Consider the following 72089-nt stretch of genomic DNA (forward strand, 5'->3'; position numbering starts at 1 on the left):
TTGCTCATTAGTCTAAATGAGCAAATATTAAAGTTCAGATTTTAAAATTTTGCCCATTTAGTCAAAATAACCAAATATTAATCCCAACTTTAAACTTTTGTTCATTGTGTCTAAATGAGCAAATATTATAGTTTCGATTTTAAATTTTTGCTCATTGAGGCTAAATGAGCAAATATTAAAGTTCAGATTTTAAAATTTTGCCAATTGTTTTAAATGAGCAAATATTAAAGTTCGGATTTTAAACATTTGCTCATTGTGTCTAAATGAGCAAATATTAAAGTTCGGATTTTAAACATTTGCTTATTGTTTTTAAATGAGCAAATATTATAGTTTCGATTTTTTATTTTTGATCATTGTGTCTAAATGAGCAAATATTAAAGTTCGGATTTTAAAGTTTTGTTCATTGTGTCTAAATGAACAAATATATAGTTTAGATTTAAAATTTTTGCTCATTGAGGCTAAATGAGGAAATATTAAAGTTCAGATTTTAAAATTTTGCTCATTGTTTCTAAATGAGCAAATATTAAAGTTCGGATTTTAAACATTTGCTCATTGTGTCTAAATGAGCAAATATTAAATTTCGGATTTTAAACATTTGCTTATTGTTTTTAAATGAGCAAATATTATGGTTTCGATTTTAAATTTTTGCTCATTGTTTCTAAATGAGCAAATATTAAAGTTCAGATTTTAAAATTTTGCTCATTGTTCTAAATGAGCAAATATTAAAGTTCGGATTTTAAACATTTGCTCATTGTGTCTAAATGAGCAAATATTAAAGTTCGGATTTTAAACATTTGCTTATTGTTTTTAAATGAGCAAATATTAAAGTTCAGATTTTAAAATTTTGCTCATTTAGTCTAAATAACCAAATATTAATCCCAATTTTAAATTTTTATTCATTGTGTCTAAATGAGCAAAGATTATAGTTTCGATTTTAAATTTTTGCTCATTGAGGCTAAATGAGAAAATATTAAAGTTCAGATTTTAAAATTTTGCTCATTGTTTCTAAATGAGGAAATATTAAAGTTCGTATTTTAAACATTTGCTCATTGTGTCTAAATGAGCAAATATTAAAGTTCGGATTTTAAACCTTTGCTTATTGTTTTTAAATGAGGAAATATTATAGTTTCGTTTTTAAATTTTTCCTCATTGTGTCTAAATGAGCAAATATTAAAGTTCGGATTTTAAAGTTTTGTTCATTGTGTCTAAATGAACAAATATATAGTTTCGATTTAAAATTTTTGCTCATTCAGGCTAAATGAGGAAATATTAAAGTTCAGATTTTAAAATTTTGCTCATTGTTTCTAAATGAGCAAATATTAAAGTTCGGATTTTAAACATTTGCTCATTGTGTCTAAATGAGCAAATATTAAATTTCGGATTTTAAACATTTCCTTATTGTTTTTAAATGAGCAAATATTATAGTTTTGATTTTAAATTTTTGCTTTTTGTGTCTAAATGAGCAAATATTAAATTTCGGATTTTAAAGTTTTGTTCATTGTGTCTAAATGAAACAAATATTAAAGTCCGAACTTTAAACGTTTGCTCATTGTGTCTAAATAAGCCAATATTATAGTTTCGATTTGAAAATTTTGCTCATTAGTCTAAATGAGCAAATATTAAAGTTCAGATTTTAAAATTTTGCTCATTGTTTCTAAATGAGGAAATATTAAAGTTCGGATTTTAAACCTTTGCTTATTGTTTTTAAATGAGGAAATATTATAGTTTCGATTTTAAATTTTTCCTCATCGTGTCTAAATGAGCAAATATTAAAGTTCGGATTTTAAAGTTTTGTTCATTGTGTTTAAATGAACAAATATATAGTTTCGATTTAAATTTTTTGCTCATTCAGGCTAAATGAGGAAATATTAAAGTTCAGATTTTAAAATTTTGCTCATTGTTTCTAAATGAGCAAATATTAAAGTTCGGATTTTAAACATTTGCTCATTGTGTCTAAATGAGCAAATATTAAATTTCGGATTTTAAACATTTGCTTATTGTTTTTAAATGAGCAAATATTATAGTTTCGATTTTAAATTTTTGCTCATTGTGTCTAAATGAGCAAATATTAAATTTCGGATTTTAAAGTTTTATTCATTGTGTCTAAATGAAACAAATATTAAAGTCCGAACTTTAAACGTTTGCTCATTGTGTCTAAATGAGCCAATATTATAGTTTCGATTTGAAAATTTTTGCTTATTAGTCTAAATGAGCAAATATTAAAGTTCAGATTATAAAATTTTGCTCATTGTTTCTAAATGAGGAAATATTAAAGTTCGGATTTTAAACATTTGCTCATTGTGTCTAAATGAGCAAATATTAAAGTTCGGATTTTAAATCTTTGCTTATTGTTTTTAAATGAGGAAATATTATAGTTTCGATTTTAAATTTTTCCTCATTGTGTCTAAATGAGAAAATATTAAAGTTCGGATTTTAAAGTTTTGTTCATTGTGTCTAAATGAACAAATATATAGTTTCGATTTAAAATTTTTGCTCATTCAGGCTAAATGTGGAAATATTAAAGTTCAGATTTTAAAATTTTGCTCATTGTTTCTAATTGAGCAAATATTGAAGTTCGGATTTTAAACATTTGCTCATTGTGTCTAAATGAGCAAATATTAAATTTCGGATTTTAAACATTTGCTTATTGTTTTTAAATGACCAAATATTATAGTTTCGATTTTAAATTTTTGCTCATTGTGTCTAAATGAGCAAATATTAAATTTCGGATTTTAAAGTTTTGTTCATTGTGTCTAAATGAAACAAATATTAAAGTCCGAACTTTAAACGTTTGCTCATTGTGTCTAAATGAGCCAATATATCGATTTGAAAATTTTGCTCATTAGTCTAAATGAGCAAATATTAAAGTTCAGATTTTAAAATTTTGCTCATTTAGTCTAAATAACCAAATATTAATCCCAACTTTAAACTTTTGTTCATTGTGTCTAAATGAGCAAATATTATAGTTTCGATTTTAAATTTTTGCTCATTGAGGCTAAATGAGCAAATATTAAAGTTCGGATTTTAAAATTTTGCTCATTGTTCTAAATGAGAAAATATCAAAGTTCGGATTTTAAACATTTGCTCATTGTGTCTAAATGAGGAAATATTAAAGTTCGGATTTTAAACATTTGCTTATTGTTTTTAAATGAGCAAATATTATATTTTCGATTTTTTATTTTTGATCATTGTGTCTAAATGAGCAAATATTAAAGTTCGGATTTTAAAGTTTTGTTCATTGTGTCTAAATGAACAAATATATAGTTTCGATTTAAAATTTTTGCTCATTGAGGCTAAATGAGGAAATATTAAAGTTCAGATTTTAAAATTTTGCTCATTGTTTCTAAATGAGCAAATATTAAAGTTTGGATTTTAAACATATGCTCATTGTATCTAAATGAGCAAATATTAAATTTCGGATTTTAAACATTTGCTTATTGTTTTTAAATGAGCAAATATTATGGTTTCGATTTTAAATTTTTGCTCATTGTGTCTAATTGAGCAAATATTAAAGTTCGCATTTTAAAGTTTTGTTCATTGTGTCTAAATGAACAAATATTAAAGTCCGAACTTTAAACGTTTGCTCATTGTGTCTAAATGAGCCAATATTATAGTTCCGATTTGAAAATTTTGCTCATTAGTCTAAATGAGCAAATATTAAAGTTCGGATTTTAAAATTTTGCTCATTTAGTCTAAATAACCAAATATTAATCCCAACTTTAAATTTTTGTTCATTGTGTCTAAATGAGCAAATATTATAGTTTCGATTTTAAATTTTTCCTCTTTGAGGCTAAATGAGCAAATATTAAAGTTCAGATTTTAAAATTTTGCTCATTGTTTCTAAATGAGGAAATATTAAAGTTCGGATTTTAAACATTTGCTCATTGTGTCTAAATGAGCAAATATTAAAGTTCGGATTTTAAACATTTTTTATTGTTTTTAAATGAGCAAATATTATAGTTTCGATTTTAAATTTTTCCTCATTGTGTCTAAATGAGCAAATATTAAAGTTCGGATTTCAAAGTTTTGTTCACTGTGTCTAAATGAACAAATATATAGTTTCGATTTAAATTTTTTGCTCATTGAGGCTAAATGAGGAAATATTAAAGTTCAGATTTTAAAATTTTGCTCATTGTTTCTAAATGAGCAAATATTAAAGTCCGGATTTTAAACATTTTCTCTTTGTGTCTAAATGAGCAAATATTAAAGTTCGGATTTTAAACATTTTCTTATTGTTTTTAAATGAGCAAATATTATGGTTTCGATTTTAAATTTTTGCTCATTGTGTCTAAATTAGCAAATATTAAAGTTCGGATTTTAAAGTTTTGTTCATTGTGTCTAAATGAACAAATATTAAAGTCAGAACTTTAAACGTTTGCTCATTGTGTCTAAATGAGTCAATATTATAGTTTCGATTTGAAAATTTTGCTCATAAAGTCTAAATGAGCAAATATTAAAGTTCGGATTTTAAAATTTTGCTCATTGTGTAGAAACGACCAAATATTAATCCCAACTTTAAACTTTTTCTCATTGTGTCTAAATGGTTAAATATTATAGTTTCGATTTAAAATTTTTGCTCATTGAGTCTAAATGCGCAAATATTAAAGTTCGGATTTTAAAATTTTGCTCATTGTTTTTAAATGAGAAAATATTAAAGTTTGGATTTTAAAAATTTGCTCATTGTGTCTAAATGAGCAAATATTAAAGTTCGAATTTTAAACATTTTCTTATTGTTTTTAAATGAGGAAATATTATAGTTTCGATTTTAAATTTTTTCTCATTGTGTCTAAATGAGCAAAATGTTAAAGTCCGAATTTTAAAGTTTTATTCATTGTGTCTAAATGAACAAATATTAAAGTCCGAACTTTAAACCTTTGCTCATTGTGTCTAAATGAGCCAATATTATAGTTTCGATTTGAAAATTTTGCTCATTGAGTCTAAATGAGCAAATATTAAAGTTTGGATTTTAAAAAATGACCAAATATTAATCCCAACTTTAAATGTTTGCTAATTGTGTCTAAATGAGCAAATATTATAGTTTTGATTTGAAATTTTCGCTCATTGAGTCTAAATGAGCAAATATGAAAGTTCAGATTTTAAAATTTTGCTCATTGTTTCTAAATGAGCAAATATTAAAGTTCGGATTTTATACATTTGCTCATTGTGTCTAATTGAGAAAATATTATAGTTTCGACTTTTAATTTGCTCATTTGTTTCATTGTTGTAATTACAAAGGTTTTAAGTTTTAATGTTATTAATAAGGGATAAAGTCTCAAGGTTCTTATTGCGAGCAAATGTCCCTTCTGATCGCTGGTGGTTGAGATTGAAGTTTCTGTTCCTTGTTGCGAGAGACCACGCGTTCATTTTCATAGCTGGTATAATGGCTTGTGCCTTGATTCTTGTTCTGGCCTGTGGCATGGCTGGTGAGCTGGTGCCTTGGCATGTTGTTTGTGGCCTTTGGCCTGGTTTTTTATTTCGGTGCTGCTGCTACTGCTTGTTTGTTGTAGGCTGTTCTTGCAGGTGTGTTCTGGTTATGTTGTTGCTTCTGCTGCACTGACTGGTGTTATGTTGCACTGTTGTTTCTGCCGCAATGCTGCTGCCGGTGCATATGTGTGCTTCTGTTATACCCATGGCCTGCTATTGCTGGGGTTTTGTCGCTACATGTGGTCTTGATGCTTTCTTCTGGCTACTGGTTCTGCTTGTGTTTTGTTTAGCTTGTTGGTCCTGTTTTTTTGTTGTTTGTGTCAGTTAGGGAAGCGGGATGTGCTCCCTTAACTGAGGTATTTGTTTATTTGTTTTGGATATTACGTGTATTACTTCTTTTTGGTAATAAATTTTCTCTATTCTACCAAAAAAAAGGGGCAAAATATATTTACTCGTCTCTGAAAATGAGCAAAATAAATTTGTTTCTTTGACGTTGGTTCTTTATTTCTTGAAACATAATAGCTCGAAAAGAACATGAACTGATGAGAATTAAATAATATTAACCCAAAAGTAAATAAAACAATATAAAAAGCAACGATTAACCTACGTGGGATTCGAACCCACATCTTTTGTGCATTTGCACAATGCTCTACCTATTGAGCTAGTAGGCTAGTGTTTTTAAACATCCAGTACGCCACCTTTAACCAATATTGAATTACTTATAAACTGATTTCACATTATCTTGCATTGCAGTTTGAAGATGTTCTGAATCTTCCTGATCTAAGAGAGATATGCAAGCTGGTTGATCCTAATCTGGGTGATGATTACTCGCTAGACCCAGTTCGTCAGTACAGAGTTTATGATTCTGAAACCATTGTTCTTGTTTATGATGTTATAGGTGGCTGAACTTGCGAAAGTTTGTCATTAGTATTCACCATTATCGTTACCCCATTGCCTCAAATAGGCTCCCACAACAAGCGGGGTATGGGCGGTCGGACATTTGTAAATGAGCACAATAAATTTACTCATTTATACAAATGAGCAAAGTAAATTTACTCATTTATGCAAATGAGCAAAATAAATTTACTCATTTATACAAATGAGCAAACTGGATTTACTCATTTATGCAAATGAGCAAAATAAATTTACTCATTTGTTCAAATGAGCAAAATTACGTTCCAGGAGGTTCACATCAACTTAGAAGACATCATAACTAGAATGGAGCACAGACATAGTCACATTTCTGGATAAAAACTTACCTGGATCTGCATTGCCTCAAACACCATGCCATTATCAAGTTGGACTTTTGCTGCAGCATTATCTTCTTTAACAGATCTTCTTGAGTAGAATGGCTGTTTCCGGGAACTTTACCACTTGCTTCCTTTGTTACATCTCCACTTCTGATACACTTGAAAGGAATATGATATCCAGTTTCACTACAGCGATATTTGTCGTCCTTCAATTTCAGCTAAATTGATGCCATTGATCTGAAAATCACAAGTAAAGTGTACATCAGTAAGCACCTCAAAACCCCTTATATAGAACCAGAATTTAATCTCGTTATGACCACCATGAAATGTAACCAGATGCCAACTCACTCTTAAAACAGACATTTTCTGCTAATGTAAAGCAGCCACTGAGGACTATAGCTTCATATGGCAGCAGATTAGTAATTTGATATGAGATAGATGGATTATCAACTACTGATGTAGAAAATGTACAAGAATAATTAAAAGGAAGAGCTCCACGAAAGATTTACATAAAGGAACTTCAATAACAAATATAAAACTCTGTTAAATCCTGAATAGAAGTACGATTTGCTGATCATAAAACATCAAAGAAATGAACAACATTTTGTACAGCACCTGAAAGTCCACCAATGTTGTAATCCTCCCTGCCTTTGATATCTCATCACACTGCACAACAATATAAATCCAGCATAAATTATCCTACTTAAATCTCATAAAATTCAACGCGTAATACAACGTTGATTAGAACATTAGAAATCTATGAAAATCAATAAGAAAACTAGAAAAGACAAAGGGAACACAATATTATCATAACCATTGTCAGATTTGTGCAACGCTACAACTGATATAGTACTTACAGTCATTAAGAAAAGAGGCAAGAAATTACAAGGTTTGTAAAGATCATTAACTCCCTTGAAAACTTTGACTTTATACCAAAGGCAAAGATACACCTACTATTGTCTCGTCAACAATACTAGCAACCGTTTCGTTCTTTTTAACTTTTAATGTTGGTTGAAAACATTTTGTAGCTAGCTTCAGCAAACCATCCCCACTTTTACAAAGTTCAAGTATAAATTCCAACTAGTCCCTAATCCCCTACCTTGCAAGAACAAGATATAGTAAAGCTCGTACAATAAGGACATGCTCTCATTGAGAAACAAGCTTCAACTGGAAAAGAATCAGAGCCAAACAACATGATTTGGAATGACTGAGAAAGAACTATGATGGAAATTTCGTAAAAAGTGAACTAATTAGAAACGGAGGGAGTAGTTATTTTATGCAGTATAATTCAGAATAACTCTTTGCTGTTAGAACAGGTCCTGTCATTCTTATCAAAATAATTCAGAAAAGAAAACCTTTAGCACTAGGAAATCGAAATCCTATGCGGTTGAATAGCGGTGACAGTGACAGTGAAGAATTGAAGATAAGGTATGATATAATGAGGCATGACCGCATGAAAGTATATCATATTTAATAGATAGGAGCCAGAGTTCTGAAATGTTGCAGATCATGTCACTCTTTTTTAAACCAAACCCTCAACTTCTGTTCAGCCATTTACTAACTAACAACAAATAAATGGGTTTATCTTATTACCTTATTACTAGACTGATCTACTGAACAACAACATGAAGCCTGTCATTCACCCATCCCTTTAACAACAGCAACAAAGGAAAAACTAAACAGTATTGTAATCCTCACTAAAATTAAGTAGGCAGCATCACTGAACCAAAACAAATCAGACCTAGAACTGAGAAGTCAACCCAAAATAACAAAATCAAAGTAGAAATAACTGGCAAGCCTATGCACATTGAATTTGAGTGAATTCAATTAGCCACTGTCAGTAAGTCACAGAAGAAGTAGAAGACTTCGAGGACTTGTTACAATTCAGTGCAAAACAAACAATAATTGCATAACCCAAACAACCAAATCCTCACATCTACAGTAAGGTTGGGTGATGTATGTGCATAGGCTAAACAGTATAATTCAAAAAACGCATTGAACATTACAAAAATTGAAAACCTAGGAAACTAATTGGACTAAATTAGCAACAATTACCTTCAATATAAAGCTCGATTATTGCATATTCAAGTGAACAATTTGTTAGGTTATGATACATATGACGATTCATAAATCATGCGGAAAAACCATAAAGCCAGGAAAGCATATTATTTACACATAATCATTTAGCATAGTATAGATGCATACATGTTGTAGTGTGCCTTCCCTAGCTGCGCCCGAACCGAACAAGAACAAGTCTTTAGGACTCCAAATGTCGTCCCTCCGTAGATAGTCCACAGTACGTCCGGATCCGCCTCAAGTTAGACCAACTAGAATCGCCCTTGAGGTGCTTAGGAATTTTCGGCTATGTGTTTGCAAGTGTATGGCTGATTTTTATTTCAAAAACTTACCCTTTGAATACTTCAATCGTACCCATAAATTGTGACCCTAGGCCCTTATTTATAGAGATTTGGAAAGGGAATTGGAATCCTAGTAGGATGTGGATTTGCTAATTAGAATCTTATTAGGACTCTAAATAACAAAATCAATCTGTTAGGATTAGGATTTAATCTTTGCACAAATCCTAATAGGATTAGGATTTCCCGCACAAGCGTTGCACGAGCCGTGCACCCGCGCAAGCCTTGCGGCCCACGTCAGGCGCACAGCGCTCGGCCCACGCTGCTGTGCTCTCGCGCGCGCACGCCCTTGGCTGGGCCTGGCCTTGCGCTGGGCCTGGTCGAGGCGTGCGTTGGTGCTTGCGGCTCGCTGGGCGATGGCCTAGCTTCGTGCTGGGCCTTCGTCTAGCGGGCCTCGTCCGATGCTAATTCGTACGATACGCTTCCGATTAAATTCCTGATTCCGGAATTCATTTCCGATATGAACAATATTTAATATTTCCGATTCCGGAATTAATTTCCGTTTCGAACAAATATTTAATATTTCCGTTTCCGGAATTATTTTCCGATTCCGATAATATTTCCGATTCTGACAATATTTCCGTTTCCGGCAATATTTCCGATTCCGGCAATATTTCCATTTCCGATAATATTTTCCGATACGTACCATGTTTCCGTTTCCGGCAACATCCACGACTTGGATAATATTTATATTTCCGATACGATCCATATTTCCGTTTCCGGCAATATCATCGTTTCCGGAGTATTCATTTCTTGCTTGTGACGATCTCAACTCCCACTGAAACCAAGATCCGTCGATTCCGAATATCCATAGATAGAGTATTTAATGCCATTAAATACTTGATCCGTTTACGTACTATTTGTGTGACCCTACGGGTTCAGTCAAGAGTAAGCTGTGGATTAATATCATTAATTCCACTTGAACTGAAGCGGCCTCTAGCTAGGCATTCAGCTCACTTGATCTCACTGAATGATTAACTTGTTAATTAATACTGAACCGCATTTATTAGACTTAACATAGAATGCATACTTGGACCAAGGGAATTATTTCCTTCAGTCTCCCACTTGTCCTTAGGGACAAGTGTGCATTTCCTAATTCCTTTATCGCTCGATGCTTGCTCGATCTTGAACATAAGGTAAGAGTTGTCATCCTTATTATGTCCAGAGGTGTTTCTCGATTTCAGAGTTCAACTGATCAAATAAACAGATAATCATAGCCTATGATTCATCCGAGCACGGCCATGCATTTCACAGTTTCTAGCTCTCCGAGTGGCCTTGTACAACTTTTAAGCATCTCATCCCGATTTATGGGAGGACAATCCCAATCTTGCGATCTTGATATTAGACTTCGTTTGATAGGTGATTGCCTGAGCGTTGCCTTTATAGCCTCCTTTTACGGTGCGACGGTTGGTCAACGTCAAAACAACCAGTTCTCAAACAAGTAATCTCAAATCACTCAGGTATTGAGGATTTAGTTTCTAATAATTTTAATGAAATTTACTTATGACAGATTTTCATCTCTTATAGTAAAGTTTCATAGGTCTGTCCGATACTAGTCTTCCCAAAGTAAGTATCTATGCAAATGATTATGACATTGCCATGTCCACATAGTTCAAGAAACAGAACTACTAGTCATCTTGCATTCTAGTCGTCTAACGTTTTCTATGCGTCCAATTTTATAGAAAACTCCGACCAGGGACCATTTTCAACTTTTGACATTCAAGTTCACTTGATAGACATTTCTTAGTCACAGGACTGGTCCTGACAGTCTATCTTGAATATATCGTCAAATTGAAGGGACTCATCATTTAATTCTAAACCAAGATTAAATGGAATATGAAAATACATTTCATATATGATAAATGTTCAACCCCAATGTTTTACAACCATGGGCCTCAAACCCATCTTTAAAACAGTTCATGGAATTCAAAGCTATGCTTGATTTCCAGTGCTACAATGTGAGTGTTGCTTCTCACTTGTTGCATAGGTTTAGTTATCATGCTTTGCCAATCTTAATATCCTTTTCATCGAATGTCTTTTCGAGATAGGATGATAAGATCTTTTGAGTGTGTTTAGTTTGTGATCTATTCTTTCTAGCTACAAGAGTGGTTCTACGCATTTTGCAATGAAGAACCATCAAGTCAGCAGACATGTGATCTCCACAAGTTCAGTGAAGAACTCTTTAACTTAAACAACCCTGTTTTATTGCTTCTTAGGCAATAAGTACTTTTACTTCAACTGTATAGGTTGCTAGTGATGCTTTGTTTGGATTTACTTATCCAAGCAGTTCATAGATATGCGGAAGACTTTCCAACTATATCTTAGAACATAGAAATTAATATTTAATTTCCCACGCAACAACTTATGGTCCCCAATCCATGTTGCCATTTCAAAACACGATGCTCTTTAGCTCGTCCTTGTCAATGGATAACTCCAAAGGGTCTTGCTTGATCCTTTGCCAGTGTTTATGCGTGTAGCATCAATATTTAGCATATGTTTATTTCCTTGAATCAAGAACTATTCCTATGTACCTTTTCAAGTACCATAAGTATTCTTGATCTCAATCTAGTTGATCTTCACTTAGATCAATAGAGATTGGTATATGTTCGTCATGCCTAAAGTCATACGATACATTTTTGGCGATCCTCATATTATATCATACATGATAAATTCTTTTGCAGAATAATTCTCAATTGAATTCTATTCATGTAACTTTAGCTCATCTAGTTTCAGTAGATACTAAATCCAGCTAAATTCTTTTACATATAATATAGGTTAAGAATTTTACTTAGATCCTTTGATGTTTAACTTAGTAAATGCTTATACATAGTTCAAACATTCTTTACTTAGATTTATTCATATGGGTCGAATATCTCCAATGGATTCTTTCGTGTTTGATTTAGTAAATGCCATTACTTAATCCAAAACATTAATATAAGATCTTTGTAAATAGATCTTAATACCCAGTATGTACTAAGTTTCGCCATGGTCCATTATTGATGAATAATTTCAAATCTAAGTCATTAGCATTTGAATGTTATTTCACAATAGAGAGATATGTGTGTGATACACATAGGACCAATTAAGTTTTATGTACTCCCACTAAACTTCTTATATATCTATAAGAATCATGTACATTTTATGAAACTAAAATACTTATTAGCTTCACTAAAATACAGTTCCAATTCCCAATTGCTTGCTTAAATCTGTACTTAGATTTCATAAGCTAGCATTCCTTTTCAAGCATTTATTTAGATCCAAAAATCCTATGACATACCATGTACATAGTTTATTCCAACATTTTATTGAGGAATTGTTTTGTCATCCAATTGCCATATGTACCAATATGCAATCATTGCTTGAATTATAGACTTAAGCATTACGATTTTGCTTGAGGTTTCAACACAATCCATGCCATGAATTTGCTTGTAACCTTTAGCAACTAATCTAGCTTTGTGTTGTGAACACAATTCCATGTTTGATGGTTTTTATCTTTAAAACAAACTTGCAACCAATAGGTGTGAAACTATTCTTGCAAATCAACAAAATTTCAATTTTGTCATCAAAACATTGAGTATGTTTTATGGCCTCTAACCATTTAAAACATTTGAGTCTATATATGGCCTCTAACCATTTTTAGGGAATTTGGGTTTCGTCATAGCTTTCTTACAAGTCACAAACTTATTAATCTATATGATAATAGTTTGACTGCAAGTTGTAGGTTTCTTCACTATCTAATAGAAGAATCGCATAGCTTCAGTGACCTGAACTCCATGTTTCTTCACTATCTAATAAAAGAATCTCATAGTTCCAGTGACTTGAACTCTATGCCTACTTGGGTATAGAACATCAAACAATAGAATATCAATAGCCACTTGAAAGTCCTTTGAATATTCTGTTTCCTTGAAGCACTTGTAAAGTCTTCTAAGAGATGTCTATTCTTTAAAAGCCACTTCTAGAGTCCTTAAAGAATATGTGTTCGGATTTTCTAAAGAACTTCGAAAAGCCTCCAGATTGTCCGTTTATGTTTGTTGTTCGCCTCGAAGACTTTCGAGGTCTATTTTCTCCCACTTGTCATTTTGGAAACGAATCTCCAAAAGGACATCATTTCGAGCAAACAAACATTATGTTCTCAAAATTCGTGGTAGAAACAATACCCTTGTGTCTCATTTGAATAAATCACAATGAAACATATATCTATACTTGGGCCTTAGTTTGTTGAATAACAAACACTAAGCTCCCACTGAGTTTAGGAACTCTTTAGATATATATTATGAAAAGATATTCTGAAATTACTTTTCAATAGCTTTGACGAATTTGGTTTAGTTTGGTGGTAGTTGAGCATTTTGTTTTAGAAATTATAGGAAAAGTTTTTATGATTCATCATTGATCGAATCAAGAATTAATTGACTTCGATTATTCCAACTTAGATATGCCATATCTTATGGAGCTAGATTGTGAATTTTACTACACACAATCATTGATGATCATTCTTGACTTAAGTAATCATCAACATGATCTAATCCTAGATCTTTATGATTTCTTACCAAGTGGGATTTATACTTCTGAATCTTTGAACTAGCCAAACAGATTCAAACTTATATCACATTGAGTAAATAAACCTATATTCACTCAAATTCATGTGAAATAATAAAGTCATAAAATCTTCTTTTAGCTTTGAACTCTATTGTCTAGGCGTTCTAACAGTAGTTCATATCTTTTGTTACTTTCAACAAGTAAGACTAGCTCGTCTTGAATGATCTAGAAATCAATCAACTTTCAAAAGTCCATCAACATAGAGCTTTTGAATGTTAACCTGTTGATATGGTCTAAGCAACAATGCCAAAGATTAGTGGAACTCCAATCAAGGGGTTGATTTGAACCTAGTAAAGTTTTTATTGTTTAAAGAGTTGTTTGTTTTTAATCAAGCATATTGACTCAACCCGTAAATTACCATTTCATTCAAATAAACAAAGAAACAAGCATTGTTTTTGTTCTTCTGAATGTGAGTATTTCTGTGTTTGAAGACAGAAATCTAGGTATGCTGATTATGGAACAAAATAGCCATTAAGTTCCAGCCTTTGAAATGACTTAAAACAAACTAGATGACCCTACAACTAATCTAGCATTGCCATGCTTCATTTCCCACTTGTAGGCCATTAGTGTAGCCTAGCTTCCATTGTTTGAGTTATTACCGAAGTAAGAACCTCAAGCGGTATATGATACCAAGGAAGTTTGATTGCTAGGTCACTTCTCTTTAAATATAAACTTATAGGTAGAAACGGAATCGTAAATTCCTTTCATTTGTTCCTTTGTTTTCCTATTTCTTGTACCCTTTCTTATAGTCTTAAGAATTGAATTCTTTAGTGTTGACTTTTATACTTTGTTAGACATGTCCAATGTCACCAACAAGGTTCTTTACCATTTTAATTTATGTTGAATATTTTGTTTCAACTAGATGATCTTACTAGAAGCTTCTAAAGTTCTCTAAGCATCGATCTATTCGAATGTCTAGGGACTAGACTCATTCGAGAATTAAATGGAAAAAAGATTTTAGGTTGTTAACCATTGGTAAAGCTGAGCGTTTAAACTCAATGCTTTATGATCTCAAAACTACATTGTATTTTGAATTCACAAGCACCAATTGGTTTACCATTCGATTTTGATATTCGAAAACAACCATAAAAGTCGCTAAAAGAAACGTACATTTTAAATTGCTCATTTTCTCTCATTTCCGTTAATCGTTCTTGGATTCACTACCAATCGAGGAAATTTACTGTTACCTTCTAAAGGATTTATTGCAGTGCAGGATATTTAATTATAAACAATAATTAAAACATACATTGAAGCATGCAAAGTCTAAACATTTATCATGAGTAATAACTTGAAAATTAAAGCAATCATGCAATTTAAACAAGTCATTAGCATTTTATTCGATTTTATTGTTCCGGCAGGTGTGAATAAAATGATTCCAAGATCCTAAAACCATTGAAGAACTAAGCAAAGTTTGTCGACTCAATCCTAAAACATTTTAGGTAAGCAAAAACCTTTTGCTAATAGTCTAGAAACTATTCTTGGTTGATAGGTACGTCTAAGAACTTATTAGGTAAACCTATCGATTTTGCCACGACATAAAAGGACTCCTTACTTATATCGTTGAGTTTCACCAAAACTAACATGTACTCACAATTATTTGTGTACCTTGCCCCTTTAGGACCAATAAGTAACACCTCGCTGAGCGAAAACTATTACTAGATTGATGTACAGGATATCCAAGCAAGTGTATATTTTGGCATGGCACCTTTTAACTCAATTTTTAAGTTTGGAACTTAAGGCTCTTACTATGTTGGTTAGATTTTAAGTGAACTAAAATCCTTAATCATGCAACATAATCAAGCTTTGATCTCATGCATATTTAAGACATATTTAAAGCAATAAATAACTTAAAGCATGCATAAGATAAATGTGATCTAGTATGGCCCGACTTCATCTTGAAGCTTCAACTTCAAAGTCCGTCTCGAAAATCTCCGTGGGAGGCACCATTTTCTTCAAATAGGATAAGCTATAATTAAAATAATTACAACTATTTGATGGTACGCAGACCATATTTGAATTGAAAAACAATTTTGGTACTTTAGACCAATTACATTCAAATTAATGGTACGCAGACCATATTTTCTATCCTATTTGGGCCATACTAGTCACTTCATAACCTGCAAAATAGTACATATACAATATATACCATTCACCCATTCATTATCATGAATGGCCCACATAGCTGGTTAGTAAAACACATTATGCATCACATAAACATTTGCAGCAATTAATCAAGGGCACCAATAATCTACAAATTATTCAGTCCTTATTAATTCTAATCAAGTTGTTTTAACCTTAAGGATTTGTAGGCCTAATCAAGAGTTTATGACTAAAAGGGCTCCCACTTAAACCAATAAATTCATATGCTTTACTAATTTTAAACATAAAAATGTATTTCTAGTCTAACCGGAAACATACAAATTTAATTAAAATTTAAAGCTCATATAAATTTATAATTGAATCCACATATTTAATTTATTTTCAGTCGTATTTAAATTAATTCATGATTTTAATTTTAGTAAAATAATTAGAATAAATGAAATTTATTATAATTATAATATTCAAAATTAAAATCCAAGAAAATAATTTAAATTATTAATTTTAAAATTAATTAAAATTACGTAAACTGAAAATTTCAAATTAAAATTTTAAAACGATCTAATCGTAACTTAAAGCACGCACCTACACCACACAACGCACAACCATAGGCCACACGCACGCAGCCATCGCTGGCCATGTGCGCGCAGCCTATGTGCTGCGTCGCATCTGCTGCTGCTCACCATCGTAAGGCGCGCGCCAGCGCTCGTCGCAACAAGCTGGCTGCTCACCATCGCTGGGCGCAGCGCTCGTCGCACGAGAGGCGTCGCACGTTGCGCGCGGCAGTTGCGTCGTGGCGCAGCTCGCCTGCTGTCCACACGCGACTGTCGCTGCCTTGCTCTCGCCCTTGCCCACTCGCTCGTCGCACACAGCACACGACACAAGGCAGGGCTGTTGCCTTGTGCTCGTGCACCATGGCCTTGCTCATTGCATTCGTACCGCATGGGCGACGAGCTCCCTTGCTCGTCGTCACATGCCCGCACTATACAACACCCCTTAAGGGTAACACGTAGCATCCATTGCTTTGTGCGTGCAAGTTATATGAGCGAATCGCATAGAAATTAAAAATTTTATTTTCAAAATTAATGACAAATTAATAAATCATATTAATTTCATAATTTTAGGGCGAAAAATCAAAAATTTATTAATTTATTGATTTCCGATTAACATGGATTCAACTCTAGGTCATAAAAATTTAAAATTTATCATAAATTTACAATTTTTATGGTGGTTTTTAATCATAGGTATCTAATTAAATTATAACTAATTATGAAAATCAAATTAATTCTAAATTATTCCAATTTTCAACAAATTAATCATAATTACAAATTAGATTGCATAATTAACAAGGCTAGGCATTCAAACTTGTTAAACATATACAGTAGGTCAATCAAAAATTCAAGATTTATCAACAAGAAGAGCAAATATTTAATTTAACATCTTAAATTTACGAAATTTTGCGTTCGAAAAACTAAAACCTCCGAAAAGTCATAGTTAGGCTTCGAATTTGAGAATTCTGGGTTCGGCCCAAAATATTACTTTTGTCAAAATTTTAGAATGCCTTTTACATGCGGAATTGACACAAAAATCACTCGATTTGGATGAGTAACGAAGAAACTGCCGAAAAACTGCGTACGTATAATTAAATAAACGCAATTTGCAATTAATTAACAATTACGAAAATTAATCACCCCTTTTAATTCTTGCAAATTTGTAATATTTAACCATGTTTATGCAATTTAGATTATGAAAATAATAAGAGGCTCGTGATACCACTGTTAGGTTATGATACATATGACGATTCATAAATCATGCGGAAAAACCATAAAGCCAGGAAAACATATTATTTACACATAATCATTTAGCATAGTATAGATGCATACATGTTGTAGCGTGCCTTCCCTAGCTGCCCGAACCGAACAAGAACAAGTCTTTAGGACTCCAAATGTCGTCCCTCCGTAGATAGTCCACAGTACGTCCGGATCCGCCTCAAGTTAGACCAACTAGAATCGCCCTTGAGATGCTTAGGAATTTTCGGCTATGTGTTTGCAAGTGTATGGCTGATTTTTATTTCAAAAACTTACCCTTTGAATACTTCAATCGTACCCATAAATTGTGACCCTAGGCCCTTATTTATAGAGGTTTGGAAAGGGAATTGGAATCCTAGTAGGATGTGGATTTGCTAGTTAGAATCTTATTAGGACTCTAAATAACAAAATCAATCTGTTAGGATTAGGATTTAATCTTTGCACAAATCCTAATAGGATTAGGATTTCCCGCACAAGCGTTGCACGAGCCGTGCACCCGCGCAAGCCTTGCGGCCCACGTCAGGCGCACAACGCTCGGCCCACGCTGCTGTGCTCTCGCGCGCGCACGCCCTTGGCTGGGCCTGGCCTTGCGTTGGGCCTGGTCGAGGCGTGCGTTGGTGCGTGCGGCTCGCTGGGCGATGGCCTGGCTTCGTGCTGGGCCTTCGTCTAGCGGGCCTCGTCCGATGCTAATTCGTACGATACGCTTCCGATTAAATTCCTGATTCCGGAATTCATTTCCGATATGAACAATATTTAATATTTCCGATTCCGGAATTAATTTCCGTTTCGAACAAATATTTAATATTTCCGTTTCCGGAATTATTTTCCGATTCCGATAATATTTCCGATTCTGACAATATTTCCGTTTCCGGCAATATTTCCGATTCTGGCAATATTTCCATTTCCGATAATATTTTCCGATACGTACCATGTTTCCGTTTCCGGCAACATCTACGACTTGGATAATATTTATATTTCCGATACGATCCATATTTCCGTTTCCGGCAATATCATCGTTTCCGGAGTATTCATTTCTTGCTTGTGACGATCTCAGCTCCCACTGAAACCAAGATCCGCCGATTCCGAATATCCATAGATAGAGTATTTAATGCCATTAAATACTTGATCCGTTTACGTACTATTTGCGTGACCCTATGGGTTCAGTCAAGAGTAAGCTGTGGATTAATATCATTAATTCCACTTGAACTGAAGCGGCCTCTAGCTAGACATTCAGATCACTTGATCTCACTGAATTATTAACTTGTTAATTAATACTGAACCGCATTTATTAGACTTAACATAGAATGCATACTTGGACCAAGGGCATTATTTCCTTCACAATTGAGTGTTGCAGTAATTTCCGCATGCAAACATCAAAATCGAAGGTGAAAATTACTATAGAACATTAGGAATGACTCATCAATTGCGTAACCCTGCAGTTTAGAGAAATGAGCAAAAAAATCACTTACGAATTGGGGAAACGATGCGTGGATGATGGAGGAGTGGATATGGCGGCGGCACGATGGTTGCTGCAGGTGAGGAGACAGTAGCGGTGAGGAGAGAGAATCACGAAGGAGAACGAAAATGGAGGAGAAAGAATAAGGAGCTACTGACATAGTGAGACTGAAGTACGAGGAGAGAGAAACGGGAGCGAGTTCTAGGAGTATTTGCTCTTCTATTTTTTCCGTAATATTTACATTTTTGCCATTACTGAATCCGGTAGATAGACGCTTACGAGCGGTTAGATTTGATCTTAGGAAACGCACGAGATTGCTTCTCATTCTTCTCATTTTAAGCCTCCTTCTCATTTGAGTGTAAATCAATAATGGTAATATGTAAAGATAGTTGTATCTTGCAACTTTATTGAAGTCACTATTCTACTTTAACTTTGAAGGGTATGTCATAATTGGGTCGTAATTCGTAAAATCATAAAATTCTACAAATAAGAGCATTTTGGACAATATTTTAAGGAGAGACGGAATATCTCGATGCGATTAAAAAGGCAAGAATTGGCAAAAAAGATAATTCACGAAGCAAATAGCACTTGGTCATTGGTCTACCTTATCACCTGTAATTGGATAACCATATTACAACACCTAAGTTGGTCAGCCCGACTATATCGAGTTATTAAGTTATCACCAATAAGCAGTGGGCGCATTGTGCAATCAAATTTCATGGACTACGTTATGATTTGACGACATTCAGACTTAAATTCTCAGCACTCAGCATCCGCAGAATTGAAGTAGTATAGAAAAGGAAACCGAGTATACTTCTACTAATCTACTATAGAAGTTGACATTAAGTTTACTACTACTCATCGTGTAGAGGGCATCTGGAATACGAACCAGATCAATGGCAAGTCAAGCGGTTTTTTAATTAGATTGCATAAAGTCCGAATTAATATCATCTCGAATTGAAGCAAGCATAGCACAGTTATCATGGTAAAACCCCCAAATTTTGGGTTTGAGACTGTAAGGTGGTCTATACATCTATACAATTAGTTCGTCTTCTAAAAAACTATACTCGAATTTGAAGTCCGTTTTAATCCTCTGGCACCTGAGAATAGCATAAACAACAGAGTCAGCTAAACAACCTTGGGACTTTTTTTTTTTTTTTTGATAGAAACAACCTTGGGACTTGCAATCAGAAATAGTCAAAATAAAAATAAAAGCCACCAAAGAAGGATGGTATTTTTCTCCTTTTCTTCAATCCCTTGTTCCAAATACCATTGTGTGTCAAAGAACATGAAGAAAGTAGGGTTTTTAGGAACTTTTCAAATCACCTTCATTAGTAGTAGCCACCAATATAGACCGAAAAACACAAATTATAGGCAACCAATATAGTTTTAGTCATCAGCTCACAGTTATCAGGACCAATATCACAGGCAAATCTTTTTGTTAGCAATCAGCAAAAGAATACTGAATACATACCATCCTTGATGCGGGTCATCGTTGGCAAGATGAAAATCAAAGTAGACATAGGTCCCCTTCTCGTATTCATCAGTGGCAATCTTTGGTTCTTCATGCCTCTGAAACCATGTGTAATATTTTCTATGGTATCTCCATGATTGTTTCTTTAACTCTTTTGCAGCCAAATATTGTTGATATGTATTCTGCAGACAATAATCGAAGATTCAGACAAATGAATCACCAATTAACACACATTTATCAGGAAACCCATTGAAAATAAGACAACTCACTGGTTGATAGTAGAATGCAAAGAACAAGGTATCGGTCCCCAAGGTATCAAGACCCAATCGTTCCCAGAAAGCAGGATTGTTTACAATTGGTGCCTGAACTTGCGGATAGCTTGGAGGAGTTGCTGCAGGGTGTCTCTGCAGAAAGTATGAAGATATACAGTAATCTTATGTTAACAGGAAGTAATGTGTTGATTAAATAAAAGAATATGATATCAAAATGTCATACAGGCGTATAGCTCTTTGCTCGTTCTGAATCTTTAGGCTGAGGAAGCTTGTAGAATGCAGCCTCAAGCATCTGCGTATTGTACACAAGATCATGCACTCCCCCAGAGTTGGTTGTTCCGCCAATGTTGTCACCAATGGCCCCAAGGTCTAAGATACTTCTCCGACCGATAACTCCAAGGCTACCAGATGGTTGACTTGATTGCAAAGTTTGACCAGAAGAAAGATCTGCATCTCTTGACAGTTGCGTGGATTCTGTTAGCGGACCAGATGCACCTCCACTCTGCAAAAGAATAGTCAATTAACAAACTCCAATACTGAACATAATCTGGATTGCTGAGACTGAATTGTATAATAGAGAGACACATTAGGAGCGGATACTTGCAACTCTGACCCAGCATCTCCTTTTGTTTTCCAAGCACATTTAACATATTAATAAGTCAAACCAGGATCTATACAGCCTCAACACAAACATGGAAAAAGGCTCCAGTGACCACTTATCCTGAATCTTGTCAGGCTTAATAATCAACTATTCCCTCCGATTTCTTTTAAATGCATCACTAGCCTTATTTGGCCCTTTTTTTTTTAAATTGCATCACTTTTTTATATTTGCTAACTTTCTACCATATTTTTTTATTTGTCCCTCATCCATTAATCCCAACTCAAAATATTTTATTATTTCTCTCTCTCTAATAGTCCCCTCTTAAATAATTAAAAAATCACAATGTCTCACATGCTTTCTCTTCCATGGTCCCTATTGTTCTTTTATCAGAATAAATAAATCACCCACTTGCCCACTTGCACAATATAGTACTACAACCAATAAACTTCCCTAAAACTACCTGCATTTACAAGTGATGCATTTAAAAGAAACGCAGGGGGTACTAGTAAGAAAATCAGTAAGCATACATAAAAAAAATTGTTTATAATCAAATACTAAATTAATTAACTTTCTAATTGCTAACTGAGCAGTGACGGATATGCATAAGACTACAACTTATCGGGGAGGAGGGGCTGGGCACTGAAGTCTAAATTTGGCTCATTCGCGCTGGCATTGTAGAAGCATGTAGACGACCAGAATGTAACTTAATGCTATTTCATCAGATTCCAATGGATGTATACAAATAAATGATACATATTTACTAATTCTGAACCATAACCGCCAACTTACTATTAGTAAACACTACTGAAACAAGTCGAATAGAGAATGTAAGACCTTAATCATTAGGGGTAGGTATGCAATACTAACAACTTACATCCCCTCTTTATCTTGTAAAAGAAGGTGTATGTGGCACGCCGCCTCGCACTTTATCTGAGATGTGTGCCTTCTAGGGATGTCTGGGCCTCTGAGGTCATTGGAGGTAAAGCAACTAGGTACACTTTTTAAAACAAATAACTTCTAAACTATGGCTAGGGATTATAATTAATATTTTTGGAGCTACCTAATGTATCTCCCAATCTTTTCATGTGCAACACACTACTTTCCATTAATAAAAAAGATATACTTTTCTCTTAAGTCTGAAGTTATAACCATACTTAACCAGAAATCTCATATCACATGATAAAAACTGAACACATGAAATACAATTAACTGCTAAAAGTGATAGACATACTGAGACATCCTTCACATAAGAAGCTTTAAGATCATCATCATTCATCAAATTTTTGGAAATCCCAGAACCAAGAGCCATTTCAACTGCCGAATCCTCAGATAAGTTCTGCTGTTGCTGATCCTCGGTAGCTGCAAGACCATCATCTGAATTATGCATACACATCTATGTATTTGAATTCCTATGTGAACTACACTAGGTTACAAACTTAAGAATATAGTTTAACAATTGACATTTACCTGAATCTTTTGGAGCAACTACTAAAGATCCCTGCTGGACAGCCTGCTGATGGACAGGTGCAGATGAAGCAGTGCTTAGTCCAGGAGACTGCAATCCCAGACCAAGACCAACTTGAGAGGAGATAGACGAGCTTTGAGAACTTAACTGAAAAATGTGACGAAGAATCAGATATTTTGACAAGTATAGCTTCCCAATCTGGGAAACATATTAAGCATCTAAAATAGAGATCATCAGTGAAAATGTGGAGAGGCCAACGAAAGCAGCCTGGTACACAGAATTCTGGCAATACAGAACATAAAGAAAGCCAACATATACAGCCTAACACAATAACCCTCCCGTCTAAAAGGTGTTTCCAATAATAATTTTAGTACTAAGAGAAATAGAGGAGACCGGAGTTACCTTGTCCTTAAACTAAATATCCAAAGATTAAAATGTCGAAGCAGAAGAGGAGGTAATACAACCAAAAGTAAAAATAGAACCACATACATACACCTTAATCTTACTCTTAGACCTATCAAAAATCAACCCGACCCGTAGACTCGACCTTAGTCGGGACCTCGGGCCTGAGTTTTTGGGTTTTGAGCACGATTTTCCAACCCGAAAAACAAATAAACACGAACCCGTACAACACGTAAAATTGTGGATCTCAGAGGTCGGGTCAGAGTTAACCCAATGGGTCAAAGGCAAGAAAAAACTGCAGTTATAAAATGAAACCCTATATTTCACAACAGTTCCTCTTCCATAATACTTATTTACCTACCGACAGAGTATTTTTCAAGCCTCACTCAGAGATAGCCTCGCGTTTGGAAATCATTAGAAAGCATTTGTATTAAGCGCTTAGTTCTAAAAAGCGCGCTTAAATACCTGGAAGCTCAGAAGCTCACAGAAGAACGCTTCTCATACAGGAAGCGCGCGCTTCTGCACTTCCTGAGACCCTACTTTTAAATTAAAAAATAAAGCCACGTGACTCTAATCGTCTTTTTTAAAGTATCACGTAGTTTCTTTTTTTTTTTAAAGCGAATAGGGGGGGGAGGGGGATTTGAAAACCCTAGTGCAATTTTCTCCCACAGTCGGATTTCTCTAGCCTTCTCGCCGGAATTCTCCGGTCGAATTCTGAATTTTTCTTTCATCTTTTCGATTTCTCTTTTTTTTCATCTTTTCTTTCCATATTTTCTCCATCTTTTCTGAACTTTTGAAAATTTATTATTTCTTTCCTGGTGCACTTCGCCTACGAAAAGCGTGCGCTTTTTGCTTTGCTCTAAAGCTGCGATTAAGCTCCCGGGCACTTCGGTGCGCTTCGCGCTTTTTAAAACTAAGATTAAGCGAGACTATTAAGTTTGTGTTATTGAAAACTGAAAAATATATGATTGTATTATTTTGTTGATTTAAGTCATACATACGTTACTAATATGATTGTATTATTTTGTTGATTTAAGTCATATATACGTTACTAATATGATTGATATATCAATATAAAGATGAAACAATAGTTAGATAAATAAATACTGATTTATTATGAAAAAATAGAAAAACAAAAAAGTTGATTAAAAGGTGTTACAAACCAATATTTGAATCCTAACCCCTGAAACGTATACATTCAACCCATATTTACCTGATCCGTTTTTCAACCCGAACCTGTATTTACCTGACTCGAACAGACCCACCTAACCCGTTTGACAGTCCCTCTGCTGTTTTTATGTTCAGTCATAACTTTTGCACTATTCACATGTCTTAGTTTAGACAATATTTTTCTGTTAATATAGAAAAACAATGATATTATCTTTTTTTTAACGCAAACAAAAGAAATATATTATATATGGGTTAGACTAACCCCATTAAGGTAACGAGTTATGATACAGAAAAACCCAAAAGCAGCGAATGGCCTAAGCATAATAGAGTAGGCACAGCCATTGCTGTTAAATGATATTATCTTAAATGTTAATTGAAGCTCAACCCACTAATCCTGGTTTCCTTTATTCTTCCACCTTTTCGTAGAATTTAGTATTAAACGCTCCTAAAGGGTGGTCATAAAATTCCAGCCGGTCAAAGTTGAAATTCCTTCGTGTGCCTAAGAAGGGGAGGAGACAGATGACGATGAGAGAGAGTGAGGTTGATGGTAGGTGGAGACTCTTGAATTTATGGGTTTTATGGTTGATGAAAATGGGGTTGATGAAATTAGGTGAAGGAATGGTGATGGGTTTTTGGCCACACTGTGAAGAGGTTCCTTCTCCTGAGTTAATGGAAGAAGGAAGGGGAGAGAGAAAAGAAAAAGAAATGGGTGGGTTGGTGGGTTGATTAGGGGTGTTAATTAGGTATTAGCTGGGTTAATTAGACGTTAATTGGTAGATTATAGGTATTTTATGAATTTCTGAAAGTCGAGGAGCATTTGGTGAATTTCTTAAAAATTTGGGGGTATTTCATGAAAAATCCGATTATAATATTGTCTCTCTCTTCCCACAAACAAAAGTTTGGTCCCCACACCCTCTCTCATTCAATTAAAGAAATACCCCCACTTACTCCTATTAGTCTATTACATCTACTTTTTCAATAAAATAATAATTATCACCTAAAATTTTGTTCAAATGTGATCCTAACGATTAATGTGGGACAGACGGAGTAATAAACTGAAACTACAAGAAGTAACTGATAATCAAGCATCCAAGAGGCTTCATTTCTCTCCCAAGTGAACTAAAGCTCAGTACAAAATTCAACATAACATTCCCTCTCTAATATGCTCTCTCTAATCTCTATATATAGTGATAAACTCCCTAGCTTATTTCCCTAAGCTAACCATAACTAAGATACTACCCGAATTGTCCCTCCCCTTATATCTGCATAGTATAGTGTTATACTGTTATCCGAAAAGTTAACCATTGATTTGAAGAAACAGCCGTAGAACTGATGAGACACTATGAGAGGGTAAAAAAAACAAGGAGAAATTCACATAAATAATCCCAACTATAACCATTATAATCTGAACTATAAGATATGTCTTCCCAAAATGATCCGGTGACATACATAAACCTATTTAGCAGGTCACTTATGACATGTGGAATTATCTGATTGGTTGTTTTTTACGTTGCTCAGACACGGGAAGGTGTCGGAGTATTTGACGCAATTTTCCAGACACCCCGACACGGCCAAAGGAGTGTCTTGATTAGATTTTGAGACACGACTACCATACAAAGTGACGGAAAAGAATTAGACACTTTTTATAAATAAAATAAAAATAAATATTTTTCGGTGTAAACATAAAAAATAAAGAAAAAAATAAAAAGAAATAGATTTTTTTTTAAAAAAATAAAAAGAAAAAAAGAATTGGAAACAAACCCACGTGAAATAGTGAGAAATAGTAGTTACGTGGCTTTGATTCCACTTTCTTAATTTCCCACCCGATTTATTTTAAAAAAATAACAGGTAAAATCAAAGGAAGGCCCACCAGCAAAACTCAACATAACATTCCCTCTCTAATATGCAGATGGAGATGATACGTAGCCCATGTCAAGTCATCGCCCTCAAACACAGGATCACCTTCAAAGCTCGGGATGATGATAGATGAGATGGAAGAGGATATTGTTGAAGATGGAGATTATCTAGATGATGAGGATGAGTATGAAGATGATGATGATGACGATGTGCTATAGGAGCATAGGGGCGATTACAAGCTTGAAGAAACGAGTTTGCTTTTCTTTTTTCCTTTTTCTAGTCTTTCTACTTACTTGTTTATGTTGGTTGTGACCTTTTTGAGCTTGTGACTTACTCTAAGTCTTTAGACTCTTAGACGTATTCCGGTTTGGTGTCTAGTAATGAATTATGCTTCCCTTAGTTAATTTATGCAATTATAATATAATTATCATGTTGTTTTAAGTATAAAATATTAGAAATGATTTTAAAGGTTTTTGGCACTTAAGGTGCGCTTCACCTACGAAAAGCATGCGCTTTCTCTTTGCGCTTAGGCTCCAGGGCCCTTGTGCGCTTCGCGCTTTTAAAAACTAAGTTGGTCATAGGTGGGATTATTCATATGAATTGTTCCAAACAACAAAGCCTACAATACAAGATCACTTAACATGAAATCCTGTCCAAGATAAACTTTTATTTGAGTAGGAACTATTAACACACACTTCTACTGCAATTATTATTTAACTACAATAAAACTAGCTTTAAGTAAAAGACAAATTATACCTGCTGAAGAAGTGGATTTTGCTGCTGTCCTGAGAAGGGTTTAGAATTTCCACCTGCAAGACTTGGCATTCCAAGAATATTGCTGTGACCTTGCTGCTGTACTTGCTGCAACCTCTGAAGAAACTTTTCCCGTTGATCAGGAGCAATTTCAGTTCTTCCACGAAACTGTCCCTGTATACACAACTTACTTTCAACGAAAAACAACTTACATTGATGCAAATTGAACAACATAATGGAGTAAAGTATACTTTAGGTCGCTAAACTATGCCAAAAGGTTCAGTTTAGTCCTAAAGTTTCAAAAGGGTCAGTTTAGTCCCTAAAATGGATGGAAACCTCTAACTTTGTTGACGTGTTAGTTTTTCCGTTAAGTATATTAAATAAAAAGGAAAAACAAAATAAAAGCACAAAAAGACAAATTTATGTAAGTTAGCTTTTAGTACTTAGCTTATTTATCAAAAAAGGTTAGTTTGACTTGGCTTTTTTTACCATCACAAAAAGGTAAATCATTTTGATAAAACCCAGAAACAACCATGGAATTCTCTCCTCAAATTCCCCGTCTTCGTTGGTGATACATTATCAAAAGGCAGAAATTAAAATTGCATAAACTGAAATGCAAGAATCAATAGTTTAGCACAGATTATTGTTCAAATTCTATACTATAGAAACAATATTGTGCAAATTGACAACAATTACAACAAGAATCTAGCAGGGACCGTAAAACATCAATTGTTGATTAATGAAAAATATAAAATTGACAACTTCCACTTATAATTTTAGTTTACCTAATTCACTCATACGTACTTCGATTCGCTGCAACTCGCCTCATAATCAATCCAGCATTTTAGTTTTTTTCCCACTATTCAATCCCAATTTCAAATCTACAGATACCAAAGAGCTTTGACCACGCCAGAACAGGAGAGAGAAATTTAACCTCCCCCACTTTTATTCTTCCTCCTTCATTTTCGGGAGGAGAAAGAAACAGACACAAATTGATTTGTTTTATGGTTTCCTCACAAATTGATGTTTTGAGGTGTATTTTTGGGGAACATTTTGAGGGAATTGATTTTGAAGGTTTGAAGGATTTTTGGTTATGGCGATCACCATTGAAGAAGGGGAATTTGAGGATAGAATTTGAGCCCCCGAAGTTTCTGGGTTTTATCAAAATGATTTACCTTTTACTTAGTCCAAATTCCAAAATCATTTTGATAAATAAGCTAAGTTAATTTTGGGACGGTCAAAAAAGCTAAGTCAAAATATCTTTTTTTTGGTAAATAAGCTAAGTACTAAAAGCTAACTTACATAAGTTTGTCTTCTACTGCTTTTATTTTAGTTTTCCTTTTTATTTAATAGACTTAACGGAAAATCTAATACCGTTAGCAGCTTATAGCGTTGTTTTCCATCCATTTGAGGGACTAAACTGACCCTTTTGAAACTTTAGGGACTAAACTGAACCTTCTGGCAAAGTTTAGGGACCTAAAGCATACTTTACTTCAACATAATGTATTGTGCTGTGCAAGCAGAAGTGAAAGACTATACTCTGTCCAAGATGAACTCAAATTGAACAACAGGGTGTAGTGTGATATGCAAGCAGAAGTAAAGAACAGTACATCATCCAAAATTAATGATTCGCATTGACTACACAAATGAATTACTAAAAAGTGTGATAAGTTATACCATTAAGTAAAAATCTATGCCCCAACGTGTGAAACTAAGTGAATGGATAATTAATTATAACTGAAATGAAGAGCATCGGGCACAAAACAGTAGATACATTATATCATTAAGTAATATTAGGTGGAACATCCGATGGGTTGGAGGGAGAATTTTTTTCACAGAAAATCACCAACATAAACAATTGACATAGTCTATTTACTTTGTTATTAAAATATGCCAAAGAAGTAGCTATTCAGTTTACAATCAATATCAATCGCAAGTAAACCCGTAAGGAAACAGGCATGTGAAGGAACACATTCTTAATCAGTTAAGACTCAATATCCTGAAGATCCTTCTATTCTATTGCAAAGCACGCTCTTAATCAGTTAAGACTCTCAATAGCATCATGGCCATGTACTTTTACGGAGTAACTTCTGATTAAATTTAAAAACTCCAGCCACTTTTTATACTAAAAGCACCTAGTTAATGCGTGGTTTTTTGATCAGCTGAAATATTCTTTTGGCATACAAAAGTAGCCATTTCCGAGGAGCCAAAGATTCGTTTGTTCTTTTGGCTGTGGGATGTAATGGACTAAATCAAAATGGCTCTTAAAACCTCTTCGCTTCCTTTCCATGAAGTAGAAGATGGTCTTCCCGTTGTCGTCCCGTTATCGTTTTTGGGTCAATTGGAACAACCTCTCTGCAATTGCAGGGGTAAGGTTGCGTACACCCGACCCCCCCTTACCCCGCTTCTAACGGGAGCCTCTTTGAGGCAATGGGGTAATGATAATGATAATGATGATGCATACAAAAGACGAACAAAATGGGACTTACCACTTCACTTTGACTCTGAAAAGAGCTTCCAGGCCTCCACTGCATTCCAGGAACCCCAGAAGAAGAAAAGGCTCTACCGGCGACAACTGCAGCATCAATAATATAAAGAAAACCATGCAAGTCAGATCAGTCAATTACCTTGATAATGCTGCAGCAACAACTCCCTGCTGCATAAAAAGAAGTCAAAGGTTGCACTATACCACTACTTGCAAGTCTGTCATCGGATCCTAAAATATTTCTCTTCGCTACCTCTGACGCCAGAGGAACTGCACCAAGCGTCATGCCGCTGCTAGGAACTGTACCAACAGAACTAAGAGGGACACTAACAGCAGGTTGACTGGACATACTGCCCCGGCCAATGCCTCGAGTAAGAGCTGCAGGGTCTGTGAGAGCAGGTGATGATCTTCGGCCAGGTAAGTTCACTGCATCCTCTTCTTTGGCAACATTTGGGAGATTCAAAGGAGAAGAAGGAACAGCACCTTCCAGAATGCCTCTACCAGAAACTGACCCAGAAACAGAAGCTGTAGCACTTGGAGTGGCAGGTAGATGAGTAGAAGAGTTTGCTATAGCCGTCTGACTTGTTGGCGGAATTGACAGATTGGGGGAACTGAGTATGCTAGTCTTAGACGGCGGAGTTTTTGGAACAGAATCAAAATTACTGTCCATAGAATTTATTTCATCTTGCTCCTGAATAGGAATAGTTAGTTGAGAGGATGGAACAGTCGCCTGCCAAAATAAAAATCCAATCATGAAAAAGGAGACATAAGGTTAAACAGAAATTACTGCTGCCACAAAGTAGCGAGATTTGACGGGAATTACATCAAAATGAAAAATGGATGAATAGGTGGCTGCAAATTATTTTCACATGAACTTGATACAGAATGGTGTAAAAAGAAGGCATAGTGACATAGGAGAGCAATCAAGTAAAACAGACAACAAAAATCTGCATATCATTGCTGATGTGGTATCAAGAGATTAAACAGCTCAATGCAGCAGAAAAAGGATATGCTCAAAAAGACTAATAAAGCACCATATTAGACGATCCATGAACCTCTCCCAGTTAAAAAGAATAAATAATCAATAAAGAACGTAACATGTACAAGGTTCTTTTAAAACTCAAAATCGCACACAGGAATACAGGATAAAACCTGAACCTCTGCACTACGGATATGAAGACTTAAGCAAGTGTGTCAACAATATTGGACATTGTCTGACAAAATCTTCAATCTAAAAAATTGTGGACAATGTCTTACAAGAATTATTTGAAACAATACATGAAGCAAAATTAATTAAATTAAAATCTCCATTTTTTTATAGCATACCGATGCCACAGAAGATGACGTATTTGATGATGTCTTTAAACTTAGAACTGAGCTGGCAACACCGCCACCCTGTCAAACAAACAAGAAGAAATGACTTGAACTTGACAAGATTTGATATTGCATTAAGCATTTTCTTGAAAAAAACCAGAGGCAGAATCAGGTAGCATGCAGCTTTCAAACATTCTGCTTGATGTGCACACACCCAAACCACATACATATTGCATGGGCAGAGTAGTGTCAGCTGGAACTAATCACCAATTTGATAATGATTTCAATCATAGTCTGCAACCAACTCTTTGGAAGCTATGCTTTTATCTCTACCAAACTACTGTCAGAAGCCCCACATGTATTTACCTTCGCATAATTATTAAGGCTATCATACAGCCAAAGACTTTTCTATTCGCTATCGCAAAACCCTTAAACACTTCTGATAAACGAAAACATTTATTAAATGAGTCGTTGAGATTCAATACATGAATGAAAAAAGCAATATAGTACAAAATGCTTTGCTCTCTTATGTTCGAAATTATTACAGATCCCAATTGATTGAACAACTTGGAGTTATCGGGTTATTTCCTGGAGTTTCTACCTTATTCATTTAATTCGATCTTTTTTAAAAAAAGAGAAAAATTCTTTAAATGTAATAACTGCACTCAGTGCTGTTTTAACCCAAGGATTTGCTACATCGGGCCGGTTAACTGATATACATCAATCCGGAATATTAGTACAATACCAATACAACTGCCAAGGAAATGCAAATGCTAACAACAAATCAACTAGTCAATATCCTCATTGTTTACTTTTGTCAAATTAGCCGACAAGCCACGCTTTAGCCTTTCATAGCAGAATACACAACTTACACGCACGGAGCGATAGATAGGAGCAGGGAGGCAGAATAGTGATATTTCATATTTACTCGAGTACAAACAACTGTGGCATAGACTCTTATAAGCAAAACAGCGCAAGTAGTACCATCCATAGAAACCATAAATTGACTTGTCTATTATACCAAAGACCAGCAAGGACATTATTCATATTAGTGAAAGTGAAATCCAAAGATAACATTCTACTGGAGAGACAAAACAACAGATCACCCACAGACAAGGTTTAGAATGAAGTGTAAAGCAGTCGAACAAAAAGGTTAAAGAAGCAAAAATAATCATCATCAATAACAATAATGGAAAAAGAAACAGCAGAGCAGGATCACTGACATGTTCATTTTGTTGAACATGTCTATCAAAATCTGAATTATGATGAGACAGAGGCACAGAGCTAGAATAATAACAATAAAACAGAGATATTCAACAAAATAGAATTAAGGCAAATACATATATGATTTCTTTAATGGGACCTGAAGAGTATGAAGATCCGAACCTGTGGTTTCATGCTCTTAATCTCAAAATGGTAGATTCAAAATTTACGGCAACAGGTGTTCAAAAATCATTGTCACGCAGAAGATTGATAACGCAAAGGCAAAATCAATCAGCCAACTTTCATAATTTTAATGCCATAAAGTCACAGCCAACAATCAGGGAATATTGAATAAATGATGGTTGATGAGAGTATGTATATCCGATATCCATTACACACCTTAGCAAGTCCAGGTTGTCCCATTGACACGAGATCTTCAAGAGCTTCCACCTTGTCTAATGGTAAGGTGTTGTAGAGCTCATCAACATCACTAAACTCATCAAAATCTTCCTGAAAGTCATATTCGAACGTAAAAGGGTAAAAGAAACAATTATGTGCTGAACACTATCAAAATTCAAATAATGCAATCGTGAAATAAAAAGACAAAGACCTCTTCAAAATTTATTAGTGTAAAAAAATAATGAATGTGGACCTGATTACGTTCCAAATAATCTTCAAGGAAGTCTTTAACATCATTGACATGTTCAGCACTCAATTCATCATTGTCTAGTAATCTCAATATCAATTCTAATTTCATTACATGAGCCTTGTGACGAGATATAGAAGTCTCCAAATGTGTCTGCAAGGGAAACCAAATCTTTAATGAACGTATTCCCACATCATAAATCGTAAGAGATTTTTTGGTATCAATGTATCATCACTTTGCATATTAGAGGGTAATCATGGAATCTTTAGCCATATACATCCCCATCTCACCAGTCTAGGAGGTCTCGTCTTTCCTTTCTTCACAGATAAGCCCTCCATCTCAGCCTCAAAATTATCAATTTGAGACTCTAACTCTCCTACCTGCAAAGATATTAAACACTAACCTTATTAGTACTTGAAATAAATTATAACCAGTCATAACTCATAACTAGTCTTCTGAAAATCATATAAAGCAAAAACACAGTAGGGCAATAAAACTTCATGATACATAGAAAAGAATGCCTGCTGATACAAAGACAATTAAGGTGTTTAACAACCTCACTTCTGATGAAAATGTCAACATAACACCATGAGGTAAATTCGGAAAATAGAGACCCAAGCATCATTACATACCACAAGCATCCAAGAAGGAAGAAGGGGGGAAATGGAAGTGTGAATCAGGATTCATCTATCACACATCCAAGTCGGGCAAGGCACATCATTGCAAGATAATTGTTTTAACTTCGTTCTTCCGTGATTTCATGTCTCACGTGAGTCACGTCTAAGCACAGATTCTACAGATCACATCAACCACCACAATGGAAATAACTCATGGATAAAATATTATCTACTGTGATAGCAGATCCTACAACCACAGATTCTACAGAAATCAACCACCATTTTGGAAAGAACTCGTGGATAAAATCTTATCAACTATGGCAGCAGATGCTTCAACCCCAAACTTCAAAAAAACTAGTAAATATATGACGATGGGGTAAGGAGATGAATTCCAGATAGAAAGCTTAGCAGGCTTGAAGGAATCCAGTAAATAGGGTAGTGAAAAAGGATTCTTAATCGTCTCTGTATCAGCAGGCATGCTTTTCTCTGTGCTGCTGGAGAATCCTCTTCTGCATTCTAATAATCCTCACACCCAGAGGTTCATGCTTTTATGGGGTTTGGATTGGTTTATCTACAAAATGGTGTGAAACTAGCTTGAAAGCCAGGAGGGAGAGAGATTATTTGAATAAAAAGGGCAGAGAAAAAGGATTCTCCAGCAGCACCTCCTACTAGAGCTCTGGCACAGTTCTCATGCCCTTCTATGTCTTCATCTTTGTTGGAGGGCCAAGGCCTTAATCCCTTTTATCTTTCTTTTTGTTATCCTAACTAATCAAAAGAAAGGGGAAAAAAACGAAAAATTGCTATCTATGAACTAGAGATGCAATATACCACGATTGACTTCTCGACAAACGTGGAGCGAATCAATAATCCCTTTCATAGTAGCATATAAAATCTACATTAACGAAATTCATTTCCTTACAATATGTTAAAAGAATAGGCAAGGGTGTCTTGTAAAAAAGAACACAATGATTCTTCATACATATTGTTTTCCAAAATATTATATTGCTTATAAAAATTAATTCATGTTGTTATACGGCTCGGGGGGCTAAAAAGCATTTACTTCTCTAAGTGAGCCGATATAATGACACGATGAACTCGACAAACATACCAAATATATACCTGGAAATCCTATAAATTTAGAATCTTTGATCTTTACTACTCCCTCCGTTCCTAAATACGTGTCCAGTTCCCATAAATAGCGTTCCCTTATAAGTGTCCAGTTTCCATTTTTGGACATACACCTTTCCCACTTTTCCATACACTTTTCCCACTTTTCCACACACTTTTCCCACTTTTCTATAAATCATTATTACTTTTTCTTACACATTCTACACTTTTACCACTTTTCAATCACCACATCCACTTTTATATATACTTTATTAATAAACAATTATCTACATTTTCCTTTCCCCAAAAAAACATTCCCAATCATTACCTCTTACACACCATTCAATTTTATTAATTACCGTGTAAATGTCCAAAGTGGACACGTATTTAGGAACGGAGGGAGTAATAGGTAATACTGTAAGAGTATATAACTTTGACACACTCCCTCCATCTCAGCATGTTAGTCACACTCTAAAATGAGGAAAAAGATTCTACCAAAAAAATCACTTCAGAAAGCGCAACTTCGAGACACACTCTTCATTCCAAAAAGGCAGAAAGATACCAGCACCTTTTTTCTTAAGAAGAAAAATATTGTGAAAACTGCACTAGTAAAATTAGAAGTACATGAAAGAGTTCGTAAATCAGAACAAGTTAGTTAAATTCCTTTGTACGTCTCCAAAAAAGTGATTTGGAAAAGCCAAGACCCCTTAGCCCATAAAGAAACTAATAAAGTTACTTTATCCCACAAATACGACCATTCTACTCCAACCATGCACACCACAAAATTTAAGCAACTTCTTCCTTGCACCAAACCCTATAAAGAAAATCTGCTAACATTCCTGTATACTCTAAGTTCTTTCTGACCCAAGACTCTTCACAAACTACAAAGAGTCATTTCCAAAGGGAGAAAACCATATCACAGTGAAGGAAGACAAGAGAGCACGACTCTCTGTTTGCCTGAACGCTTTTGGAGCATATTGATCGTATTGAGGCATTTCCAAAGCTAAGGTCCAAAGAAAAGTTCTCACTTTAAGGGAATCTTCCAAACATAAAAGCCAGATATCTAAGGGGACAACTCATAGAATTAACAAAGGATTTATATGAAGAAAAAAAAACTCCCGAAGAATGTTTTATCCGCACTCCAGAACCTTCCTCTTCCTTTAATTGAATTTCCAAAATGTTATACAAAGAAATGAGCTCCTCTATCTCTCGGGGTGGCCTCCTAACTGTAAGTCCCACGCATTGCCATTGTTAAAATTCGTTGCTGCCTTGCTGGAGCAATTATGGAGAGAAGATAGGCTGAAAAGGCGAGGATAATGGGCCTTGAAGGTGACATAGAGGTTTTCAAACATCTTCCCAGACCAGATTTGCTCGTCATCCCAATAATGCTTTAGTAGAGTAGAAACTAGCAAAATCATTTCCATGGTCAGCGGTGAGTCACCTGAATAGCATCTTGAGGACCCCACCCGTTTTGACACAAGTCGTAGACTCGTAGTTGCTTTTGATGACAGTTTACCAAAGAGAAAGAAACCAGAAACTTACCACTACGTAAAGGTAGCAATACAGTTAACAAGGTGTCCTCAAAAAAACCGTGTATCGAAGTTACAAACCCGTCGAGTTTTTTGCACCCATGGTGTAAAAATGCATTATCGGTGAGGGACATCGCGATAATGCGGTAACGGAACGGTCTCAGTGGTCGGCTGGTCGCCGATCGTGTCGCGACGGTGGCACAGGATCGATTTGTAAGGGAAATAAGAAGTGATTAAAAAATTACTTGTATAAAAAAATGAATTTTTTTTACAAGCACGTGGGTTTTATTAAATATAATAATAGGCGACTTTTCCTTACAAAAAAAGAAAACTAAATATAATAATAGGAAAAAGCAGTCCCCAATCTCCACCTACCTCAGCCGCCCCCCCCCCCCCCCCCCAACCTAAGGGTGTACATGAGCCGATACGTTCGTGATCTACTCACGAAGAAGCTCGGTCAAAGATCATTCAAAACTCATTTGATATGTTAATAACCAAACTTGAACAAAATTATGAAGCTCGTTAAGTAAACGAGTCAAGCTCGAACAACTTCAAGTTAGGTTCGTTAATGTTCGTGACAACTCGTTTAAGTTCTTTTGTAAGTGTGATTATCTTCAAGTATAACTCGTTAAAAGGTCGTTAAATCTCGAAAAAATATACAAGGTATGACATCTAATAACTATTTTTAGTTTCTTTCTATATATTTTAAATGAAATCAAAATTTTGGTTACGTATAAAAGGAAATTGGCCATAAATTTTTTTATTACTCCTTCCGTATTTATTTAAGAGATACACTTGGACGGGCACGGGTATTAAGAAAAAGAATTGAATGAAATAAAGTAATAAAACAAGTGGGGTTGAGTAGATATTTTAATAAGAAAAACAAGTGTGGACCATGTCATTTTAGGGAGTGAGGGTGGGGGTGGGGGTGGGGTGTAGATATATTATTTAATTAGATGGTGGGGTTGATAAGTTACTAAAAATGGCAAGTGTATCTCTTAAATAAATACGGCCGGAAAAGGCAAGTGTATCCCTTAAATAAATACAGAGGGAGTATATCTTATAACATTTTTATTGTAGAAAGATTTGAAAAAACTTAATAGAATTAAATGAATGCATATAAAATTTTTGTTTTAAAGATAATTTAGGGCTCGTTTATTTTATCAAGCTTGATTTAAGCTCGTTTATTTTATCAAGCTTAATTTAAGCTCGTTTATTTTATCAAGCTTGATTTAAGCTCGTTCAAGCTCGAGCTCAAACTCGAAATGAGAACAAGCTTGTTTTTGAACAAAGCTTGAACAAACCAAATTCTTAACGGGCCTAGCTCGAACAAGAATTTTTCAAAGCTCGTTCAAGCTCGATTAACTCGCACACTGATAATCCTTATCAAGCTCACTAAAACTTCGCTCGACTCTACTCGTTTGCAGCCCTTGGCCCCATCCCACCTATTTTATTTAATAAATGAAAAAGCAATCAGCAGAATTTAGATTGTACCGGCTGAACTGGTTGAAGTTTCGCCTCATTATAACGTGAAAAAAAATCACCTCTTTCTTTTCGTTCTCCAGACAACAATGGTGGTCTTCTACTTCTTCTTCTCTACTCTGAATTCTATGTTTGTTCTCCTCCTTTTCTATGAAATAATGGATCAATACGCAAGCCGCATCTGTTTATTTCGAGCGATTTTAGACTGTACCGGCTGAACTGGTTGAAGTTTCGCCTCATTAGAAAACAATATGATAACTCACCTAATTCCCTAATCTCGTATCTCCAGCCTTAAATACCGAGCTAACTCGGGCGAGTTTGCTCCCCTACTGAATAACTTGGGAAAGAAACATCATTTATTATACGATTTTTATTAAAGAGACATATTTTATTTCTCACATATATTCTACCTCTATTCCTTTGAGCTGGTTAAACTTTTTGTTTTCGTACATTGCTTAGAATTGATTACACTTCCTCTCCCTTCCATTTTGGTAATGAACTTTACACTTTTATCCCTTCCTACACCACTAAAAGAACCCGTATTTTTATATATTCAACTACTATGAATACTTTGTTTTTTCTTCCACTTGCACCTACTTTTATATTCTCTCTCCTCTTCCTTAATATGCATGCAAATAGTAATTGTAGCCAAGTTAAAGCAACTGAGGAAGTCCATAACAAAATAGTTTGAATTTATGTTTTGGGAAGCAAAGTTTACAAACTTTTACCTTCTTCATGAAATGAAGTAGGGCATACAAAAATGGTTATAAGTTCTTATATTGTAGGTTAAGTAATAAGACAAGAAAATTTGCAATTCACATGCTGAGGATACATCCCAAAAGTCATAGGAGAGGTGGGGGGGGGGGGGGGGGGGGAGACAGCTAGTTATGTAACCCAAAATGCAATATACTCATGCTCAGTGTATAAACAATATCAAAACTTTATCCACCTTCACTCTCAACCAAATTTCGCAATGAAAAAGCACAAATTTTTTATATTACATTCAAGGCTCACTCATCACATAAAGTTAAATTTTCAGCAAAGAAAACCAAAAACATACATGAAAACAGAAACCAGGAATAAAAACAAAGTTATATAACATACCACATTGTTCAACCAATCTCTTGTCTCTGATTTTGCTTTCTCCTTAGGGTCCTATCAAAGATACAAGAGAACATGTAACTAGTTAATAAAATTGATAATAACAGACTCTTCATTAGTCTTCACAATGATCATCTACACGGAAACAGAAAGAAAGATAGAGCATTTAAAACCATGAAGCGTAAGGTCATATGTGACTGATTCGGGTTCTATAGACCAATTCACCAAACATCTAACTGAAAGTTAATGGCAGTTAAATAATGTTAATTATGAATTTATGAGCATATATCAGGGTGTAAAGTTTGGCATTAGCTTAAGACTTGGCGACGAAATCACAAAACCATCCAGAATTTTGAAATGATGATGGATGGACCATGTAAATATTTTTACAAAACAGCTACATTTTCATCAATTTGTAAGATCACTAAATTTGTTGACATACTGTAAGTCCTTTTTTTAAGGGGCATACTGTAAGTCTTTTAGTTAAACCTTACTTTGATAAGTTACGTAGCTGGATGGTAAAAGTTACTTACACTACGTAATTCACTGCTTCATATTATTAGACACATTCATCAATATTTAAAATTTAATTGTTCTATGCCAATTTCAGGATGGCTCGTAACCCAAAAAAAAAAAAAACAGATAAAATCAATATTCTGTTATACTGTTATAACATATATATATATATTTCTTATTCGTTAACAAGACAGACGCTGACAATTGCAAAGATAAGGCTATATACATCTAGAGCAGTTATTGACAGCCCTTCCCTGATTCCCTTCCCCCTATCCTCCCCAGGGGTCAAGCTTATATTCCGTAAGTATGTTATTCAGGTGTTCCAAGGAAATAAATAACAAAAAAGAATTTGAAATCAAACATAAATAACAATAGAAAATTTGAAGGCAAACATATGGGCAAAAAAATTCAACGGATCCTGAATTACAAATGTAACAAATAATCCCTTCCCTCAACTATTTGTCTTTGCACCCCCTGTTCTCCTTCAAGTAAGAAGCAACAAACATCAAGAAGCAACAAACATCAACCAAGGAGGCAACAACATCACCAGACACATCTCTCTGTAACTCCTTTGCACAACAACAATTACACCAACATCTATGATATATCATCTCTCCCAACAAGGGAACTCATCTGCGTCCTCAAGCATTCTTGGCAGGCATACACGTGATGGAATAATGAATTTCTAGGTTAACCCACATGCTGCGCTATACCAGTGTCATTACTTTCATGTCAACACAAGTACAGCAGGCGAACTGTTGAACCAAAGTGACATTGGTCCAATAACAGGAACCCAAATACATCTATGGGGATAAAGTTGGAAAGTAATAGAACAGCTTTTGACTTACAGTTTTAGGCTGCTGGCCTAGACCTTCTTTTGAAAATGCTTTCGTCTTTGTTTCCTTCTCGCAAATTTTAAACCTTTCCATCTCACGCTCAATAAGCTTCCGGGCATCCACCAAAGCCTGCTCATAAGATGCACTAACCTACGTCAACATATTTCACATTGTCAATCAACAACATCAGTTCACAAACTAAGAGTCATAATGACGAAAATCATTTCAAGTAACTTCACAGATGCCACGTTTAGTCATAATTTAATTTCAGTTTCTTTCTGTTAGGGCTTGCCCCTCGTTTGCACCCAAAATACAACTACAGATGCAACTAGTGCAACTGTGCAAGTAGACAGTTTTCCGTATAAAAAAATCTGTCATAAAATATCAAGAGCCCCCATCTTCTGAACTATTAACTTATTCTTGGAATATAACTTATACAACACACATTCAAATTACTTGCACAGTTAAGAAGCACCAAAGTGCAACATTTCAGATACTATCCTTCATTAAAGACCAAAACAAGGAAAATACATTCCCACACTTGAGTACTCAAGACTCACCTTTCCATCCCAGAGAAGAACTTTATGCATAGAAATAAAGCAGTTTCTGTAAGAGCTATGTGATATTTCACCTGCTGTAGAAAAATAAAACATTGGAAACAAATCATATGTCTTGGGCACGCTGAGTATACATTCTTCAAAAGATCCATTCTTGGCATTTCATGTGGGCTCGTAAAAATATAACCCCTATGAGTCTATGACCTTCCTCAAAAATAAAATATAAATAAAATAACCTCCATAACTAAAAAGCAAGATTTCATGTCTTTAAATATGTCTTGTGCACTTCTCAAGATCTAATAGGCGAAAAAGTGTGACACTCTAGGCAAAATGGATATTAACTAAGGCATTATCTCCTCATCTGTTCACTTTATGCAATGCTAGTTAAAAGACTTCAGTTTGATTCCTGTAACAGAGACTTCAGTTCTGTTGGTCTTCATCGGACAGCTCCATTTAGGGTCTTAAAGAAGGGGCATAAAATATTTTGTGGCAAGTCGCTTTCTTTGCTGTTAAGTGGGTGCTTTGACTAAGGAGGAATCATACAATCGTTATGGTCGGCAGTATACCTTGGTTTCTTTATGGGATCGAGCAGCGTAATAAGCTCTTTAAGCCGTACGCTCGTGTAGTGCTGGAAGGTGTATCCCATTTAAATGTAATGCATGTTAGGTTTGTGTGGAGATGGTTCAAGAGTATCAAGACATTGCTTGGAGCCATAAGGATGCTTAGTTTGTGTTTGAACTTTGAAGCCAAGGAGAACCGAAGCATTGAGGAGCACTGTGCTGCACATCCGTGCAGCACAGGTGAGTGAGGGTCAGATGGCAGAATCAGGTCTGGGAAGGAGATTAAACGACTCCACGCCCGTACGTATCCAGTCACGTCCATGCAATATACAACATGTGTGTGCCCCTATCCACACGTCCTAGCAGCACATAGTCTCTGAGATTAGGAGCTACTAGTTGGTGATTTTCTACATGGCCCATCTATGCAACCCTGAAAAACTACCACGCGTCACAAATTCGGCTTTTATTTAATGTCCTGATGCAACCTATTATAATTAACCCCCCAATGCCATCAATTGTACAATATTCATCCAAGCACATTTTTCTAGGGTTCTAGAGAGGGTTTGGGAGAACGCACTGAGGAAAGATCTTGAGTGCTTGTAATCATCATTGTTACATTTATTTTCTCAATAGTGCATAGTTGGTGTCTCACGTGCTTGGGTTCCTACAATAACTTTGGTATTGTTTATTTGCTTTCCTTTATTTTGTCTTGCTTAGATTGCATACGTTCCTAGTTAATTGTTGATTAACGTCTTTAACTTTCCTCGTTAATCTTTAATGGAAGTATAGACCCATAAACTCAACAATGCAAAACTTTTTTTCCCTTAGTTACAAGTGGATCATTGGTTTCCAATGTTTTCTATTCTTCTATTTAATTATTAACGGGGTTACTTTCCTTATCCAAAATTCGGACTTTTTCCTATTCAGCGTAATGAAGAGTCACACTATATACACACCAAAAGGGGTGACAAGCCTTAAAAACGAGGATTCATGACACACATCCTCTATTTTTATTTACTTGCATGAGTTGCATCATAGCTTCATGACACGCATTTTGAGGAAGAGAATCAGAGATTAAGGAAGATAAACTTACCCATTAGTTAAAGTAACTGTGACACCAATAATTGACAATGGTCCTGTAGCCGGTGTTTAACTATTTTTATTAATTCATCCATTTACCTTCTCTAATATCTACCTCAAAGTGCGTGTTGTGGAGCTATGATACAAAGTAAATAAAAACAGAGGAAGTGGTATTCATACCCACACACAAGTATACCAAAAAAAAACATATTTTGACAAAAAGTAGCTTAATAGCCTTTCATCATATAGAATCATCCATGATCATATCTACGGAGTACAAAAATATGAAATGATCATGAAAAGATAGATTCAACTATACAAGAACCTAAACACCTAGAACGGAAGGCATTGCCCAAAAAGTTGTGGATTTTTTCTTTCTGTGTACTGCACCACACGACAAAAAAAATGAGCATTCACCTTTCCGCAATTCACTACTCCTTCAACCTCTTCTTCCAAGATTGCAAAAGTATTTGTCACTTAACTAGGTTATACCAAACTAATTCCAAAAAGGGGTACCAGAAAGAAAGCACCCGTTAACAGAAACAATGGTGTTCAACTAAATCTTCACATTCACATTCACATTCACATTCACATTCACATACGACTACTCCCTCCGTCCCTTAATACTAGCCCCGGTTTGACCGACACAAAGTTTTAGGCAATTTAATTGACTTACTAATTTATTAGGTGGTAGTTGATAGTGGAGTATTTTTCTCTCTTTTTAGGGTTTACAAAAATTAGGATTTTTAGGGTGGAAATAGCCTATTTTCTTCGGAAATTTGGTTATTTCTGCCCCTTCTCTTTCAATTCTGTTGTGTTTTTGCGTTAGGTCTCAATAAAACTACATAGTTTCAGTGTAGTAAGTACCCCCATGGTGGGTTTGATTGTTTCAGTGTAGTAAGTACCCCTATGGTGGGTTTGTTTTTAGTTATTTTTTGTGTGTTTAGTTTAGTTCAGGTTGTTTCTTTGGTAAAGATTTATGCGGGATCGAAGAGGATGTCAATCTTTAGACTACAATCAGACAAATCAGAAGGAAATCATATTTGTCACGGCTACAACAGATCTATAGATCCCCTCGTCAATGAAGGCTGTAAATCACAGTGATATAAAAGAGGGTATACAGAATGTTTGATATACTACGATCGTAGCTATGGTGAAAGGAAGTTTTTATTTGATTTGATTGTAATGTATTTGTTAGATTTAAATCTTTATGTAGATGTCGTATGATTTTCATCAATGAATTAATTTGTTTATCAAAAAAAAAAGTTGATAGTGGAGTATTTTGTTTTTAATATAGTTAGTGGGGTATTTATCAAATAAAGGGGTAAAGGTGGGTTGATGGAATTTTTTAATGGTTTTTTTAGGAAGTAGGAATACATGTGGGTCCATGGTAAGTGAGAGAAATGATATAATATTAGTAGAACTATGTCATTCATACAAACGGGGCGAGTATTAAGGGACGGCTTTATAAGGAAAGCGGGGCGGGTATTAAGGGACGGAGGGAGTACAATGCTTAAATTCCTCCTTCAGTTCACCTTCTGTGAAAATATTTTCCTTCACAGCTGCCCAAGCAAAGGACTTAATGCCCCTGTTACTCTGTTAGGTTCATTATTAATCTTTAAAAGCATAAACAGTATACAACTGGTTCCGTTTGAAAATTTAAAAAGGGATAGTCCTACGAGTAACCCCGCCTCTGGCTTTTATAAGGTGTTAAGTTGTCCAGTAATATGAAATGAGAGGGATGAAAAAAACTATAGCCTCGAAAAATTGAATCTAATTTCATATACATTTTAAAAACAGCAAAGAAGAATTTCGAAATGCAATAACGTGAAAATAGAATTACAGTAAAGACTATTTTAATCTTAAAACTGTATGACTGTTGCGTGTGCATGATAAGTAATAATTAAACCATGCACTGCATGGATACTAAACTACTAACCTAGATCAAATCACTTCCAAGACACAACTTTATCCATAGTATCTTCTTATAGAATAGCCACAATTTTGCAAGTTGGGAACTGGGCGTCTGAGCTAGAAGGGGACAATCTCGAAACCAGAATTCCTACCAATACATTACTTTAGGCACCACGCTTTTCCCTTATGTCAACAACGGTTATTTCATATAGAGAAGTTTTCCTTATATAGTTATATGTCATGACAGAGCGTTTAACATGATTTCTCTCAAGTGTATTAATGGCTTCTTCTACTTAGGCCGGTTAGAAGGGAAGATGGTCCTATGGTAGCACTGTAGTATAGTGTGTGAACTTGTTGCCTCTACTTGACATTAAAAAGAGAACCAAGAGATAACTAAAAGCTCCTCAAATAATCACCAAATGAGCGAGCAAGCAAACCAACAAATAGAAAATCCTAGGCTCCTTACCTTAACCATACTATTTCTCTGTAACTTAATTGGAAGGTGTCTAACACAAGGTAAAATACAAGGCTACATTCATTTTTACAAATAAACATATAGGGGGCGTTTGGTTCACTATCATGTATGGGTTTAGAATCACCCAAACCCATACCACTAGTTTGGTTCATATATTCTTTTATTTTCATACCAGCGGAGCCCACCATCCAAGCTCCCAAGGTATTGGGTTCTCATACCTTGGGGGGAGGTGGATAATGGATATGGAGGAAACCATGTCTTTGGAATCAACTAAAATTAAAAAAAAAAAATCAATGACTTGTTGCACTCCGTAACACATATGGCTCCGCAGTCCATACTCCATATCATGTTCACCACTGCCAAATCTCCATCACCCACACTCTCACAATATCCCAACCCATTAGCTTCACAGAAGCTACTCCAAATCTTAACACCATTAGCACCACCAAGGCAAAGAACTATTGTACCTTTTTTGTAAAACTTCATTGGATTAAGCCATAAATTTCTTGTTTTTGGCCATTAATATAAAAAACGGAACTGTTTATAGACAAACACAAGAACTTATGTCGATATTCGAGATTGATTGCAGCACAGTGTGGAAAACGACATTAATTAAGGTAGTGTATGGCACTATGGCAGCCATTGTTATAGGTGAGGGGAGAATGAGCTCACGTGGAGGAGAAAGATATGAAGGAAGGAATTTAGCAACATAAAAAAAATGAAAGGGAATGGAAGGGGTTGAGATTTTTTTTTTAAACCTAACACCAGGTTTCAAGTATGGGTTTGTAGGAATCGCTCATTCCAAACCTGTAGGTTTCATATCCAACCCAATACCTGATTCCAAATACGAACCAAAAGCCCCCATAATGATTTCGCCATATCCACTCTTGTTTGATTTATGTAAAGCCAGAAATCCAGAATGTACCATGTGGGGTAGACTGGACACTACCCTTTCTTGACTATATGATGTCTCCTGCTAGCTAAAACTCGTACTAACAAACATCAAAAGCATTGGAGTACTAACTAAGTGGTCAATCCGAAGTGACAATCGAGCTCAACCCCCGGACACGACTAGGCAATTAATTGATCATCAGCTTGAACCAAAGGCATTATAGCACACTTCTACAAGTTCTTCATAATTTAATGTAAAGACAAGAAAATCGCTGGAGAGCAAAATTAAATTAACAAAAAAGAAGGGTAACCTTTTTATCCTTAATTTCGCTGGACTGTATCCATGTCTTGATTTGGTCTCTATACCTCTGCAATTTCTTAATTTCCTTCTTCAAATCAGCTTCAAACTTCTCTTTTTGATTAGCATTATCGGTATCGTAGACCTGGAGTAGGATTGCAGTGTAAGAAACGAATAATTGGAAAAATAAAAATAAAAATAAAAATCATACTTCTAAGTGAATTAACAATATTCCGAATATATTCTCAGTCTTACACTACTCTTCCACAAACAACCAATCTTCTTGGCAATTTTAGCAGAAAAGGCGAGCTACTACGAAGCTCTATAAAAATGTCGGGCAACAAAAGAGAAAGAGAAAGAAAATGGGGAATACCTTGTTCCAGATGCTATCGAAAACGTCAACACCTTCTTGAACCTTCTTCAAAACTCGATCGATCTCGCCCTGTAACTTTCGACTGGCTCCCATTTCGTCAGAATGAATGAAATTGTAGCGAATTCGACGGATTTATCATCCAATTTCGTAAACCCTAACTAGTGTAAGCGAATTGAGCGTCCTTTGAATTCTAGGGTTTTTCGTCGTTTACCTTGAAAAGCTAATAACAATGGCGATTTGGGGAGAAATTTGAGAGAAGTGATTTTTCTATTTTTCCCTTGGGGAAGTTTTTATATACGAAGGTCCAGTCTACCCTTTTTTTTTTTTTTTGATAAAAGGTCCAGTCTACCCCACATGGTATAACTTTTTTTTTATGAGAAGGCACCCTTTTTTTTCTTTTTTTTTTTCTTTTTTTGCTTAATTTCAATTTCACTATTTATTTCGCATTTCAGTTCAGTTCAGTTCATTAGCATTCAGTTCAGTTCATGAGCATTCTATTCAGTTTAGTTTAGTTCAGTTCAGTTCAGTTCAGTTCAGGATTCAGTTAAGTTCAATTCAATTCAATTCAATTTAACTTAATAATAATATTATTATTATTATTATTATATTATTATTATTATTATTTATATTATTATATTAATTATTTTTATATTTATATAATTATTATATATAACTAATTATTTATTATTAATTAATACTACCTCCGTTCCTTAATGTTCTTTACGCTTTGGAATATGTGTCCAAAGTGTGAAAACTTTGACCGTGAATTCTCACTGTTATATACATCAAAATGTTATCATGTAAGATCTTGTTAGATTGATCTCATTATGTATTTTCAAAATATCAAGTTTTTATAATTTTTTCACATGCGGAAATGGATATGTAAGTCGTTAAATATTGCATTGGAGTCCGTGCAAATAGTAAGCGTAAAGAACATTAAGGAACGGAGGTAGTATTATTTATTATTTTTCATTTTTCATTTATCATTATTTTTAGTAATTAATTACGTATTATTACTTATAAATTATTTAGTTATTTATTATTTATTTATTAATTATGAATTATGAATTATAAATTATTATTAATATTATCATTTATTATGATTATTTAGTAATTAATTACAAATTAGTATTATTATTATTATATAGTTGTTTACTTATTAATTAATAATTATTCTTTAGTTATTAACTAATAATTTTTGTTTAGTTATTAATTATTTATTATTTAGTTATTAATTAAAAAATTTATTATTTTTTAATTAACTAGATATTACTAATTATTAACATTTAATTATTTATTATTCATTATTAATTATTAATTATTGGTTATTAACTATTTATTATTAATTATTTATTATTTATTATTAATTATTTATCATTTTTTATTTATTATTAATTATTTATTAATTTTATTTTTATTTATTATTTATTATTTATTATTTATTATTCATTATTTATTATTCATTATTTATTCCAGTAATATTCTGTTAAGTTCAATTTAGTTCAGTTCAGTTCAGTTCAGGAGCATTCAGTTCGGTTCAATTCCGTTCAGTTCAGCTCTAAAGAACAGGGACTAAGAAAATATTTCACGTCATGAATTAGACGTTGCATTTTCGACCATTTTAGTTGGCTATAATATATTGTAACAGCCTGCCCTTAACGAGCTGCTTGCTAGATACAATTAACACCAGCTAAACAAACTTTAACTTCTCAAACAACTTCAAAGATTTAATCACGGCTTAGCCCATCTCAAAGACACTAATTAAAATCCTTAAACTTATTTAATTACTAAAATTTCGGCAGCACTTCCCCTAAATATGGACAACCTAAAACTTTGCTTAGGATATTACGTCTGATTTTCTTTCACCTGCATCGAATACAACATTCCAACATATAACACTTCCCAATACAACACCAGGGTGTCACTGTGACAGCCATACTTAATGAGCTACTCTTAATCTCACTTAAACTTGAACCAACAACTTGACTAAACTACTACCCTAACACGGATATACAAACCAAAAATTATAGACCAAAAACTTTATGAAGAAATTATACAGCCCAATAGTAATTTCTAGAAAACTTAGTTACATTTGGCGAATCCCTATTCCAACCTTGGACATTTAAGGCCTCTAGAGATTTCCACGAACCTTGAACCTCAACTGAGACCCGACTCTTGCTACCTGCAAAACATTTTAACTCTGCCCCCACTAGGACAGGTTCAAAGAACAAAATCAGCGGAAATCTGAGTACACACATCCAACCTGAAATGCATTTGATAGGTGGCTCAAAATGATTTTGTTTTAGTGTTTATGTTTTGTTTTGAAAAGCAACTTCGCTTATCAAACTCAATTGGTAAACTTAACTTGATAAAGTGTTATAACTTCTTTGAAATCTATTTGGCGAAATCTCGATTATTCAAACAACGATTTGGAAAACAATAAAATAGCATTACTCGCAAAGGCTTCAGACTTTACCTACCATCTCACAAAGTTTCTAGATTTACAATCACATCAACTAAATTAGACTCACAACTTAAGATTCATCTTGCCATTCTCACACCCTTAATCATCTTCAATCATAACCTAATTCGACAATGACTCATAACGACAATGACTTATAAGTAAATCTTTTCCCAATCCTTAGGTTTCACCACAAGGTGAAAACTCAATATATAATTATTCATAACTTAATATGGTACGCATGGGCACAACATTGCCAAAGTCATAAAATTTTCTTCATGAAATTCTCATAACACAATTCAAATGAAGGCATAGATATTCATAAGAAATTTATAACTCAATGCGAAAACACACGACTCAATCTCAACATAATAGCTTTCTCAATCACAACATGTTAGCTTGTTGTTGGGGAAAGTGAACACGAATAGAGAGGGGTCGCTTGTTAGGTTATGATACATATGACAATTCATAAATCATGCGGAAAAACCATAAAGCCAGGAAAACATATTATTTACACATAACCATTTAGCATAGTTTAGATGCATACTCTTTGTTGCGTGCCTTCCCTAGCTGCGCCCGAACCGAACAAGAACAAGTCTTTAGGACTCCAAGTGTCGTCCCTCCGTAGATAGTCCACAGCACGTCCGGATCCGCCTTAAGATTGACCAACTAGAATCGCCCTTAAGGTTCTACTTATTTTCGGCTAAATGGGCAAGAGTTATGGCTGATTTTGTGCTTAAAAATCCTAGCTTTGAATACTTGAAAACTTATGTATAAACAATGACCCTAGGCCCTTATTTATAGAGGTATGGAAAGAGAATTGGAATCCTATTAGGATACTAATTTATTTAATTAGAATCCTGCTAGGACTCTATTTAAATAAACTTTATCTAATAGGTTTAGGATTTAATCTTTTATTGAATCCCGATAGCTTTAGGATTCGCACACGAGCATCGCACGAGCACCGTACACCCGCGCAGGCCTTGCGGCCCACGCTGAGCGCACAGCGCTCGGCCCATGCTTTTGTCCGCGCGCGCCCATGGCTTCGGCTGGGCCTGGCTTGCGCTGGGCCTTGTCGAGGCTTTGGCGTGTGTTGGTGATGCGTGTGGCTTGCTGGGCGATGGCCTGGCTTCGTGCTGGGCCTTCGTCTAGCGAGCCTCGTCCGATGCTAATTCGTACGATACGCTTTCGATTAAATTTCCGATTCCGGAATTTATTTCCGATACGAACAATATTTAATATTTCCGATTCCGGAATTAATTTCCGTTTCAAACAAATATTTAATATTTCCGTTTCCGGAATTATTTTCCGATTCCGATAATATTTCCGTTTCTGACAATATTTCCGTTTCCGGCAATATTTCCGATTCCGGCAATATTTCCATTTCCGATAATATTTTCCGATACGTACCATGTTTCCGTTTCCGGCAACATCTACGACTTGGATAATATTTATATTTCCGATACGATCCATATTTCCGTTTCCGGCAATATCATCGTTTCCGGAGTATTCATTTCTTGCCTGTGACGATCTCAGCTCCCACTGAAACCAAGATCCGTCGATTCCGAATATCCATAGATGGAGTACTTAATGCCATTAAATACTTGATCCGTTTACGTACTATTTGTGTGACCCTACGGGTTCAGTCAAGAGTAAGCTGTGGATTAATATCATTAATTCCACTTGAACTGAAGCGGCCTCTAGCTAGGCATTCAGCTCACTTGATCTCACTGAATTATTAACTTGTTAATTAATACTGAACCGCATTTATTAGACTTAACATTGAATGCATACTTGGACCAAGGGCATTATTTCCTTCAGTCTCCCACTTGTCCTTAGGGACAAGTGTGCATTTCCTAATTCCTTTGTCGCTCGATGCTTGCTCTTGAACATAAGGTAAGAGTTGTCATCCTTATTATGTTCCGAGGTGTTCCTCGGTTTCAGAGTTCAACTGATCAAATAAACAGATAATCATAGCCTATGATTCATCCGAGCACGGCCATGCATTTCACAGTTTCTAGCTCTCCGAGTGGCCTTGTACAACTTTTAAGCATCTCATCCCGATTTATGGGAGGACAATCCCAATCTTGCGATCTTGAGATTAGACTTCGTTTGATAGGTGATTACCTGAGCGTAGCCTTTATAGCCTCCTTTTACGGTGCGACGGTTGGTCAACGTCAAAGCAACCAGTTCTCAAACAAGTAATCTCAAATCACTCAGGTATTGAGGATTTAGTGTCTAATAATTTTAATGAAATTTACTTATGACAGATTTTCATCTCTTACAGTAAAGTTTCATAGGTCTTGTCCGATACTAGTCTTCCCAAAGTAAGTATCTATGCAAATGATTATGACATTGCCATGTCCACATAGTTCAAGAAACAAAACTACTAGTCATCTTGCATTCTAATCGTCTAACGTTTTCTATGCGTCCAATTTTATAGAAAACTCCGACTAGGGACCATTTTCAACTTTTGACATTCAAGTTCACTTGATAGACATTTCTTAGTCACAGGACTGGTCCTGACAGTCTATCTTGAATATATTGTCAAATTGAAGGGACTCATCATTTAATAAACCACAAATTAAATGGAAAAATGAATTCTTTTCATTTATTGTGAATGATTAACCAATAATGTTTTACAAAGATTTAAACTCTAAAACTTTAAAACATTAAACAGGGATATCAAAGCCATTCTCCAATATGCTTGATTCCCATAGCTGCAGTGTGCGAGTTGTGCTTCGCCTGCGGCAGAGGTTTAGTCAATGGATCTGATATGTTGTCATCAGTTCCAATCTTGTTTATCTCGACTTCTTTTCTTTCAACGAACTCTCGTAGAAGGTGAAATCTACGAAGTACATGCTTGACTCTCTGGTGGTGTCTAGGCTCCTTTGCCTGTGCAATAGCTCCGTTATTATCACAATACAGGGCTATTGGTCCTTTAATGGAGGGGACTACACCAAGTTCACCTATGAACTTCCTTAGCCATATAGCTTCCTTTGCTGCTTCATGTGCAGCAATGTACTCCGCTTCAGTTGTAGAATCCGCAATGGTGCTTTGCTTAGCACTTTTCCAGCTTACTGCACCTCCGTTGAGGCAGAAGACAAACCCAGGCTGTGATCTGAAATCATCTTTGTCGGTTTGGAAACTTGCGTCCGTATAGCCTTTAACAATTAATTCATCATCTCCACCATAGACCAGGAAGTCATCTTTATGTCTTTTCAGGTACTTCAGAATATTCTTGGCAGCAGTCCAATGCGCCTCTCCTGGGTCTGACTGGTATCTGCTCGTAGCACTGAGTGCGTACGCAACATCCGGGCGTGTACATATCATAGCATACATTATTGAACCAATCAATGATGCATATGGAATCCCATTCATTCGTCTACGCTCATCAAGTGTTTTTGGGCACTGAGTCTTGCTTAGAGTTATTCCATGAGACATGGGTAGGTAGCCTCGCTTGGAGTCTGCCATCTTGAACCTATCAAGCACCTTATTGATATAAGTGCTTTGACTAAGTCCAATCATCTTTTTAGATCTATCTCTGTAAATCTTGATGCCCAATATGTACTGTGCTTCTCCTAAATCTTTCATCGAAAAACATTTCCCAAGCCAAATCTTGACAGAGTTCAACATAGGAATGTCATTTCCGATAAGTAATATGTCATCGACATATAATACTAGGAAAGCAATTTTGCTCCCACTGACCTTCTTGTATACACAAGATTCGTCTGCGTTTTTGATGAAACCAAAGTCACTGACTGCTTCATCAAAACGTATATTCCAGCTCCTGGATGCCTGCTTCAATCCGTAGATTGACTTCTTTAGCTTGCATACCTTTTTAGCATACTTTGGATCCTCAAAACCTTCAGGCTGTGTCATAAACACAGTTTCTGTTAAAACGCCGTTTAAGAAAGCAGTTTTGACATCCATCTGCCATATTTCGTAATCGTAATATGCAGCGATTGCTAACATTATCCGAATAGACTTTAGCATTGCAACTGGTGAAAAGGTTTCATCGTAATCCACACCGTGGACTTGCCTGTAACCTTTTGCAACCAATCTAGCTTTGAAAACTTCAAGTTTCCCATCCTTGTCCTTTTTCAGTTTGAAAACCCATTTGCTTCCAATGGCTTGGTAGCCATCTGGCAAATCGACCAAATCCCATACTTGGTTTTCAGACATGGAGTCTAATTCAGATTGCATGGCTTCTTGCCATTGCTTGGAGCTAGGGCTCGTCATAGCTTGTTTGTAAGTCACAGGTTCATCACTTTCAAGTAATAGAACGTCATAGCTCTCGTTCGTCAAAATACCTAAGTACCTTTCCGGTTGAGATCTATATCTTTGCGATCTACGTGGGGTAACATTTCTATATTGACCATGATTCTCACCAGATTCTTCTAAAGATCTCTGAGTTTCATCCTGAATGTCATCTTGAGCATTCTCTAGAGTTTGTTGTTCGACTCGAATTTCTTCGAGGTCTACTTTTCTCCCACTTGTCATTTTGGAAATGTGATCTTTCTCCAAAAAGACACCATCTCGAGCAACAAACACTTTGTTCTCAGATGTATTGTAGAAGTAATACCCTTTTGTTTCCTTTGGATAGCCCACAAGGATACATTTGTCAGATTTTGGATGAAGTTTGTCTGAAATTAATCGTTTGACGTATACTTCACATCCCCAAATCTTAAGAAAAGACACATTTGGAGGCTTTCCAAACCATAATTCGTATGGAGTCTTTTCGACAGCTTTAGACGGAGCTCTATTTATAGTGAGTGCAGCTGTATTTAGTGCATGTCCCCAAAATTCTAATGGAAGTTTGGCCTGACCCATCATTGACCTGACCATGTCTAGCAAGGTTCTGTTCCTCCGTTCCGACACACCGTTCCATTGTGGTGTTCCAGGAGGTGTCAATTCTGATAGAATTCCACATTCTTTCAGATGGTCATCAAATTCATAGCTCAGATATTCACCGCCTCTATCAGACCGCAGTGCCTTAATCTTCTTGCCTAATTGATTCTCTACTTCACTCTAAAATTCCTTGAATTTGTCAAAGGATTCAGACTTATGCTTCATTAGGTAGACATAACCATATCTACTGAAGTCATCAGTGAAAGTGATAAAGTAGCTGAAACCACCTCTAGCATTTGTACTCATTGGTCCACATACATCTGTATGGATTAAACCCAATAGTTCTTTTGCTCTTTCTCCAACTTTAGAGAAAGGTTGCTTTGTCATTTTGCCAAGTAAACATGATTCGCATTTACCATAATCCTCTAAGTCAAATGGTTCTAGAATTCCTTCCTTTTGAAGTATTTCTAAGCGTTTCAAGTTTATATGGCCTAATCGACAATGCCACAGATAGGTGAGATCTGAATCATCCTTTTTGGCCCTTTTGGTATTTATGTTATATACTTGTTTGTCGTGATCTAATAAATAAAGTCCATTGACTAATCTAGCAGATCCATAAAACATCTCTTTAAAATAAAACGAACAACTATTGTCTTTTATTAAAAAGGAAAATCCCTTTGCATCTAAGCAAGAAACTGAAATGATGTTTTTAGTAAGACTTGGAACATGGAAACACTCTTCCAGTTCCAAAACTAGCCCGGAGGGCAACGACAAATAATAAGTTCCTACAGCTAATGCAGCAATCCGTGCTCCATTTCCCACTCGTAGGTCGACTTCACCCTTGCTTAACTTTCTACTTCTTCTTAGTCCCTGTGGATTGGAACATAAGTGTGAGCCACAACCTGTATCTAATACCCAAGAAGTTGAATTAGCAAGTATACAGTCTATAACGAAAATACCTGAAGATGGAACGACTGTTCCGTTCTTCTGATCTTCCTTTAGCTTTGGACATTCTCTTTTGTAATGGCCTATTCCATCACAATAAAGACAGCTTGATGTGGACTTGTCCTGCTTTGATTTAGCATCGCCCTTGGACTTTCCACTTTTCTTGAACGGTCTCCTTCTAGCCTTGAGTAAATCTTTGGCTTCACAGTCCAGTATTATTTCAGCCTTTCTGACAAGGTGGACAAATTCTGCAACTGTTTCTTCTCTTGGTTCACTTAGGTATAGTTGCTTGAAGCGACCAAACCCACTATGTAGTGAATTGAGCAAGATAGAGACTGACATCCTTTCTCTTATTGGTGTTCCTAGTAGACTTAGGCGATCAAAGTATGAACGCATAAGATCCACATGGAACCTCAGTGGGACGCCTACCCTCTGTTTAGTGCGAAGGAGCTGAACATGTGTTTCTTGGACTTCCATCCTATAACACCTGTTGGGAGAACTAACCTTTAGACCAGACATTGATTCAATCAACTCATGGACGTTCAGGTCCCTGTCCTCCGTGCTTCCACGACAGATATCCCTCAGATTCTTGATGAGCGTAAAAGGTTCATAGGCTACAAACCTTCTAGCCCAATCATCAGGGATATTGTTCAGCATGAGACTCATAACCTTTTTGAGATCCGCATCCCAAGCGTAAAATCTCTCAGGGGTCATGTCTCTGGCATAGTAGCTTGGCATGGGATGTGACAGTACATACTCAAGTCCATTGAGTTTGACTATTTCAACTAGCTTAGCTTCCCATTCAAGAAAATTTGCCAGGTTCAGCTTGACCATAAGCTCAGAACCTATGATGATGTTTTGATTGTTGTTTGCCATATTTAAAACTACAATTGAAAAGAATAAACAAATAAATAACCATTCACAGTTTCTCTTAATAAACTTAAATTCTAGCATACATGCATAATTCAATGTTCATTAAGCATTTTATTCAAGTTATGTGTTCCGGCAGGTGTGAATAAAATGATTCCAAGATCCTAAAATCATTGAAGAACTAAGCACAGTTTGTCGACTTAATCCTAAAACATCTTAGGTAAGCAAAAGCCTTTTGCTAATAGTCTAGAAACTATTCTTGGTTGATAGGTACGTCTAAGAACTTATTAGGTAAACCTATCGATTTTGCCACGACATAAAAGGACTCCTTACTTATATCGTTGAGTTTCACCAAAACTAACATGTAGTCACAATTTTTTTTGTGTACCTTGCCCCTTTAGGACCAATAAGTAACACCTCGCTTAGCGAAAACTATTACTAGATTGATGTAAAGGATATCCAAGCAAGTGTATATTTTGGCATGGCACCTTTTAACTCAATTTTTAAGTTTGGAACTTAAGGCTCTTACTATGTTGGTTAGATTTTAAGTGAACTAAAATCCTTAATCATGCAACATAATCAAGCTTTTGATCTCATGCATTTTAAGACATATTTAAAAGCAATAAATAACTTAAAACATGCATAAGATAAATGTGATCTAGTATGGCCCGACTTCATCTTGAAGCTTTAACTTCAAAGTCCGTCTTGAAAATCTTCGTGGGAGGCACCATTTTCTTCAAATAGAATAAGCTATAATTAAAACTAATTACAACTATTTGATGGTACGCAGACCATATTTGAATTGAAAAACAACTTTCGTCCTTTAGACCAATTACATTCAAATTAATAGTACGCAGACCATATTTTCTATCCTATTTGGGCCATACTAGTCACTTCATAACCTGCAAAACAGTACATATACAATATATACCATTCATCCATTCATTATCATGAATGGCCCACATAGCTGGTTAGTAAAACACATTATGCATCACATAAACATTTGCATCAATTAATGAAGGGCACCAATAATCTACAAATTATTCAGTCCTTATTAATTCTAATCAAGTTGTTTTAACCTTAAGGTTTTGTAGATCTAATCAAGAGTTTATGACTAAAAGGGCTCCCACTTAAACCAATAAATTCATATGCTTTACTAATTTTAAACATAAAAATGTATTTCTAGTCTAACCGGAAACATACAAATTTAATTAAAATTTAAAGCTCATATAAATTTATAATTGAATCCACAAAGTTTAATTTAATTTCAGTCGTATTTAAATTAATTCATGATTTTAATTTTAGTAAAATAATTAGAATAAATAAAATTTATTATAATTACAATATTCAAAATTAAAATCCAAGAAAATAATTTATATTATTAATTTTAAAATTAATTAAAATTACGTAAACTAAAAATTTCAAATTAAAATTTCAAAACGATCTAATCGCAAAGCAACAATCCCACGCAACGCACGCCCATGGGTCACACGCACACAGCCATCGCTGGCCATGTGCGCGCAGCCCATGCGCTGCCTCGCATCGCTGCTGCTCACCATCGCAAGGCATCACGCATGGTGCTCGCTGCGCGCGCCAGCGCTTGACGCACGAGCATGCTGCCGCAGCCCATCGCTGGGCGCAGCGCTCGTCGCACGTCGCAACACGCACCCGCACGCCATCGCTGGGCGCAGCGCTCGTCGCACGCACAACAAGCACTCGCACGCCATCGCTGGGCGCAGCGCTCGTCGTACGCACAACAGCGCTCGCTGCACGCGAGCGATTGATGCTTGGCGTAGCACTCGTGGCACGCGAGCTTACGCTCGCTGCGCGCGAGGCTCCGCACGCGTGCGAGAGGCAGTGCGCGCTGTGGCGCAGCTCGCTTGCTGCCCACACGCGACTGCTCGTGCCTTGCCCTCGCCCTCGCCCATTCGCCCATCGCACACAGCCCACGACACAAGGCAGGGCTGCTGCCTTGTGCTCGTGCACCATGGCCTTGCTCATTGCTTTCGTGCCGCATGGGCGACGAGCTCCCTTGCTCGTCGTCACATGCCAGCACTATACAACACCCCTTAAGGGTAACACGTAGCGTCCATTGCTTTGTGCGTGCAAGTTATATGAGTGAATCGCATAAAATTTAAAATTTATATTCAAAATTAATGACAAATTAATAAATAATATTAATTTCATAATTTTAGGGCGAAAAATCGAAAATTTATTATTCAATTGATTTCCGATTAACATGGATTCAAGTCTAGGTCATAAAAATTTAAAATTTAACATAAATTTACAATTTTTATGGTGGGTTTTTAATCATAGCTATCTAATTAAATTATAATTAATTATGAAAATCAAATTAATTCTAAATTATTCCAATTTTCAACAAATTAATCATAATTACAAATTAGATTGTATAATTAACAAGGCTAGGCATTCAAACTTGTTAAACATATACAGTAGGTCAATCAAAAATTCAAGATTTATCAACAAGAATCGCAAATATTTAATTTAACATCTTAAATTTACGAAATTTTGCATTCGAAAAACTAAAACCTCCGAAAAGCCATAGTTAGGCTTCGAATTTGAGAATTCTGGGTTCGGCCGAAAAATATTATTTTTGTCAAAATTTTAGAATGCCTTTTACATGCGGAATTGACACAAAAATCACTCGATTTGGATGAGTGTAACGAAGAAACTGCCGAAAAACTGCGTACGTATAATTAAATAAACGCAATTTGCAATTAATTAACAATTACGAAAATTAATCACCCCTTTTAATTCTTGCAAATTTGTAATATTTAACCATGTTCATGCAATTTAGATTATGAAAATAATAAGAGGCTCGTGATACCACTGTTAGGTTATGATACATATGACAATTCATAAATCATGCGGAAAAACCATAAAGCCAGGAAAACATATTATTTACACATAACCATTTAGCATAGTTTAGATGCATACTCTTTGTTGCGTGCCTTCCCTAGCTGCGCCCGAACCGAACAAGAACAAGTCTTTAGGACTCCAAGTGTCGTCCCTCCGTAGATAGTCCACAGCACGTCCGGATCCGCCTTAAGATTGACCAACTAGAATCGCCCTTAAGGTTCTACTTATTTTCGGCTAAATGGGCAAGAGTTATGGCTGATTTTGTGCTTAAAAATCCTAGCTTTGAATACTTGAAAACTTATGTATAAACAATGACCCTAGGCCCTTATTTATAGAGGTATGGAAAGAGAATTGGAATCCTATTAGGATACTAATTTATTTAATTAGAATCCTGCTAGGACTCTATTTAAATAAACTTTATCTAATAGGTTTAGGATTTAATCTTTTATTGAATCCCGATAGCTTTAGGATTCGCACACGAGCATCGCACGAGCACCGTACACCCGCGCAGGCCTTGCGGCCCACGCTGAGCGCACAGCGCTCGGCCCATGCTTTTGTCCGCGCGCGCCCATGGCTTCGGCTGGGCCTGGCTTGCGCTGGGCCTCGTCGAGGCTTTGGCGTGTGTTGGTGATGCGTGTGGCTGGCTGGGCGATGGCCTGGCTTCGTGCTGGGCCTTCGTCTAGCGAGCCTCGTCCGATGCTAATTCGTACGATACGCTTTCGATTAAATTCCCGATTCCGGAATTTATTTCCGATAAACAATATTTAATATTTCCGATTCCGGAATTAATTTCCGTTTCGAACAAATATTTAATATTTCCGTTTCCGGAATTATTTTCCGATTCCGATAATATTTCCGTTTCTGACAATATTTCCGTTTCCGGCAATATTTCCGATTCCGGCAATATTTCCATTTCCGATCATATTTTCCGATACGTACCATGTTTCCGTTTCCGGCAACATCTACGACTTGGATAATATTTATATTTCCGATACGATCCATATTTCCGTTTCCGGCAATATCATCGTTTCCGGAGTATTCATTTCTTGCCTGTGACGATCTCAGCTCCCACTGAAACCAAGATCCGTCGATTCCGAATATCCATAGATGGAGTATTTAATTCCATTAAATACTTGATCCGTTTACGTACTATTTGTGTGACCCTACGGGTCCAGTCAAGAGTAAGCTGTGGATTAATATCATTAATTCCTCTTGAACTGAAGCGGCCTCTAGCTAGGCATTCAGCTCACTTGATCTCACTGAATTATTAACTTGTTAATTAATACTGAACCGCATTTATTAGACTTAACATTGAATGCATACTTGGACCAAGGGCATTATTTCCTTCAGTCTCCCACTTGTCCTTAGGGACAAGTGTGCATTTCCTAATTCCTTTGTCGCTCGATGCTTGCTCTTGAACATAAGGTAAGAGTTGTCATCCTTATTATGTCGAGAGGTGTTCCTCGGTTTCAGAGTTCAACTGATCAAATAAACAGATAATCATAGCCTATGATTCATCCGAGCACGGCCATGCATTTCACAGTTTCTAGCTCTCCGAGTGGCCTTGTACAACTTTTAAGCATCTCATCCCGATTTATGGGAGGACAATCCCAATCTTGCGATCTTGAGATTAGACTTCGTTTGATAGGTTATTACCTGAGCGTAGCCTTTATAGCCTCCTTTTACGGTGCGACGGTTGGTCAACGTCAAAGCAACCAGTTCTCAAACAAGTAATCTCAAATCACTCAGGTATTGAGGATTTAGTGTCTAATAATTTTAATGAAATTTACTTATGACAGATTTTCATCTCTTACAGTAAAGTTTCATAGGTCTTGTCCGATACTAGTCTTCCCAAAGTAAGTATCTATGCAAATGATTATGACATTGCCATGTCCACATAGTTCAAGAAACAGAACTACTAGTCATCTTGCATTCTAATCGTCTAACGTTTTCTATGCGTCCAATTTTATAGAAAACTCCGACTAGGGACCATTTTCAACTTTTGACATTCAAGTTCACTTGATAGACATTTCTTAGTCACATGACTGGTCCTGACAGTCTATCTTGAATATATTGTCAAATTGAAGGGACTCATCATTTAATAAACCACAAATTAAATGGAAAAATGAATTCTTTTCATTTATTGTGAATGATTAACCAATAATGTTTTACAAAGATTTAAACTCTAAAACTTTAAAACATTAAACAGGGATATCAAAGCCATTCTCCAATATGCTTGATTCCCATAGCTGCAGTGTGCGAGTTGTGCTTCGCCTGCGGCAGAGGTTTAGTCAATGGATCTGATATGTTGTCATCAGTTCCAATCTTGTTTATCTCGACTTCTTTTCTTTCAACGAACTCTCGTAGAAGGTGAAATCTACGAAGTACATGCTTGACTCTCTGGTGGTGTCTAGGCTCCTTTGCTTGTGCAATAGCTCCGTTATTATCACAATACAGGGCTATTGGTCCTTTAATGGAGGGGACTACACCAAGTTCACCTATGAACTTCCTTAGCCATATAGCTTCCTTTGCTGCTTCATGTGCAGCAATGTACTCCGCTTCAGTTGTAGAATCCGCAATGGTGCTTTGCTTAGCACTTTTCCAGCTTACTGCACCTCCGTTGAGGCAGAAGACAAACCCAGGCTGTGATCTGAAATCATCTTTGTCGGTTTGGAAACTTGCGTCCGTATAGCCTTTAACAATTAATTCATCATCTCCACCATAGACCAGGAAGTCATCTTTGTGCCTTTTCAGGTACTTCAGAATATTCTTGGCAGCAGTCCAATGCGCCTCTCCTGGGTCTGACTGGTATCTGCTCGTAGCACTGAGTGCGTACGCAACATCCGGGCGTGTACATATCATAGCATACATTATTGAACCAATCAATGATGCATATGGAATCCCATTCATTCGTCTACGCTCATCAAGTGTTTTTGGGCACTGAGTCTTGCTTAGAGTTATTCCATGAGACATGGGTAGGTAGCCTCGCTTGGAGTCTGCCATCTTGAACCTATCAAGCACCTTATTGATATAAGTGCTTTGACTAAGTCCAATCATCTTTTTATATCTATCTCTGTAAATCTTGATGCCCAATATGTACTGTGCTTCTCCTAAATCTTTCATCAAAAAACATTTCCCAAGCCAAATCTTGACAGAGTTCAACATAGGAATGTCATTTCCGATAAGTAATATGTCATCGACATATAATACTAGGAAAGCAATTTTGCTCCCACTGACCTTCTTGTATACACAAGATTCGTCTGCGTTTTTGATGAAACCAAAGTAACTGACTGCTTCATCAAAACGTATATTCCAGCTCCTGGATGCCTGCTTCAATCCGTAGATTGACTTCTTTAGCTTGCATACCTTTTTAGCATTCTTTGGATCCTCAAAACCTTCAGGCTGTGTCATAAACACAGTTTCTGTTAAAACGCCGTTTAAGAAAGCAGTTTTGACATCCATCTGCCATATTTCGTAATCGTAATATGCAGCGATTGCTAACATTATCCGAATAGACTTTAGCATTGCAACTGGTGAAAAGGTTTCATCGTAATCCACACCGTGGACTTGCCTGTAACCTTTTGCAACCAATCTAGCTTTGAAAACTTCAAGTTTCCCATCCTTGTCCTTTTTCAGTTTGAAAACCCATTTGCTTCCAATGGCTTGGTAGCCATCTGGCAAATCGACCAAATCCCATACTTGGTTTTCAGACATGGAGTCTAATTCAGATTGCATGGCTTCTTGCCATTGCTTGGAGCTAGGGCTCGTCATAGCTTGTTTGTAAGTCACAGGTTCATCACTTTCAAGTAATAGAACGTCATAGCTCTCGTTCGTCAAAATACCTAAGTACCTTTCCGGTTGAGATCTATATCTTTGCGATCTACGCGGGGTAACATTTCTATATTGACCATGATTCTCACCAGATTCTTCTAAAGATCTCTGAGTTTCATCCTGAATGTCATCTTGAGCATTCTCTAGAGTTTGTTGTTCGACTCGAATTTCTTCGAGGTCTACTTTTCTCCCACTTGTCATTTTGGAAATGTGATCTTTCTCCAAAAAGACACCATCTCGAGCAACAAACACTTTGTTCTCAGATGTATTGTAGAAGTAATACCCTTTTGTTTCCTTTGGATAGCCCACAAGGATACATTTGTCAGATTTTGGATGAAGTTTGTCTGAAATTAATCGTTTGACGTATACTTCACATCCCCAAATCTTAAGAAAAGACACATTTGGAGGCTTTCCAAACCATAATTCGTATGGAGTCTTTTCGACAGCTTTAGACGGAGCTCTATTTATAGTGAGTGCAGCTGTATTTAGTGCATGTCCCCAAAATTCTAATGGAAGTTTGGCCTGACCCATCATTGACCTGACAATGTCTAGCAAGGTTCTGTTCCTCCGTTCCGACACACCGTTCCATTGTGGTGTTCCAGGAGGTGTCAATTCTGATAGAATTCCACATTCTTTCAGATGGTCATCAAATTCATAGCTCAGATATTCACCGCCTCTATCAGACCGCAGTGCCTTCATCTTCTTGCCTAATTGATTCTCTACTTCACTCTGAAATTCCTTGAATTTGACAAAGGATTCAGACTTATGCTTCATTAGGTAGACATAACCATATCTACTGAAGTCATCAGTGAAAGTGATAAAGTAGCTGAAACCACCTCTAGCATTTGTACTCATTGGTCCACATACATCTGTATGGATTAAACCCAATAGTTCTTTTGCTCTTTCTCCAACTTTAGAGAAAGGTTGCTTTGTCATTTTGCCAAGTAAACATGATTCGCATTTACCATAATCCTCTACGTCAAATGGTTCTAGAATTCCTTCCTTTTGAAGTCTTTCTAAGCGTTTCAAGTTTATATGGCCTAATCGACAATGCCACAGATAGGTGAGATCTGAATCATCCTTTTTGGCCCTTTTGGTATTTATGTTATATACTTGTTTGTCGTGATCTAATAAATAAAGTCCATTGACTAATCTAGCAGATCCATAAAACATCTCTTTAAAATAAAACGAACAACTATTGTCTTTTATTAAAAAGGAAAATCCCTTTGCATCTAAGCAAGAAACTGAAATGATGTTTTTAGTAAGACTTGGAACATGGAAACACTCTTCCAGTTCCAAAACTAGCCCGGAGGGCAACGACAAATAATAAGTTCCTACAGCTAATGCAGCAATCCATGCTCCATTTCCCACTCGTAGGTCGACTTCACCCTTGCTTAACTTTCTACTTCTTCTTAGTCCCTGTGCATTGGAACATAAGTGTGAGCCACAACCTGTATCTAATACCCAAGAAGTTGAATTAGCAAGTATACAGTCTATAACGAAAATACCTGAAGATGGAACGACTGTTCCGTTCTTCTGATCTTCCTTTAGCTTTGGACATTCTCTTTTGTAATGGCCTATTCCATCACAATAAAGACAGCTTGATGTGGACTTGTCCTGCTTTGATTTAGCATCGCCCTTGGACTTTCCACTTTTCTTGAACGGTCTCCTTCTAGCCTTGAGTAAATCTTTGGCTTCACAGTCCAGTATTATTTCAGCCTTTCTGACAAGGTGAACAAATTCTGCAACTGTTTCTTCTCTTGGTTCACTTAGGTATAGTTGCTTGAAGCGACCAAACCCACTATGTAGTGAATTGAGCAAGATAGAGACTGACATCCTTTCTCTTATTGGTGTTCCTAGTAGACTTAGGCGATCAAAGTATGAACGCATAAGATCCACATGGAACCTAAGTGGGACGCCTACCCTCTGTTTAGTGCGAAGGAGCTGAACATGTGTTTCTTGGACTTCCATCCTATAACACCTGTTGGGAGAACTAACCTTTAGACCAGACATTGATTCAATCAACTCATGGACGTTCAGGTCCCTGTCCTCCGTGCTTCCACGACAGATATCCCTCAGATTCTTGATGAGCGTAAAAGGTTCATAGGCTACAAACCTTCTAGCCCAATCATCAGGGATATTGTTCAGCATGAGACTCATAACCTTTTTGAGATCCGCATCCCAGGCGTAAAATCTCTCAGGGGTCATGTCTCTGGCATAGTAGCTTGGCATGGGATGTGACAGTACATACTCAAGTCCATTGAGTTTGACTATTTCAACTAGCTTGGCTTCCCATTCAAGAAAATTTGCCAGGTTCAGCTTGACCATAAGCTCAGAACCTATGATGATGTTTTGATTGTTGTTTGCCATATTTAAAACTACAATTGAAAAGAATAAACAAATAAATAACCATTCACAGTTTCTCTTAATAAACTTAAATTCTAGCATACATGCATAATTCAATGTTCATTAAGCATTTTATTCAAGTTATGTGTTCCGGCAGGTGTGAATAAAATGATTCCAAGATCCTAAAATCATTGAAGAACTAAGCACAGTTTGTCGACTTAATCCTAAAACATCTTAGGTAAGCAAAAGCCTTTTGCTAATAGTCTAGAAACTATTCTTGGTTGATAGGTACGTCTAAGAACTTATTAGGTAAACCTATCGATTTTGCCACGACATAAAAGGACTCCTTACTTATATCGTTGAGTTTCACCAAAACTAACATGTAGTCACAATTTTTTTTGTGTACCTTGCCCCTTTAGGACCAATAAGTAACACCTCGCTTAGCGAAAACTATTACTAGATTGATGTAAAGGATATCCAAGCAAGTGTATATTTTGGCATGGCACCTTTTAACTCAATTTTTAAGTTTGGAACTTAAGGCTCTTACTATGTTGGTTAGATTTTAAGTGAACTAAAATCCTTAATCATGCAACATAATCAAGCTTTTGATCTCATGCATTTTAAGACATATTTAAAAGCAATAAATAACTTAAAACATGCATAAGATAAATGTGATCTAGTATGGCTCGACTTCATCTTGAAGCTTTAACTTCAAAGTCCGTCTTGAAAATCTCCGTGGGAGGCACCATTTTCTTCAAATAGAATAAGCTATAATTAAAACTAATTACAACTATTTGATGGTACGCAGACCATATTTGAATTGAAAAACAACTTTGGTCCTTTAGACCAATTACATTCAAATTAATGGTACGCAGACCATATTTTCTATCCTATTTGGGCCATACTAGTCACTTCATAACCTGCAAAACAGTACATATACAATATATACCATTAATCCATTCATTATCATGAATGGCCCACATAGCTGGTTAGTAAAACACATTATGCATCACATAAACATTTGCATCAATTAATGAAGGGCACCAATAATCTACAAATTATTCAGTCCTTATTAATTCTAATCAAGTTGTTTTAACCTTAAGGTTTTGTAGATCTAATCAAGAGTTTATGACTAAAAGGGCTCCCACTTAAACCAATAAATTCATATGCTTTACTAATTTTAAACATAAAAATGTATTTCTAGTTTAACCGGAAACATACAAATTTAATTAAAATTTAAAGCTCATATAAATTTATAATTGAATCCACAAAGTTTAATTTAATTTCAGTCGTATTTAAATTAATTCATGATTTTAATTTTAGTAAAATAATTAGAATAAATAAAATTTATTATAATTACAATATTCAAAATTAAAATCCAAGAAAATAATTTAAATTATTAATTTTAAAATTAATTAAAATTACGTAAACTGAAAATTTCAAATTAAAATTTCAAAACGATCTAATCGCAACGCAACAATCCCACGCAACGCACGCCCATGGGTCACACGCACACAGCCATCGCTGGCCATGTGCGCGCAGCCCATGCGTTGCCTCGCATCGCTGCTGCTCACCATCGCAAGGCATCACGCATGGTGCTCGCTGCGCGCGCCAGCGCTTGACGCACGAGCATGCTGCCGCAGCCCATCGCTGGGCGCAGCGCTCGTCGCACGTCGCAACACGCACCCGCACGCCATCGCTGGGCGCAGCGCTCGTCGCACGCACAACAAGCACTCGCACACCATCGCTGGGCGCAACGCTCGTCGTACGCACAACAGCGCTCGCTGCGCGCGAGCGATTGATGCTTGGCACAGCACTCGTGGCACGCGAGCTTACGCTCGCTGCGCGCGAGGCTCCGCACGCGTGCGAGAGGCAGTGCGCGCTGTGGCGCAGCTCGCTTGCTGCCCACACGCGACTGCTCGTACCTTGCCCTCGCCCTCGCCCATTCTCCCATCGCACACAGCCCACGACACAAGGCAGGGCTGCTGCCTTGTGCTGGTGCACCATGGCCTTGCTCATTGCTTTCGTGCCGCATGGGCGACGAGCTCCCTTGCTCGTTGTCACATGCCCGCACTATACAACACCCCTTAAGGGTAACACGTAGCGTCCATTGCTTTGTGCGTGCAAGTTATATGAGCGAATCGCATAAAATTTAAAATTTATATTCAAAATTAATGACAAATTAATAAATAATATTAATTTCATAATTTTAGGGCGAAAAAATCGAAAATTTATTATTCAATTGATTTCCGATTAACATGGATTCAAGTCTAGGTCATAAAAATTTAAAATTTAACATAAATTTACAATTTTTATGGTGGTTTTTAATCATAGGTATCTAATTAAATTATAATTAATTATGAAAATCAAATTAATTCTAAATTATTCCAATTTTCAACAAATTAATCATAATTACAAATTAGATTGTATAATTAACAAGGCTAGGCATTCAAACTTGTTAAACATATACAGTAGCTCAATCAAAAATTCAAGATTTATCAACAAGAATCGCAAATATTTAATTTAACATCTTAAATTTACGAAATTTTGCATTCGAAAAACTAAAACCTCCGAAAAGTCATAGTTAGGCTTCGAATTTGAGAATTCTGGGTTCGGCCGAAAAACACTATTTTTGTCAAAATTTTAGAATGCCTTTTACATGCGGAATTGACACAAAAATCACTCGATTTGGATGAGTGTAACGAAGAAACTGCCGAAAAACTGCGTACGTATAATTAAATAAACGCAATTTGCAATTAATTAACAATTACGAAAATTAATCACCCCTTTTAATTCTTGCAAATTTGTAATATTTAACCATGTTCATGCAATTTAGATTATGAAAATAATAAGAGGCTCGTGATACCACTGTTAGGTTATGATACATATGACAATTCATAAATCATGCGGAAAAACCATAAAGCCAGGAAAACATATTATTTACACATAACCATTTAGCATAGTTTAGATGCATACTCTTTGTTGCGTGCCTTCCCTAGCTGCGCCCGAACCGAACAAGAACAAGTCTTTAGGACTCCAAGTGTTGTCCCTCCGTAGATAGTCCACAGCACGTCCGGATCCGCCTTAAGATTGACCAACTAGAATCGCCCTTAAGGTTCTACTTATTTTCAGCTAAATGGGCAAGAGTTATGGCTGATTTTGTGCTTAAAAATCCTAGCTTTGAATACTTGAAAACTTATGTATAAACAATGACCCTAGGCCCTTATTTATAGAGGTATGGAAAGAGAATTGGAATCCTATTAGGATACTAATTTATTTAATTAGAATCCTGCTAGGACTCTATTTAAATAAACTTTATCTAATAGGTTTAGGATTTAATCTTTTATTGAATCCCGATAGCTTTAGGATTCGCACACGAGCATCGCACGAGCACCGTACACCCGCGCAGGCCTTGCGGCCCACGCTGAGCGCACAGCGCTCGACCCATGCTTTTGTCCGCGCGCGCCCATGGCTTCGGCTGGGCCTGGCTTGCGCTGGGCCTCGTCGAGGCTTTGGCGTGTGTTGGTGATGCGTGTGGCTTGCTGGGCGATGGCCTGGCTTCGTGCTGGGCCTTCGTCTAGCTAGCCTCGTCCGATGCTAATTCGTACGATACGCTTTCGATTAAATTCCCGATTCCGGAATTTATTTCCGATACGAACAATATTTAATATTTCCGATTCCGGAATTAATTTCCGTTTCGAACAAATATTTAATATTTCCGTTTCCGGAATTATTTTCCGATTCCGATAATATTTCCGTTTCTGACAATATTTCCGTTTCCGGCAATATTTCTGATTCCGGCAATATTTCCATTTCCGATAATATTTTCCGATACGTACCATGTTTCCGTTTCCGGCAACATCTACGACTTGGATAATATTTATATTTCCGATACGATCCATATTTCCATTTCTGGCAATATCATCGTTTCCGGAGTATTCATTTCTTGCATGTGACGATCTCAGCTCCCACTGAAACCAAGATACGTCGATTCCGAATATCCATAGATGGAGTATTTAATGCCATTAAATACTTGATCCGTTTACGTACTATTTGTGTGACCCTACGGGTTCAGTCAAGAGTAAGCTGTGGATTAATATCATTAATTCCACTTGAACTGAAGCGGCCTTTAGCTAGGCATTCATCTCACTTGATCTCACTGAATTATTAACTTGTTAATTAATACTGAACCGCATTTATTAGACTTAACATTGAATGCATACTTGGACCAAGGGCATTATTTCCTTCATCGCTATGACCAACTGTCTCTATTTGGTGGGGGCCGTCGCCCTCCTGATAAACATACGCTTGCAAGACTTAACTAGGACATGTCCCTAATTACGGGTCAAGCCCGCTTACCACGAGTAATACTCGCTTCCAAATATGGGTCAAGCCCATTTACCACGAGTCTATTGATATAACACTCGCTTCCAAATATGGGTCAAGCCCATTTACCACGAGTCTACTGATGTAGCACTCGCTTCCAATGTTTTTCATCACCGATGCACGTGAGCACGTACTATGCCACACATACACGGCTACTTTCCCCTACTTAAGTATTTTATTACCAATTTATGCAATTTTGTTCTCAAAATATCATTAGCATTCCCTTACTCATATATTAGCTTCATTCTCATCATATCTCAACTCAATTTATTTCTCAGAATAAATCCTCAACCCAATTAAATATCAATCTCAAGACTTGCTGACACTTTCTCTTACACTTAATCAAACTGTAATGATCTAATTAAAGTTTAGACACTCTTCTCAACTAATCCCTTTTAACTTAGAATCACTCCTTATCCTTGGATATACTCTTAAACCATTGGCAGACAATTGACTGTTAGTGACACTCATTTAAGATCCTAAAGTTATTAATAGCTTATACTTTCCTCAAACCCAAATTCATTCTTGAGTAGCTTAGTGTGCCTGAAATATGTTTTATAAATTATTTACATGAAACTTAAATGCTCAAAATAAACATCAATATTCATAGAACTTTATTTTTAAATTTTTAAATACATCAATGCCTACTAGCTATATTTTCAAACTCATAAGTTATAAAACACGGAAACTTTATTTTTAAATTTTTAAATACGTCGTTTACTCTTTGTAATGAAATCTCTTTTAAAACTTGTTGAATATTTCTTTGTTTGCAATTATTGTGATTTGAAGAGCTCAAAACAAATGGGAAACATTTAGTATAATAGTTCCAACTCTTAAGTTAATTAAAAAAAACACTTTAACGTTGTTCAAAACTAGTTCAAGATCCATGAATAGTAAATTTAAGAAACACATGTGTGTTTAGAAAACTCCAATACGTTAAAGATTTAAGAAAAACACGTTTCACGCTAAAAAAATATTTCAATTATCGCTATTCAAAAATATATGCTCCTTAAAGGTCTTTGTCGACATTCAAAGCTTTTCTTAATTTGAAATTCACGAATTTAAGAATATGTTTGATTTTGATTTTTTTTTTTTTAGAAACTCAAATTAGAAGTGGTTTTTATAAAATAATTTATAAATTATCATCTAAAAGAAATATCGCCTTTAAGAAATAAGTTAAAACACGCTTCTTTTCTTACAGACTCAATATAGTTTAATACCTTAGTTCTATCCTTTTGTTTCCTTCATTATTAACATGCGATTTATAGTCAATGACTCATATTAACACTCGATGCAACCTCATGACCCTTTGAGTTCGACTCCACTTGAATTACCATTTGCATCCTCTTATTGGCATACTTCTTCTTAGACAATTTAGCTCATTTGCATACTTCATATTTTACCTTGACGTTATCTATTTCCTCTATTCAACCCCAAAGTACTTTCGATAGGTTCAATACCTAGAACCAACATTCTTAGCTCTCTTCTAGATATTTCAAACTCAAACTATTTCTCAACTGAATTTAGAAAACGTCATCAACATTCATTTAATCAAATCAAGATTCTTCAAAGCAAGACAATTCATTTTCAAAGAACGATTTAAATTTGCAAAACACAATTCAACTTGCAAGGCACAATTCAAAATCCATACATATATACATATACATATTAAATAAAAACAACATATAGTTTCAACATCGAAGATGGTTGGACAATGTGTACCTTTGATCACCAACACATAGACTCCAAGAATATAGATTTTGATCATCAATTCTCGCTTAACTCCATAATTCAACTCTCCTTATCGTTCTCCACCATTCACCTCATCAAATAAAGACACTAATCAATAAACTACTTATTAAAATCGAACTAGAACTTGATTGAGTTGTATTAGTAATATTTGGTTAATTTTTTCCAAATCTATTTCAGAACTAATCATAAGACTCAATTGATTTTCAATAAAATCAGATTGGATTTGTCAAGAGAATATTATTATTGAAATTATATAGCTCGATAATAACTTTTCAAATACTAATCAATCTATGTAATCAACTATAAAATCTTAATTGTATTATTATTTAGAAATTCTTTTTGAAACCAAACAATAACTTTGAAATTTCTCCATCACATAATCGTATGCTTAATCATCAATCAATTGAAATTATTTTCACATATATTATCCAATAAACCAGTGAGAATTAAATTATCAAAGCTATTACAATTGAAATATAGCTAAACCAGAGATAGATGAGAATTAAATTGGGATTGAGTTTATACCCTCAAGATGAATAACGAGGCGGGAGACAACAATCGACAACAAGATCGATAAGAACACAAGAAGCATCAATATAGTACGGGTGAGAACACTTCCTGCAACAACCCTGACGAGACAGAGGAGTGCAGCACCGAGGCCAAAGATGAAAGCAAGTTGAGGGGTAAAGAGGGAAAGCCAGGAAGAGAAACACAAGGGCAAGGCAAGGATAACAACACCACCAACAACAACACCACCAAAGCAGCGGCGCCGACGACGGAGAGGGGCGACGCACCCAGCAACAGGGAAAGAGAAAATCAAATGAGTTAGTTAGGGTTTGAAGTTCTGAAATTGAAATTGTTAAATCAATGGATAGAAGAATAACAGTGAATTACCCATTGATGACGGAGAATCGCTGACGGCCACCAACGACCACTGTAGAAGGCGGCGGCGGATAGAGAAGAGAAACAGAGGGGAGAGATGCGAGCAACTACAACAATAACAACAAAACCAAAACAATGATGTCTACAAGGCTGACTAGAAGGAACCCACGACGGAGGATCGTCGGTGACCAACGGAGGAGAGAGAAACCGAAATTGAAGAGAGGGAGTGCGTAGGGGGGGTAAAGAGAGGAGGGTTAATGGTTTTGCATTCCTGGTATTCTGTTTTTGGAACAAGGGTGTGGTGGTGACTCATTATAACTTAAATTGACACATGGCTAGGAGGGTAGAGCAACTAATTAACAAAGCAAACTTTATAATTAAATTTCAGATTAAAGCTTAATATATAATTAACTTTAACTAAATAAAATCCTTTTAAACCTTGGTCCAAGTATGCATTTAATGTTAAGTCTAATAAATGCGGTTCAGTATTAATTAACAAGTTAATAAATCAGTGAGATCAAGTGAGCTGAATGCCTAGCTAAAGGCCGCTTCAGTTCAAGTGGAATTAATGATATTAATCCACAGCTTACCCTTGACTGAACCCGTAGGGTCACACAAATAGTACGTAAACGGATCAAGTATTTAATGGCATTAAATACTCCATCTATGGATATTCGGAATCGACGGATCTTGGTTTCAGTGGGAGCTGAGATCGTCAAAGGCAAGTAAATGAATACTCCGGAAACGACGATATTGCCGAAAACGGAAATATGGATCGTATCGGAAATATAATTATTATCCAAGTCGTAGATGTTGCCGGAAACGGAAACATGGTACGTATCGGAAAATATTATCGGAAATG

At 35.8% G+C, this 72089-nt stretch overlaps 1 protein-coding gene across 4 annotated transcripts; it reads right to left on the reverse strand.

Annotated features, from left to right (window-relative positions):
* Positions 1-19942: 19942 nt before the first annotated feature.
* LOC110795502 (general negative regulator of transcription subunit 3) lies at positions 19943-46324 on the reverse strand. 4 transcript variants are annotated; one of them, XM_022000517.2, is made up of 17 exons: positions 46024-46324; positions 45664-45795; positions 39888-40025; positions 38527-38577; positions 32978-33067; positions 32694-32840; positions 32441-32551; positions 30851-30919; positions 29729-30254; positions 29529-29614; positions 27043-27213; positions 22860-23004; positions 22624-22751; positions 21015-21293; positions 20789-20923; positions 20520-20701; positions 19943-20145 (listed from the first exon to the last, which is right to left on the reverse strand). In XM_022000517.2, the coding sequence occupies exons 1-17, from the start codon at positions 46114-46116 to the stop codon at positions 20079-20081; spliced, it is 2550 nt and encodes an 849-aa protein (XP_021856209.1). In that variant the 5' UTR covers positions 46117-46324; the 3' UTR covers positions 19943-20078. The 4 variants fall into 4 exon arrangements, with proteins under 4 accessions (XP_021856209.1, XP_056691932.1, XP_021856210.1 ...); XM_056835954.1 differs by having other exon boundaries at positions 39888-40004; positions 46024-46322; XM_022000518.2 differs by having other exon boundaries at positions 22624-22766; positions 39888-40004; positions 46024-46300.
* Positions 46325-72089: the final 25765 nt, after the last annotated feature.

Source organism: Spinacia oleracea, chromosome 1 (assembly GCF_020520425.1).
Source record: "Spinacia oleracea cultivar Varoflay chromosome 1, BTI_SOV_V1, whole genome shotgun sequence".
In the NCBI taxonomy this organism is placed as follows: domain Eukaryota; kingdom Viridiplantae; phylum Streptophyta; class Magnoliopsida; order Caryophyllales; family Amaranthaceae; genus Spinacia; species Spinacia oleracea.

Excerpts from the sequence above, each read along its gene's own strand:
- LOC110795502 (XM_022000516.2), bottom strand. The coding sequence starts at position 46,116 with ATGGGAGCCAGTCGAAAGTTACAGGGCGAGATCGATCGAGTTTTGAAG. Across the intron at positions 40,026-45,663 it reads GCGAAATTAAGGATAAAAAG|GTTAGTGCATCTTATGAGCA; the intron begins GTTACCCTTCTT and ends ATGTTGACGTAG. Across the intron at positions 20,146-20,519 it reads GATGACCCGCATCAAGGATG|GTGCCAGAGGATTAAAACGG; the intron begins GTATGTATTCAG and ends TGCTATTCTCAG.